We start from the raw sequence: 70,872 nt of genomic DNA, 5'->3' as shown, positions 1-70,872 counted from the left end.
ATATGGTAATCGTTTTCTTTTTTGCAATAATAATATAGACCGATTATTAGTCTTAAACTAGTTTAGTGTGACAAAACGCGTACCTCATTTGACAACAAACATTACAGAAAAAAATATGGACTTAGCTACAAACTTCGTCAGTAATCAGTTGCTAAATTGCTCGTAGGTTTTTTTTTTTTAATAATTCGTTACTAATCCATCGTTAATAGAAATATAGAATTAGCTACCAATTTTACTGTTTAACTTTTCGTCGATAATTTTATATTTATTTAGTAGTGAAATAACTGAATATATAAAAGAATATTGAGAGTTTTCATCTATTAGAATAAGTGTAACAAACAAAATAATGACAATTCACTTAGAATATATTTTATGTTATACTAATTCATCATTGTAGCTTTAAATTTGCATTTTACCAATTCGACCTTTAATATTATATTATAATCGAATTTGCTTTATTTCTAATATCGTTCACCACTAATATTTTCTTATTTAACAAATCTATATACTTAAGAGTTCTGTCAATTTGAAAAATAAATTTACTAATGTAAGGAATTTGAAAGAGAATAAAATTGAATTTAGCAACGGATTTTATTGTTTAGCTACATAATTTGTCAGTAGCTAATTTCTAATTTTTTTCCTTTTTACTATAGTTTTTGGATTCACATGTTATATATAAGCTAATCTAATCTCCATTCCTTTATTTTTCTTGTCGGAGAACTTTTTGTAATCACCCTGAATGGTCTGCCAAATTTTCATTTTCATACTGCTTTGAATTGTATGTTCTTATCTGATCTTTTCTGTCATGCTTTTTCTTGAGCCGTGGGTCTTTCGGAAACAACCTCTCTACCTCACAAGGTAGGAATAAGGCCTGCGTACACTCTACCCTCCTCAGACTTCACTTGGTATGTCGTTGTTCGTTGTCACTCAATTCTCACAAAAAAAAATCCTCAACCTAAATATATATAAAGAACAGGCACGCAAAGGCGAATTCAGGAATTCAAGAGGATGGGTTCACCATTAGCTACGGGGTTTTTTGATTTCTTTTGGCTTTGGTTCGTTGCAGCTTAGCGCCTATGGGGTTTTTAGATTTCTTTTGCCTTTTGGGACTTGGGTAATTAGAAATAATGGGAAAATAAGTAATTAGATGTAGTATAAAAAAAAGAAACACTTTTTTTACTTTTGGATAATTAGAATTATAGAAGAAAATGGATTTAGAATAATATAAAAAAGGAAAGTTAAAAGGCTGCTTTAGAAAAAAAGAGCATAAAACGTGCAGGAGCTCAAGTTCAATCCCAGGACCTTGAGGAAATAAACACAGCCCCTAACCAGTGCTCCACTAGACCTGGTTTGACCATGTGTTCCTTCAGTTAATATTAGATATATTTTCAGAATTATACACATAATATATCGAGTTTAGTCGAGTGACCATGTATTCACGTGACCCAAAATTCATACTTAAATTCACCTCTAAAGACACGTTGATAAAATCTAATTGTCAATAGAACTCTAAACCTATAATGTATCCTAATTGGTAGCAAGAATCCCGAACAAAGAAAAATTGAAAGAATCCTGGACCTAAACCATGCACACGGGAGTTTTTTTTTATTTTTGCCACACAAAAGATACTTCTTTTAATGTAATTTTTCTTTGTAATTATTTATTGTTTAATTTTATATTATATTGAATAAATCAAATAAGAAAAAATTTAATAACCTAATTTTTAGTTTATTTCAAAGTCCTAAATATTAGGAGAATTATTGAATGACTATTTAAAATATTTGCCAAAGTCAAAAAGGACTCCAAAAATAACGTGGGCTTTTTTTACTTTTTTTCAAAAAAGAAAATAAGTGAACTATTATAAAGATAATTAATAATAATTCGAGTAAAAATAGTAAATGACAATTTTGTCTATTGTAGAGTCTTTTAAAAGCACGAAGGGCCTTGAAAATGTTGATTGAACTTTTCCTTTTAAAAGACTCTATAATAGACAAAATTGTCATTTATTATTTTTACTCAAATTATTATTAATTATCTTTATAATATTTCACCTATTTTATTTTTTGGGAAAGTAAATAACTCACCGTTATTTTTGGAGTCCTTTTTTTACTTTGCCAAATATTTTAATAGTCATTCAATAATTCTCCTAATATTTAAGACTTTAAAATCAACTAAAAATTAGATTATTATATCTTTTCTTATTTGATTTATTCAATATAATATGTTTGTAAAAAAGAACTACTAACAAAGGAAATTCACATCAAAAGAAGTATCTTTTGTGTGGAAAAAAAAAACTGTCAGTTTGCATGCTTTAGGTTTAGGATTCTTAATTTTTATGCAAACAAAGCTAATTACGCATCGATAACCAAATATAAATAAACTAAAATAACATCAAATACAACAAAAATAAAATACGATCACATACCAGTCATATATATCAATCATTATTGTTCATTCAAATGCAAAGTGGATTAGGAAAAGACGGATAAACTTAGAAATCATGTTAAATGAGTACTTGTAATAGAGATTGAAGATCTGAGTATTAGTATTAAGCATCAAGGTTAAAAGTATCGACAATTGTGAAGATTTTCACACTCAAATTTATAAAATGACTTGCGAAAAAAAAAAAAGTATAGATCAAACAATGAGCATGACCTATTATTGATTTGCTCGTGCAACAAATAGCATGACCTGTTTTTGCATCAAAAAGTCATAAGCTGAGAGACACAATAAAATTACTTTATTTGTCTGTGTACTCCAATTGATTAAAATTGAAAATATCATGCTCAATGAAAATATAAAGTTCAATCCACTTAATTATTACAACTCAAAACTAAAGATGAATTACCTCTAAAAAATAGCAAATTTTTCGATATGCGTTCTAATAATGATGGTGAGAATTATGTGCTTAACGAAATCCTATAGAAGAGTTTAGCGATATGATTCGAAAATTCAAACGGATTCATATAAGGTAAAAGTGGGTGCAGTTCAAACAGAAAATTAAAGGAATGCCGTTTTTTTATTTTATAGTTTTCTGTGTATTCTCTTTCACTTTATTTTCTTTTTTTAAGATAAAAATAATTAAATTATAACAAATTGGATATTCAACCTGCTAAAATTGATAACATGAAAAAGTTATACCTTAAAGACTTGTTGAAAGAAAGTGCAAGATCAAATCCCTAAAACGCAATAAAATCACAGCAAGGAAAGAAGAAGCGAAAAGGCCAAAAAAAAAAAAAAAATACTTAACGAGCATCAACAGAAATTGAGAACTCACCTGCTGTTATAGAGAAAAATTAAACTACAAAAAAAAAAAAACAATTATTCAATGGATCAGTTGTGTACAAAGCAACACCAACAATTCAAGTTACACTGATAAATTAAAAACAAAATTAAACTACAAAATTAGAATTCTATCATTGAAATCGAAAGTGAGGTTTTTCTGTTAATTAATACCAGCACACACTCCAATCCAAAACAAAGCAAAGAGGAAAAAAAAAAAGAACATCATGAAAAATTATTATTAGTATGAGCATTAGGATATATATTGTGATCAATCTATTATTTAGTCATAACTAGCGAGAATCTTCCTCCCCCGCCTAATGCATAATATACTGAAAAAACTGCTCACAAATTTGGCATAGCACTTTCATTATTTAATCACAAAAAGCTAAATAACGTTAAATCACAATTTACCTCGGCATCATAAAAAAGTGCTTCTGCCAAATCAAGCTCGTGAAAGGCGTAAACTTCTTTTGCAAGATACTTGTTCTCTTCCACCTCTTGCACAACTAATTCCAACAATTTTTTCTCTAAATACTGTACATGTTTTAATATAGGAGATGACTCATGAGATAATTTATACAAATTAATTGAAGGTAAAAGCTTCAAACGCTCTCCTACACAAGACTTTTTAAGGAGTTAGAAATTAGAATCCATCACAAATTTGCATTTATTAGCTGTCAGAAATATTTTATGCGTGCTGGGATAGGTAATAAAATATAGTAATTGTCTAATTGATTTGAAGTCCTATATTTTAGGAATCCTTACCTAGTCCAAAGGAAAAAATTAATAATCAAAATTATAATTGAAAATATTTTTAAATGTTAGAAAAATAGTAAATGACAATTTTGTCTATTGTAGAGACTTTTAATGAAGGGCAAAAAGTTCAAACAACATTTTTGAAGCCCTTCGTGCTTTTAATATAGTATAAATAATCTCAGACTAATAATTGCCAAGTCCAAATAAAAGTAACTCTCTGAGGGCAAATCGATCGCGTTACATAAATTTATCACTAGACGAAAAACAAATCATTCAACCTTAATACACTGTTAATTGTACACTAGTGGGCAGTGATATTGTTGGAGAAGATAGCTATGTTATATGGGGTTCAAACACCTGGTGCAGTAGTTTTTCAAGTTTCAACATATGCAACTGACGTGTAAAATGAGCGGATTGAATTGAATTTAGATGGGTCAAAACGAAATTAAAAAATGGACAGATCAAAATATGTTGAATTAAAAAATGAACGGATTGTTGATTACTTGGACCGGGATGAAATGAGTCAAACATGAGTTAAAACAATGATTTGTTGGCCAACACGTCCAACACTTATCAAGTTATAATCTCTTTGATTGTTTTCTTATAATTCATTTAATTAGCAATATGTTATAAAAATAAAAAAAATAAAGAAATAAAACTTAGTAAGAGTTAGACGGGTTGAGCTATGTTATTAGTTAGCCAATTTTGATCCAGTCCATTTCAGTCCGAATAATTTTTTTGACTGGTCATCAAGTTAAGCTATGACCCATTGTTTAGTCCCTTTGGCGCAACCCGTTTCAGCCAAAATAACCTTTTGAGCGGGTCATTTGATTGGGCCTTTGACCCATTGTTTAGCCCCGTTTGATTCAATCCATTGTAGCTCAAATAACCTTTTAGGTGGGTCACGTTTATTAACTAAGCTCATTCTGATTCATTGGGGTCATTTGCACAAATGACCTTATTTCGGGTCTTTAATTTTTTTCCCCTCAAATTTGTGGTCTTTAATTTTTGCCCTTCAACTTTTTTGGCGCCGCATAATCTAGATTTCGCAAGGGATAGTTTACGTTTAATTTCGGCATATGTATCATAACATCCACACAAATTATGTTGAACAACGCAAACCTTTTAACACTCAACATAATCTGGAAAAAGGGCATAATTTTAGATTTTGTAAAGTATAGTTTACGTTTAACTTCGGCATATGTATTATAACATCCACACAAATTATGCCTGACAAGACAAAACTTTCAACACTCTACATTATCTGAAAATACTACAAAACCTATGCCGCATAACCTAATTCCTACAGAATTTATGTTGAACGATGCAAATGTTTAATTTCCGAAGATAAAAATGTTACAGAAGTTATGCTTTGCGAAGTAGGTCTGAATATTTTCATTGAATAAGTAGCAGGAGCAAAATTAAAGACCACAAATATAAGGGGCAAAAATCAAAGACCAGTGCGTTTGAAGGTAATCCACGCAAAAAAATGGATTGATCCAAATTTAGCCCAACCCGTACTAACTACTTTCGATCACCAAAGACAGAGCAAGGGTGGATAAAGAAATGGTAACATGTGGAATGAGCCACATTTATGGACCATTACTACATATCAATTGTTCAAGCTAGGGAGAAATTTCGTGAGAAGTTTCCTTCCACTTTACAACATTATCAACTTGTCAAATGACCTAGAGAAAAAATCCACTTCAAACTTTAATCAACCTTTATGATTTTCATCTGTTTGGCGACAATTATATTGAATACAGCTATGTGTCTAGAAACTTCGGTTAATTGCCTCAAGTCAAGATATCTGATTTAAGACCACTTCTAAACAAGGGCGGATCCACAGTATTGGGTGTGGGTTCACGGGAACCCACAATTTTTATCCGAACCTTGTATTTATAATGTGAAACCCTTCAAATATATAAGAAATTTGAGATGGGCTTAACCCAAGAACAATAGACAATCTCTTAGTTAAAATCCACAAGTTTCAAATCTTGGATCACCCGTAAGCTTCCAAAGATCAGATCGTCTATGGTATGATGTAAAGAATTTGTTTAAGACCTCAGATGCAACAAAACATTAGATGGGAAATTAATCAAAACAAATGATTCTGAAAAGGATTTAAGTTCTATATATTGATAGTGTATTTTTTGTATTTTAACTTATAATAGCAAGTAATTTTCTTGATTATTTTCCAGGACCTTACTAATTTTACTTTTTATGATAATATGTAGTAGCATTCAGATGATTTGGTAATGCAAAAATTCTTTGTTGTGTATAAAAGTTAAACTTCTCTAAAAATTGTTTATCCCAGTTATAGATAGGTCTTGATGGCTTATTAAATCATCCATCATGATTCATGGGTTCACGCGATTTTTTTTAAGCTAAAATGTTTGTTTATCCGTGTGGACTGTGGAGGGAAATTTTTTCGAGAAAGATTCAAGACAATAATTCGAAAAGTAAATAAATTGGAATATAATTCACCTTATAAAATACAGCGCACTTCATTGTATAACAACACTACAGAAAATCGCTAACTTTCGATGGATCTGTCGAAATTTGGCTCGTCGATAACATTTTCAATATTTTTTAATTGGAAATCCATTACCGACGATCCAAATTCCAAACCAAACATCTGTCATAAATTAGCTATCTGGTGAAAAATTATGTAACAACAAAAATCATGCCCAATATAAACCTATGATCAAGCACGAAATATTACTAGTGTCTAATTTCGCGAAGTTAATAAACAGAAAAGATACAATGGACACACTTACATTCCTACTATTTAAAGAAAAGAAAATTACATGGTAGGTCAAGCTTTTAAAGAAAGCAACCAAGTTCCATTAAGGGCCTAAAAAATAGACTGCCACTGCCACTAATGACTTTAAATAGTATGTGAAAACATAGCAAAAGACAAGCAAATGTTGTTTGAGCAACAAATTAGTCTAATTAAACGTGACCTGCCTACCCCATTTTAGCTAGGAAAATAACAGCCACTCAGACTTTACACATCCAGTTGGTTAATGAAACAAAACTTGTTTCAAAGTCAGATGGAGTTAGGACTTTAAGTTTATGAGTTCTTTATAAATTAATTAAACCCAAATACATATAAAATTTAGGTCAAAGCTACTGGTTTTGTTAAGTAAACTTGTAGTTTCGCCCCTGTTCCAAGTATTTATATTGTTGCCAATAATTTGTATTTTTTTAATCAAAGCAATTTCTGGTAGATGCTAGGAAATTCAGAGGACTTTAACAGAAAAAAACAGCAGCAGCAAGAAGAAGAAGACCATTGTTGCAAATCTGAACTTCTCAACATTAATTACTCTACAATTACAAGAGGACTTGCTATAGTAAGTCCTATTTTGACTCACTTTCGGGGAATATTATCTATACACATATTTTTTAACCACAAATATGCAATTTATAAAAACAATCATGTATTTATTTTTCAAGTATACCTATTTATGGAAGAGAATACAACTAAAAACAATTGAAAACCACCAAGAATGTGGTGGGATGTAGAGTTTATGAATTCTGAATTCTTGAAAAGACAACTTATAACTGGATTTTTGATAAATTATATATATACATATTAAGTTGATATCTTAGCACAAATACACAATTTTGGCCAAAGCTATTGAATTTATTCCACTGAACCCGTAGCTCCTGATAGCTAGTATGAATGAGAATTCTTCATCCTTAATCACCAGCAATCCCAGGTTCGAGGGAAGAATTTCCTCTATATTGAGCCTTAGGGGACACAAATCTAAATTATCGAGCTAGTAATTTTCGAGTATTAGATGCATATAAAAAACAAATTGAAATCCAACAAAAGTATAGAGAGGTATACTCTTTTTTCTTCTTCATCCACCAGTTACACATGAAAACATTCTACGGTGACTTCTGAATCTCACAAGTTGTTTATCCTTCACAGGAGTACTATCCTCCGGCAAAACTCCGCCAGTATATGCCACGTGGAGGGACTGCGTTCGTCGGTGGCGGTTGTTCTCCACCTGACCAGCACCACCACCACCACCATCAGCCACTTTGTGATCATCAATTGATGACATTTCATACTCTTTATTAGTACTATTGAAGTAACCATTATTTGGATAGAAATTTTCAACATTATAAGTGTTAGCAGCACCAAAAGAGAGACATTCATATCTCCGACGAGTTTTGCTTCTCTTAATGGTCTTGTACACTAATGGAATAAGTCCTTCCATTGCACAAATTGGACTTGTTGAAAATGAATTATTTCAAGACTTTAGCTAAGCTTCTTTGTTTATATATACGGGGTTTGGTGGGGAGCTTGTCAAGTTTACTTTCTCTTCTATAATATAAACTATAGTTTAGCTTCCACAATAAATATTGTTTAACTTCTATAGTATAAAATAATTTTTATACTACCAAATCACCTAAGCTATAAATATAAGTAATCGATCACAAAAAAAAAAAGAAGAAGAAGAAGAGAGACTAATAACGTAACCAAAAAAATTAAATAGAAGATACATTACAATAGGTTAAAATCAGTAGCGGGTGGAGAATATGAGTACTGATTCATATGAATTCAGCTGTTTGACATAAAGCATAAAAATATATGTAAAAAAATTTCAAAATTTTAATAAATAATAGATTGTAATTAAACCCATAATTTCAAAAGTATAATGAGTTCAGTATTGAGAACTTCAAGATTGAACCCATCAAATTAAAATTATGAATCCGCGCTCTCGTTAAACTACACAAAATAGTACAAAAAAAATTCTACCGTATATATAAGTTAAACCCTATATATAACTATATCTCCTTTTTTTTTTTTTTTTGGTCCACATTGAATTAACGGAAAAGGGCCAAAATTACCCCTGAACTTTGAAAAATAGTTCGCTTCATACTTCGTTATATCTTTAGGCTCAATTATAAACTACACAAAATAGTACAAAAAAAATTCTACCGTATATATAATTTTTTACCCATATATAAAATTATTTTTTTTTCTATATCATTATTTTTTTTTTTTGGGAAAAATTATCCATATTATTTTTTTTTTTTTTTTGGTCCAGTTATTTTTAGTGGGTAAAAAAATTATTTGAGGGTAAAATAATTTGAAGGGTCGGGATGATGCCACGTAATGATCCCATAAGTATGGGCAGCCCTCATTTTTCAAAGTTGTTTATTTTGAGTATGGGCAGCCCTCATGTTTATTTTGACTTACTCGTCTAGCCCCCAATCATAATATCCTATTCTTGTATTTATTCATTTATACTTATTCTAGAGAAAAAAGTTCTGTACGTGCATGAAAATGACACTTAATAAAAGCTTGACTTGTTCTTTGTATGTTTATTCATTAAAAAAAAAGCAAATTGATTTGGAGTGTTTCAATGTGCATCATTAAATTCTATCATATTTAATTAAAAAGATAAGTAACTGGTTGTGTGGCATTTTTAATGACCAAAAAAAGTCATGCAAATTCTAGAAAGATATTACAGGATAAGCTTTAGGATAATCTTTAATTAGAGAAGGAAAGCTAAAGTTTAACTACCTCGCAGAATAATATATTATTGATTTTAGCTATTACATATTAGCAGTGTAATTTTTTTTACACTATCAGATCACCTGAAAGATAAATATAGTTGTACAGGTACCTGTACATGATAAATATGATTATATACATGAAAAATAAAGGAAATAACTTACTACGACATGTCAAAATATACTTAATAGTGTAAAACAATTATTTTTTTGCAGTGCATATAAGTTAAACTTTTTATTCTATTGTGAAACCTTACTTCTTGATCCATATTTTTCTTATTTTCAAAAAGTAACACGATGTTTTCTTCTTTTGTTGACTTAGTTTGGGTGAGGTGTATCCTCATCAAATTTGCCTCGTGAAATTTGAGGTCAACAGGATACTGTGGACTACAACATTCTATTTGTGCAAGAAAGATTTACGTGTGAACCAACAACCTTGTTTAGCTCACTTTAGAAATTTCCTAGTTTTGATTTTACTTGCTATAACCTGACTATTGAGAGGCTATAGTTTCTCCACTTTTGATTTAATACGGTACATTGCATGTAGTTTTCTTAGCTTAATCGTACACTCAACACCATTTTAGTTTTAGACATTTGCTTTTGATGTCTGCCTATAAATAATTTTTTAATTTTTTGGAAGGTAGTTGAAAGTATAGAAATTTTAGTTTGTTGTCCCTTTTTGCTGTAATGGATTAATAAATGACCTTTTTTTTTTTTTGAATTATTTCGCTTACAATTTGTTGACCTTTCAAACGACGCCTAAAGATCTCTTTTGATCAAACTGAAAATTTTATGAGAAAATATCATACTACGGTCTAAAAAATTTCAAGTTATTACAAATGTTAAACAACATTAATACTACTTAAATATTTTATCTGTAAGTTTGAGTACTAATATACAAGCAAAAATTAGATCTGAGTCTAAAATTGTTTGAAAAGATAATCTTCCAACGGCTATATTTGCACAATAATTTAAAATAGGGACAAAATCTCAATGCTGGCTTAATAAAGGATCATTTGTGTAAATCAGCCAGTTGAAAGTGCAGAAAAGGAGAGATTTGGACCCTCGATAAACAAAACTCTACATAGCAATTCTGATGTTCCACTTTAAACCGGCCATCTCTTTTACATAATGATTATGACTCTGACCAATCCATTCTAATAGGAAACTTTAAAAAGTTTGTATTCTCTTGCTAAGAGTAATGAAATGGTAAAAGTTCTTGCATTTTTTTTTTTGGTGTGGGGGTGGGGGGGGGGGGGGGGGGTTGGCGGGGTGGTCTTGTGCTTTCTAGTTTACATTAATCCACCTTTGGCATAAAAAAGAGTGATAAAAACAGAACCTACAAGTTAATGTGCTAACTAGTTTATATAAAAATTAAGTCATCTAAAGGTAATCAACAAGTACTTCGAGCATCTGGTTAAGATATACACTTAATAGGATTTTAATTTGTCAGCAAAGGGGCAAGAAAAGTATGCAAGGGACCAATAGGTGGTCAATATTTGTATGTTTGACGTAGTTTTTTTCTTTTTTTTCTTGAAGACTCTTGATTACAATTCATTTTCAAGGATACACTTGGATAAGTTAGTTGGCACGTCAAATCATACATATAAATGCTATTTGACGCATTCTGGATATATGTTCTATGGAAAATGTGTAAACTTGCCTATGTAATATGTACAAGTATTTGAAATTATTTAATTTTCCACTTGTTATTTTTTTATCAATTTATATTCTTGTCGTCAGCAAATCATTAAATAATTGCCTTTGTAATTATTGGAGATCCAACATGAAATAAGTGGATTTCATGCTCGTAAATTCTTTGAGAAAAAAATCTAAATTTACCCCTCAAGTATGACTTAAATTGCTCTCAAGTTACTACTCAATTAAGAGTCGAGGGAAAAATCAAAAAAATTTCCTGACGATGAGAGTAATATTAGATCAGAAATTTAATGGAGATGATGTTACTTAATTTCGAATATCATAGAAGCAAATATTGACACTGTTTTTGTATGTTGTAATAACATACCTTTGCGCTTCAATTGCAGCGAGACTCAAAAAAGAAATTGGTTCAAGTTGCTTACCCAAAATTGAGTGACATATAATCAATATATACAAAGTATAAACGAATATCAATTATGTCGTATTTGCAAAATAATTGGATCGGAACATATAAATCCTTTCTATGTATTCCACTCTATTCGGCTCCGCTTTAATTCGAATACCAAATAAGTGGGGCCATTTAATTAAGGATGACGAAAAAGTTTCAAAATTGAGTTGGGGTAACTCTAGTTTTTTTTTTATTGAGTAGGGGTGATAAACTTTGAATTAATGATTAGGGAGTTTTGACTTGCCCCAAAGTTATATTTTTAACACTTTGACCCCAAGTTTTGTTGTTTACACTTTGCCTCCAAGTTTTATTTTTAACACTTTGACCCAACCCATATAAACCATAAAATACCCCGCCCACACACCGCGCCCCCACATGCCCGCCACCCCCATGCCCCACAAAAAAAATGTTTTTTTTTTAAAAAAAGATTTTGAAAAGTTTTTTTGTTTTTTTTTTGTACCACCCACCCCCCCTCGCCCCACCACCCCCGCCCTCCCAAAATAAATTAATTTTATTTTTTTAAAAAAATTGAAAAGTTTTTGTTTTTGTTTTTGGTTTTTTGCACCACCCCCACCCCATCCACCCTTGCCCCCCACCGCCCGCCCCCAAACCCCACCAAAAAAAAAATATTTTTTTAAAAAAGATTTTGAAAAGTTTTTTTGTTTTGTTTTTTGCACAACCCCCCCCCCCCCCCACCCACCCATACCTACCCTCCCAAAAAAAAATTAATTTTATTTTAGAAAAAAAGTTTTGAAAAGTTTTTGTTTTTGATGTTTTGCACCACCCCCTGTCCATCCACCAACCCCCCCCCCCCCCACCGCAAAATAAAAGTCTTGAAAATAATTTTTTTTTCTTTGGTTTCTTACTCCACCCACCCACCACAAAAAAATAATTTTGTTTTAAAAAAAAGTTTTAAAAAGTTTTTGTTTTTCGTTTTTTGCACCACCCACCCCCCAAAAAAAAATTCTTGAAAATAAGTTTTGAATTAGAGAGAGAGATCCATATGTTGATCCTAGCAAACCCGGAAGAAGGCAGACAAAGAGGAGGCGTGAATCAGGGAATCATTGCGAACAAGGAAAAACAAATGCTCCTTATGCAAAACAACTGGCACAAAAAACATGTCCAAGCCGAAATGCTCCATAGTTGTTAATTGCATTGTGTTGTAATAATAGTTATTTTTTGAAACTTTATGACATTTTAATGTTGTTCTTTTTTAGAATGATAATTTATGGTCTTAGTGTTTGTGAACTTGGTTTATATGATATGTTGATCGTGTTCAAATTACAAATGTATGTATTCTTGTTAATAAATTGCTAAACAGTTTCCAACAAGTGATGAATCTGTTGCAACAGCTCTGTAACTTGTTGGGTTTTATCCAAGGTAACAAGACTTGTTGCAGCAACTAGTATCTTGTTGGGTTTTATCCAACTGTTAAAAGATTTCCAACAAGTAAGCAATGCAAATAACAACAATGTGCCTTGTTGCGGCAAACTAAGTTACATGTTGGGGTTTTTCCAACAAGTGGAGTGACTTGTTGCATAAACTGGGTAACTTGTTGTGTTTATCCAACAAGAGTAACGACCTGTTCAACAACTATGTCACTTGCTGCAACAGATACTACAATTGTTGCAACAGATACTACACTTGCTGCAGCAGATATTACAGTTGTTGCAACTAGTGATCAATAAAGGGAATCAATGATATTTAGTGATAAACAAAGGAAATCAACGATATTTAGTAATCAATGTATAATACTTAATCAATTTGATGTACTTTGAGTCAGGAAAGATGATCTATTAAGTCAGTATGCACTAAATCCAATGATCATTAGAGTGAATTGATGTGAACTACTTGATTCACCTATATTTAGTGATAAATAAAGGAAATCAACGATATTTAGTGATCAATGTATAATACTTAATCAATTTGATGTACTTTGAGTCAGGAAAGATGATCTACTAAGTCAGTATGCACTAAATCCAGTGATCATTAGAGTGAATTGATGTGAACTACTTGATTCACCCATATTTAGTGATAAACAAAGAAAATCAATGATATTTATTGATCAATGTATAATCCTTACTCAATTTGATGTATTTTGAGTCAGGAAAGATGATTTACTAAGTCAGTATGCACTAAATCGAGTGATCATTAGAGTGAATTAATGTGAACTCCTTGATTTACCCATATTTAGTGATAAACAAAGGAAATCAACGATATTTAATGATCAATATATAATACTTAATCAATTTGATGTATTTTGAGTTAAGGGTGTCAAGTGGGTCGGGCGGGAAAGATGATCTTACCAAGCCCCAGTCGGTATGCACTATATCGAGTGATCATTAGACAAGGTGGACGGCCCACCAGCTCCGGCTCACGGCCGATGTGAACTACTTGATTCACCCATATTTAGTTAAAAACATTGTCTCCCATAAAATAGTTGTAGTTATAATTGTGGGATTCTTAATTTTGGAAGCGATATTTATTAATTATTCAAACCATAGTTAGATCAATGTATAATACTTAATCAATTTGATGTATTTTGTGTCGAGACAATGAGGAGATCCGTTAATATTTAATTGCTACTAAATGTCGATTTAAATTTCTTTTCAAATTTGTATTATAATTTTATTTATAATTTTATTTACAAGAATAATAATAAAAATCGAACTATAAATGATTGTGTAAAACTAATCCTACACAAGCAGCAACTCCATTTTACGCGAACTACTTGATTCAAAAGCAACAAGACATTATAATAAGTTAAATGACAAGCCTCGAAATAAATACGTGGTAAATCAAATACCCCTTTTAAGTTACTATCTTGTTGTTGGCTTAATTCATATATATATATATATATATATATATATATATATATATATATATATATATATATATAATAATAATTAAATCCTTTGAATGGATTGAAGATGTGACAGTAATTTCATGGATTAGATGGGCAATTAAATTAAAAACTTTGTGTATTCTTCATGTCAAATCGAGATGAGTAGGAAATTTAGAGAAAGAGGAGAGTGAATTGTGAGATAATGTGGAGAAGAATGAATGATATTTATAGATTGAAAATAGAGTGCCATATTTAGTGATAAAAAAATGAAACAACTTCAATGTATTAGAATTAAAATAATCAAGTATAAACAAAGGAGTTCAATGTGATCAATATCGTGAATATTTTGTCGGAAAGATGATTAAGAGGACTATATCGAGTGATCATTAGAGTGAATTGATGTGAACTACTTGATTCACCCATATTTAGTGATAAATAAGGAAATCAACGATATTTAGTGATCAATGTATAATACTTAATCAATTTGATGTATTTTGAGTCAAGAGGGATGATGTACTAAGTTAGTATGCACTAAATTGAGTGATCATTAGAGTGATTTGATGCGAACTACTTGATTCACCCATCTTTATTGTTAAACAAAGGAAATAAATAGTGTATATATATATATATATATATATATATATATATATATATATATATATCTACTAACATCCTTAATGGATTAGATAGTAATTTCATGGATTAGATGGGCATTAATTCTTCCTAAATCGAGTGATCATTAGAGTGATTTGATGTGAAGTACTTAATTCACATATTTAGTGATAAAAAAATGAATTCAATGTTATTCGTATAAACAAAGAGTTCAATGTGATCAATATCGTGAATATGTTGCAACAATTGAGGAGTTGTTGCAACATATGAGATATCTGCTGCAACATATGAGTAAGTTGTTACAATAATTCAAACAAGGTGATTAATTTATTGCAACAACTACACAATTTTCTTAAACATCTGATCTATCTGTTGAAACAGATTAGTAACTTGTTGTAACTTCTTTAACAAATATATGATCTGTTGCGACAATTAACTCATTTTATTTTTTAGTTTTTGCAATAATTTAAGCAATTGTTTATTTTTTTCCAACAAGGTGAGTAATTTATTGCAACAACTAAGCAACTTGTTGAAACAAATTAGTAACTTGTTGCAACTTCTTCAATAACTGTATGCACCTGTTGCAAAAATTAGTAAGCAAAATAAATAAGTTCATAAACAGAAATTGTTCAACAGCCACCTTGGCTCCAAATACCACAACTAATCAAAATAAATAAGTTCATAAACATCAATCACAAATAACATAAAGGCTCCAAAATACCACAACTTAAGTAATAATTTGTTCAAGAATCTGCTTCTGGGGTGTAGCATTTCCTTGATCTACTCCATCTCCTTCATTTCCATCATTAGTTTCTTGACTTCTAGTTCTTCTTCACTTTCTTCATTTGTATCTCTTTGCTTCTTGTCGTTCTTCATCTCTTTCTGAGGATTGATTGTCAGTTTGGCTGTCAATTTGACTATATCTTTCCTCAACATTTGCTGATTCATAAATAGATTGTCTACACTTGTTGCAACAACTACAAATCTACACTTGTTGATATCTTCTACAAAACATGAACCAAATAATCAAGCTATGTCAACATTTTTAGTTGTCGCAACGTATTGTCTACTTGTTGCAACAAGTTCTACACTTGTTGCAACAACTACAAATCAGAGATATCTTCTACAAACAACCAAATAATCGAAGCTATGTTCAACGGGATTTGTAGTTGTTGCAACAGATTGTCTACTTGTACAACAAATGTAGAGCTTGTTGCAACAACTACAAATCATGGATATCTTCTACAAACAAGTAAATAATCGAAGTTATGTCCAATGATAGTGAGTCGTTGCAACAGATTGCCTACTTGTTGCAAAAAGTGTAGAACTTGTTGCAACAACTACAATTGGTTACCACGACAAGAACAAAAAAACTATCTATTGGATATATTTTCCTAAACCCTGAACCATACCAGGACAACAACAGAAAAACCATCTATTTCATTACAAACACACAACAACAACAACCTGGATTTTATCCAAACTTTTCCTAAACCCAAAAAAAAAAAAAATCAAAACTTCCTTTCAAGATTTTTTTTTTTTTTTTTGAGTGTGTGGGGGGTGCAAAAAACCAAAAATAAAAACTTTTCAAAACTTTTTTTTAAAAATATTTTTTTTTAGTTGGGTGGGGGAAGTAAGAAACCAAAAATAAATAAATTCAAAACTTCTTTTCAAGAAAAATCATTTTTTTGGGTGGTGTGTGTGGGGGTTGCAAAAAAACAAAAACAAAAACTTTGCAAAACTTATTTGTTTTAAAATAATTTTTTTTTGGAAGGGTGGTGGGTGCAAAAAAACAAAAAGAAAAACTTTTCTAAACTTTTTTAAAAAAAAAAATTTTTTTGTTTTTGGGGGTGGGGGGGAGGTGAGGGGTGGCGGGAGGAGGAGTGGGGGTTGTTAAAAAAAAAAAACAAAACTTAAAAAAAAATATTTGGGTTGGGAGGAGGACGAGGGCCGGGGGGGGGGGTTGAAAAAAACAAATAAAGAAAATCAAAACTTAAAAAAAAAAACATCATTTTGGGGGGGGGGGGGGGGGGGAGGAGGAGGGTGGGTGGTTAAAAAGCAAGTAAAAAAATTTAAAACTGTAAAAAAAAAAAAAAAAAAAAAAAAAAATGGGGGGGGGGGGGGGTGGTGGTGGGAGGAGGAGGAGGAGGGGGTCAGGTGAAAAAGCAAATAAAAAATATCAAAACTTAAAAAAAATAAAAAAAAATTACGGGGGTGGGGATGTGGGGCGGGGGGAGGCGTGGAAGGAGGAGAAGGGGGGCTGGTGGGTTTTTTGGGATTAAGTTGGATTTTTTTTGTATTTTGTAAAAGATTTAGAAGTTTTAAAAATTATTATTCAGTCCCATTTAACTTAATCATATTTTTAAGGTTGGTCAAACTTGTCACCATTTCTAATTAGTAAATTTTTTTGTCACCTTTAGTTTATTTTTCCAAATAGGTGCATCGTTTTGTTGTTAATTTAAAAGTTTCAAATCTAATATATTTTCTTAAGCAAATAAGTCTCTAACAATGAATGCCAATTACTTTTAAAAAATAGCAGGAGTATTTAATTTATTAATCTTACTACCTGGCACAGGTAATTATTCAAATACAGAGCTATCCAAATTAATACACTATTCTAACCCTTTTGTTAAATGACTACTTTTCCCATTATTTTAGAACATATAATTTTATTTTAAAAAAAATTGAAATTGAAAAACTAAAATATCTATGCCCCAACTCATACAAAAAATTATACGTTTTGCCCTTGTACACGGAAAAACTTTTTTGGTAAAATCAAAATCGGCTTTTCGCAAAACGTTATAGATTAGAATTATTTTCTTAATAAAAAAAACAAGATTTATTTTCTGATCAAAGATAACAATTTTTTTTCGTTTATTTTTAGTTTATTTCTTTGAAGAAGGGGAGGGTTGGAGCACCGTAAAGTTGTCTCCGTGTGACCTATAGATCACGGGTTCGAACCGTAGAAATAACTATTAATACTTGCATTACATAGACTGTCTACAGCACTGCCCAGTGCACCATACTGCCCTTTTCTTATTTTTATTTCTTCGAAATCTTGCCAATTTTCCATCCCATTCCAAAAATTCTTTACACAAGGGAAACATAAATGACAATCATTTACAAACTGCCAGTACCTGACGGGGTCCAACTGTTTCCAACAGCCTAAAACAGCAATTATAGAGTCAAAACTTCTGGTACTTACCTGAAAATAACTGTAACTGTTAAGAAAAATGCAACAAAATTGTTACTGAACAGAAATAAAACAGTAATAGCTTATCAAAAATAATACTTTCTCGGGTCATTGCCTTGAAAGCGTTTTCGATAAATCGTGTAAACCGGTCTCTCCACAAGAAGTAAGAAAAGAAAAAAGACCCACAAAACTTCTTTATTCTTTGCATTATCAAAAAGGTTTAGTGCCAACACTGTTTGCTTTCCCATTTTGTTGTCATCAACCCTTTCTGATTCTGTTTTCATTCATTTGCATAATCCAAAAAATGGCAGCAGAAAGCAAAAAAGTCATCATTGACACTGACCCTGGAATTGGTATTTTTGCTTTTTCACTATTCAGAAAAATACTATAGAGATACATGTTAGCTTAAGGAACAATCTCACTTCATCTAAGATTGTTTTTATTTTCTTTTTCTGCATAGTAACTAGCGTTTGAGCTGCATAGCATTTCAAGATTCAACTGTTGAGTTAATTGAGCTGTTATGATCATGTTCAGATGATGCAATAGCAATATTTGTGGCACTTCAATCTCCTGAAATAGAGGTGATTGGACTCACAACAATATTTGGTAATGTCCACACAACTCTGGCCACCAGAAATGCTTTACATCTGGTAAAGTTCCTAGCTTTCTTTGAACTAATTCCTAGCACTATTTAGCATTCAATATGCTATTGGATATAACCTCTAAAGTTTGCAAGTTCTTGGAGTAAGTTTTTGTGCCAATTAGGCTTTACCAGAATTATATTCTACTCCTTCCGTTCCATTTGATAAGGCGGTGATTCACTAGACATGAGTTTAAGAAAGAACAGAAGAAAGACTTTTTACGCACCAAAAGTATCCCTAGGACTCATTGGTGGAGCCACAGTGCTAGCCATAGAGAACTCAGTAATTTTGGCTCAAACCCTCTATTGTGTTTAAAAATTCATTTAATAAGTACAAATAATCTATTCAGAGCCCATTAAGTAAAAAAACTGTGCTCCAAAACCTGTAACTAAAAATCCTGGCTCCGCCTTTACTAGAACTTGTGGTCTTAAAACATTTCTAGGGCTAATGGCTATAAAAGCATGTCATGGTAATATGAGAAGTTCAGTTTTGAAATATAGAAAGGAGACATTCTTTAAGAACAAACTAGAAAAGAAAGAGTGAAAAAATATCTTTAAGTTCTTTTTTCCATAAGCATGGACGTTGATTTCCGGTCTTGATGATTCAGTTGGAGGTAGCTGAGAAGTCAGATATTCCAGTGGCTGAAGGCTCGCACATTACAATCACCGTATGTACAGCTTAACTCCTTGTTCAGTTCTCTGTCTTACTGCTTAACTTTTTTCTCTCATAAAATTTCTACTGTGGACTTTGTTTAATTTTCATGTAAAGGAAGGCGCAAAACTTCAAAGTACCGGTCATGTTCATGGCATGGATGGACTGGGGAACCAAAACATTCATCCACCCAAAGGAAAGCCTATTGAACAGACTGCAGCTGAATTTCTCATTCAACAAGCTTGTATTTACCCCGGAAAGGTCACTGTAGTGACCTTGGGCCCCCTTACAAATATAGCACTTGTAAGTATCACATATTCCAACTGAATTTTACATATCAAACTAATAAAAATAATGTTCACCATATCTGTGTATGAGTAGGCCATTCAGTTGGATCCTGAATTTTTTAAAAACATCGGCCAAATTGTTGTTCTTGGTGGTGCTTTTGCTGTAAATGGAAATGTGAATCCAGCAGCTGAGGCTAATGTAAGTTGCTAATGGACACACCCATATATGTGCTTCAACTTCTCAGATTTACTTTTTTTTTTTTTTTTCTCATACCTTGTATTCCTCATCTGTGCAAGATCTTCAAAGATCCAACTGCTGCTGATATTGTATTTACCAGTGGTGCTGATGTTCTTGCTGTTGGATTAAATATTACACATCAAGTGGTCCTTACAGGTAATCTTTTCTTTGTTGCTTAAGTTATATAGCTAATTGCTCAGGTATTGTACAGATTCCGGTCCTCATTCATTTCATACCTTCGAGTCACTGTGTCTTAGTGGTGAGGTCATTTTTACACCACTTTGCTAATGGCGACGCTTTTTGTGCCAAAGACGAAACGAAGGATGAAATTGTCCTATTTCAAATAGTGTAGGGGCAAAATAAACCCTTTTCCCTAAAAATAAAAAGGATAGAGAGAGCTGAAAACTAACTTGCTATTGCTATAGAGAACAATATAGTGAACATGCCTATTTATAAGCTTATATTCAAACCAAAAAACCAGTAAAATCCTCAACTACCAGCACAATTTAAGCACCTATTTCTACCTTTTTCTGACTAACAAATTTTGAAAAATAGGAACTACTCTAACAAACAAAAGGATAATCCATCTTCTTATAGCGTAGAATTCTCATATATTTCATCATCATGTGAAGTTGAACCTAAACCTTACTGAGCCTTTGACTTTCCTGTTCTTCCATTCTGTAGTAAAAGGTATGAGTTGAGCGCCGAGGGGCTTTATTTTAGTTAGCTTCTTTAATTAGCATCTATCTATTCTTGGTAGATTCTGATCGCGGCGAGTTGGAAAAGTCTAATGGAAAATTTGCCAAGTACCTCTGCAAGCTTTTGGATGTCTATTTCGATTATCACCATACTGCATACAGCTCAAGAGGTCTGTCTAGTGCAAAGTTAGTTGTTTCCATATTTCTCATCAGTGCCTGTTCGTTGTCTTGATGTTACCGGAATTGGGTCTCTATGTAGGTGTTTTCCTTCATGATCCAACTGCCTTACTTGCTGCTGTTAATCCATCGCTTTTCACCTATTCAGAAGGTGTGGTTTGAGTTCAGACTGTTGGCATCACGAAGGGTCTCACAATCTTTTATAACAAGAAGAAAAGGTATTTAGTTCACAATTCCTTAGTTTTTTTTTTTTTTTCCTTTTTCTCTGTTTTTACATGTTATTTGGTAAAAGTTTCAAAGTCAGCCTCTTCTTTACCAGCCTCTTCTTTACTGCACTGGCTGATTAAACTAAGTTGACATTGTATTCTAGAAGGAAAATGGACAAAAGGATTAAGCTAAGTTGACATTGTATTCGATTTGTACTCGAAGTACTTGCTCTCCTTCTAATGGTTTAAGACTTTTACTTCATCTTATAATTATTTCATCTGCTATTGGATTTTGAAGGTTTGCTGAAGTCACTGAATGGTCTGATAAACCCTCAATCAAAGTGGCAGTAACAGTTGATGCTCCAAAAGTTCTCAAACTAGCAATGGAGCGACTCGTCAATTCTTAAAAGTATTCTTATGTTATTTGTTTTTCTGCACTCAATACTTGAAATCTCCTTCAGAAATTTATAGAGATGGGAAAGTTGTATGCTATGAAGTCGGGTTATGGATAGATCAACATGGTAATAACTTGCATGTTTGTTGTTATTGTGTCATCTCAATAAATCTATGTAAGTGATGTACATTTCTGTTTTTGAACTGTTTACATCAAGTTATCTGCAGAGGCTGCGCTCCACATTGTCATCATAGTTGATTCTCTTTTAAAATTAAAATGTTCTACATAGTTGCGGTTCCACATAGTTGTCTGCTTTAAAAATGGTGAAGGGCTAGTTACATATTTTTTGATGTTGCAAGATGATTCTAACAAGAACTTTTTACTTTGAAAAGGGAAAATGTTCACTGTTATTCTTTATTATCCAAAATTGCTCAATTTTGCCCTCTGTTACACTTTTGATGCATTCATGGCCTTGTTGTTAGCAAATGTCTCATATTTGTCCTTGACATTAACATCTCCACTGTGAAAAGGGTGGACTCTATGTGTCCAAATTCATCAAGGCAAAAGGTCTAAGTTTATCCCTCAAATTTTAACTTTGTTTTAAAATTATCCACCGGTTGGAGCTCCGTTAGGGAACAAGGACAAACATGAGACCTTTTTGCCTAACTATGGGGGTAATATTAGACCAAAATTTTAATGTTACTTGATTTCAGTATAGCACAAGGCCAACTTTAACCTTTTCCCTTTGAATATGAATGAGCCTTAAGCAACATAGCTCATGTACAGAATATGAACTTGCAAAAATAAGTTACTACTAGACAAACCAAATTTAATCTTTGGTTTATCCAAGTTATGCGCTTCCTAGCAATCCACAACAGGTCTCAGCCTTAGTCTTGGTCGGATCTCGGACTTAATCAACCCCTTCATACTCAAATCTAATCAATCGACCGATCAAGAGGCTAATGAAGTGAAAATAACTTATTGGATTGTGAAGTGATAATGCTAATGTACTTCCAACCTGCACCCAAGGGTGTGGCGCTGGTTAATGAAATGGGTTGAGAACCATGAGGTCTCAAGTTTTCTAGGGGAGGCAAAAAACTCTAGGTTATCTTTTCTCATCTGTCCAAGCCTGGTGGATAGAGTTACCCAGTACCTGTGCTAGTGGGAGGTAGCAGGAGCCATTCTGGAATTGGTCGAGGTGTGTGCAAGTTGGCCCGGACACCACGGTTATAAAAAAGAGAGTACTTATTACATAAGGTATTATCCATAGGGCCTTGTACTTGGAAATAGAGTCATGCAATCATGGAAATAAATTTCCTATGAGCACCTCAGTTCATTTACATAGGATAGAACTATAAGACAATATTCAATTTCTGTTAGTATACACAAAAACTAAGATGAAGCTAGAGGGGAGAGAGGGAAGAGGAGGATTCTTTGCTACATTTGTATAACTTTACGTTAATCCCTCAGGTTTTGCTTCATAAACACGATGGAAGCCCTAGTGAAGAAAAATAACAAATCGATACTGCAAAAAAAGAGCACGTTCCCATTTCTCCATTTGGAAATGCTCGCACGAGTAGCCACTCGACCACATAACCACATACTCATTATGCTGTTTAAATTGCAACTGGTTTACCTCGACCCATGGAGAATCCCCTAGTGCCATCTGGCATGCGAGGCACAAAAGCTTGCTTGGCTGGTGCTGATTGCTCAGAGAGCATCGAGGGCTGCCCTGCTAGACTAAAACGATTGATGCTTGACAGCGAACTCCCCACACTGTGTGCACGCCTCATACTTGACGGCAGAGTCCCTAAATGACCTCCACGGTTGTTTTGAAGAAATTGAGGACGTCCACGTCCTTGACCCAGCCCCTTAACCCAACTGCGATTGAGCCCTTTCCTCTGCCCATCGCTGCCATGCTCCTCCTGCCATGTAAAACACCAACAAAATAACTTGACAGTCATTCACTACATTACATAACAGAGGAACGTTATACTCCCTTTTGTTTTAGTTTGTTTGTCTTAGTTTGACTAGGCGCGAAATTTAAGAAAATAAAAAAGACTTTTGAATCTTGTGGTCTTAAGCTAAAAGATATGTAAATGTACTAAAATTCTCTTTAATCTTGTGGCCTTAAACATGCCATGTGGGATGTTAAAACTAAAAAGTTGCCATATTAGGAAAGAGACTTTCTTTTTGAAACTGATTAAAAAGGAAAGTAAGAAACTAATAAAGAGGGAGTATCTTGTTCATATTTGAAAGATGACAACACTTACTGCTAGGTCATTCAAGTGAGTATCAAAGTGGTGCCACAAGTCGTCATTATGTTTCTCGCTGGCCTCTGATCCTGAAGTATCGTCGTCCTTGAAGTTAAGCTCACTCTCATAACCAACTTTCTTCCCTCGAGTTTGACCAGATTTTCCCTGTGAGTTCAACCAAAATCCATAAATACTTAGTGGGAAAGAATCCAATACTTTCGAGTTGTCCTATAAGTGAAGCCAGAGACCACAAGACGACTCAAATTTATTTGGATCTTAAGAATCTTAATAATGTCAGGACGAATACTAATCAACAGTTCTGAAACCCATAGTACAACCACCTTACATCACTAATTTTGCCACAAAAGTTGAACTTGTTTAATCTAACATTTGTATTTCACTAAAAGGCGAGTAGAAAACCGTCCTGCTTTTAGGATGCAGTTTAAAATTAACTATCAGGGAAAAATATGTCAAACACATACCGTGCACCTGTTCAGTATACGGACTTTTAGACCATTTCTCCAGTTATCTTCATCATTTAGCTCCATAACCTGCAAAATAAGATTGCAAGGGTTAAAGGATGCCAGAGAGATGATCCAGGCTCTCAATAATGAAGAATAGCTTTTATTTACTTACCGCCTTCTCAGCCAATTCAACTGATTCATATTCCACAAATGCATGCAACTGCATTTAGTTATTTCAATTCAGATTCTAGAAATGAATAAGATATTCCAAAGATTAAGATAGACAATACAAACTATTCTACAAGCCAGGCTTCCGAAAAATAGTAGCAGCAATAGTTTTACTCTTTTTTGGTTTCATTATTTTGCAGCTATCAGTATGCATTGTCAGCTGTAGTCAACAGATTTTCGTTAACTCCAACTTGAGATTCGTCATTTCATCAATTTCAAGACTTAACACTAGAAAATCAAATGTCTGATGTGCACCTTGTTACTATACAGTGTACTATCTGACTTTCCAGTTCTAGATGCTGAAGAAGCTCCACCATTGGAAGACTGAGGTTGACATGTCCGAATCATTTTTACACTGCACAATTAGTTAAGAAATGAGTCTCAAAAACACTGTTGATTTTATTTTAAGACCTAATTTCCTTAAACCATCTTGTTTACAGCTGCATGAATACTAGTATACCTTCCCACTGCTGAGAAAATCTTCATGAGGTTCTGGTGGCAGTGGTCATCGGGTAAATTCTCAGCAACCACTATGCGAGACTAAAGAAAAGACAGAATCAAATTGTTAGAAGTGACAGCATTGACAAAAATATGTGATGCAACAATAGATGGAAATATAAATGCTTCACAAACTTGTAAACTGCCTTTGTTCTAACATCATGATTGCACTGCTCAAAACAGAAAGTTAAACCACTAGCCTTAGAAAAATAAACTTACTTGCAGCTCTTCCAAGTCCTTTTCACCCAGCGGATATTGGCGTCGAACCTTTCTTCCGTCTTCACTAACCACCTAGAAGCACAGAAATCAAATAAATAAAAATGTATAATGACTAAATTACAAAGAATATGAATGCAAGATATCAAGATCTTAATCGTGGAAACACGTGAATTGCAGGTAGCATAAAGATTTCACGCAGAGTGAGATCTTCTTAAGGTGGGATGGAGATCAGTGGCGGGGTTCAACATCTACTATATATACATAATACATAAAAGAAATTTTGACCTTGTATATACAGTGTAATTTTTCGATAAAGGAGGTTCAGATGAACCCTTTCCCCCCTCTAACTTCGGCCCTGATGGGGATGGTAGATGGGAGAGGGCGAAGATAAGCAGGCGAAAAAGAAAAACTCACAAGCTTTGTGGAGGTCCGTAGAATTTTCGCAATCTGGGCATGACTACTTGTAAGAGCTTTAATCTTCTTGAATGATGCAACCACAGACATTGGTACTACAACATGGAAAAAAAATCAAAAAAATCATCAGAAAATTTGAACTTTGAAATATCAATGAAGACAATGATTACTCTAGTAAGGCTAACAAAAATCATACCAAATCCTTCTGGATCCTTGAACATAATCCTTATTAGATGATCAGTTGTTGCCAAATTTATATCACTAAAATAAAATTCCACCTACAGAGAATGTAAACAAATCCCAGTTAGACAAGTAATGCAAGAAAATTCAAATAAATATTTCGTACATCATAGCCTCCTTTACTTCTCCCTATCAAACAAAGGAAAATTGAAACTTTTCTATTTGGATATTTTAACTACATATTTATAATATAGGAAGGTACTCCCTCTATTTCAATTTATATCTCTTACTTCCCTTTTTAATTTGTTTCAAAAAGAATGTCATCTTTTATATTTAGTAACTCTTAACTCTAACATTCCACCTAACATGTTTTAAGATCACAAGATTCAAGCTTATTTGGTACATTATATACGTCTTTAATTAAGATCACAAGATTAAAAAATCTTCGACTTTGTTAAACTTCGTCCAATCAAACAAAGACACATAAAATGGAACAAAGGGAGTAAAACATAGGAGTCAATCCTGTGTAAGAAATAAAAAGAATCTAATTTGAAACAAAATAAACATAAAGAACAATGTAAAGTGCACATCTGATTAACAACTACAGAGAGATATATTGCCTGATTAACAATCTTTTGACAAGCTTCATCACTTAACCTTTCTGAATCGGCACCAATAACCACCACCGCTGGCATACCACCATGATCAACAAATCCTCTTCCAATGCCACCATATGGATATTGCACAGGCAATTGAGATGCATAAATATAATTCTGTACAGGAACATGTGTAGTGATCTGATGAAAAGTGGCAGACGGTGTTGTAATAACATGCACCACCGTCTGTCCACTTTGAGTGATCACGGGCCCTGACCCTGGCCCGGGCCCGATCCTGCTTCCAGGCCGAGGTGACTCGGCCCGTGAAGGCAACATGGACGCCAATGATGGCGAGGAAGACGATTTTGCCAACATGGCGGATGACAATGATGGAGAGGACGAGCTTCGTGGTATAAATGCAGATGCACGAGCGTTAAGTTTTGTTAAAGAAGAATTCCTAGATGGAGAAGAACAAGGTGTTGATTCAAATGTATGGTCAAGATCAAGAGAAGCTGATGAAGATGTAGCTGATGGGGAATTTAATGACTCGAAGAATAACGTATCATCCATAACAATACAAGAAATGATCAAGAACTCGTTTTATATTATATAGATATAGATACATATATAGATTATTATTATTTTTTTTAAGCGAGCGGTTTCTTGATTTTTTTTTTTTTTCTTTATTTCTTCTTCTTTTTCGTTATGGTTTTTTCGTTTTCACTTTCCCCCTGAAGATGGGGGAAAGGGGAAAGGAAAAATGAGGAGATTTCAATGAAAGTAAGAACCAAAAATGAAGAAGAAAATGGGGAGAGAATGGAGAAGAGTTCTCGGTTTTAAGTTTGTTACTTGAATTAACTATTTATACTTTTTGCCTTAATACTGTAACTGCTCAATTTTATTTGTTATTTTTTTTTCCTTTTCTCGTTCACTGATTTTGTAATTTAAAAATAGTTGTGACATGTGGAAGAAAGAGGAAGAAAAACGCGTAAATTAGATCATACCTCTGAATGGAAAGTAACAATTCAATCATCGGATTACCACTCAATATTCACTCACTAAAGTTAGCGTGGGAGTTTGAATTTTTTCCTATTTTTTATTTGTTATTCGAAAAAATATTTAAGAAGGTAAATGGACAAGTTTGTACTCCTTTGTAGACACATAAATTTGATATTACAAATTGCAATTAAGAGATTAAACCTAATCCTTTATAATTAGAGCGTTTGGTTTAAAAATCTGATGCAGGAATCAGAAATGCATAATGTAGGATGATATAGGCAATATAATATATGAACGAAAATTATTACTTAGTTAAGTGTGTATATGAAGGTTTTATTATCCCATGTTTAGAATAATACAAAGAAATAACATACTACTATGGAAATGTAGTGTCTAAAATGGTTCCAAATTATCTCTAAAAGTTAAATTCAGGTCCCTAAAAGTTAGTAGTAACCGAAAAAGTCTGATCTTCGTGTTATCTGAGAGTTCCTGACGGTGAGTTTTAATTACTTGTCCTTAATAATTACAAAATTGTATAACGATAAGTTTTACTGGTATTACAAGTTTTTAAGGAGAAACAATATTGCTCTTAAGATATATATATGTACATGTTTGAATTGCATGTTCAGATTGTATTGCATAATATTGTTACTTTAAACATAATATGTGTTATGACTGAAATTTAAGTTTCTTATAAAGAAACCCCGTCTCGTCACAGATAGTTTTCACTTTTTTCTAGAAAATTATTTCAGAAAATTGTTTGGACATAGAATTGTCACAATTTTCCGAAATTCGAAAAGCTCCAAAAGCTGTTTTCACAATTTCCACTCAAAATCACTCACAAAAATTCAAAAAAAACTCTAACTTGTATTCTTATCCAAACACAACTCCAATTTCATATTCATATTTAATTACTTTATATTTTATTCATATTTAATTACTTTTCCAATTTCTACATACCATTTTCAACTTGAAAACAAATAAGTACTACTTTTTTTCAAAATTCACAATTGTTATGTCCAAATGCACACAAAGAAAAATCCCATTTTATGCAATTAACAACTACTACTAATTTGGTATGTTGGAAACTTGGAATAGATAATTAATAATAGGGTTTTACAAAGAAAACCGACAAATCGCACCAAACCGACAATCCGAGAAAAAAATCAGACTAGTGGTTTGCTTTGACTTGGTTTGATATTGAAAAAAAAAAATCCCAATCATAATTGATTTGGTTTGGTTTTAACTAAAAAAAGTCAAACCGAACCAAACTAACCCGACATTACATGTATACAATTTTTAAAAATATTTTATACATAAAAATATTTATTTGTGATGTAATTTATAAACATTTCTTAAACTTTTCATAGTTTTTGTCTTTTCACATATTGTTTCACGCTTGGACTTAGAATTTTGAATGGTCCAATAAGTTTTATAGTCCATAGAACTCAAATAAAGTCAAAATCAATATAATGCTAAGAAAAGAAATTCAATTCTAACACTAGGAATAACAATAATGTCGAATATCTACTAATCTTAAGTTTGCATTGGTTTAGTCAGTGCAAATACATTTAATTTAGTTTTTCTTTAATATTTAGTTATATGTAATTAGTACTTATTAGCCGTACTTATTTTGCACGACTTAGTACCTTTAGATTTTGATCATTTTTATTATGGCTTAGCAATTTCATTATTTTTTTTGTTGAATATTTTAGTACAACATCATCACTAAATTTCACATTTAGTGTTATTTTCTTAAGAAACAGCTTAATTAGATAGTTGTATTTTACTAGGACTAAAGAAATATTTGAAACACAAGTTATATGTTTTGTATGAAGACTTTACCCAAAAAAACTGAAAAAACCCGAGAAAACCCAAAGTTGAAAAACTCGATTTTTATTAGTTTGGTTTGATTTGTAAATTTAAAAACCCGACATAATTAATTTAGTTTGGTATTTGAAAAATCTAAACCAACCCGATCCATGTACACCCGTAGTTAACAAATACCAAAACTGCTTATAGGTAAACTTAAGGAACTAAATATGTGTAAGAGTATGCTTAGAATGATGATACTAGACATACTCCAAATTTAAAAGACTATTCTGTTAAAATCTCCATTGCTAAGGAGTATCTACTATCATTTTTTAAGGGAAAAGGGTCAAAAATACCCCTCTACTTTGAGAAAAGGCTTAAAAATATCCTTCATTATAAATTTGAATAAAAAATATTCCTCCCGTTACTAAAGTTTTCAAATATACCCGTGTCTTAAGGGAAATTTCCAACATAACCCGATTTCATTTTTAAACCCGCTACATTTAAATCGGACCCAACTAAATAAAAACCCTATATGGGTTACACGCTCCCATGCTAGTGGCTCCAGATGTAGGACTCAGAAACAAGTTGGTCGCATATGAGTTTTTTATGTAGTTGGGTCAGGTTTAAAAATGAAATCGAGTTATGTTGGGGATTTGCGTTAAGATAAGGATATATCTGAAAACTTTAATGATGGGAAGGGTATTTTTGAATCAAATTTATTTTAGCATTTTTGCCAGAGTAGAGGTATATTTTAGGGATAATTACACTCAGTATCAATTGGGGTATCAATGCTACTAAATTTAGCACATATTTGAGTTTCTTGTCCACAGTAACCCATCTTCAGTTTAAACAAAAATTACTTTTCAAAAAATGACCTTTTCCCCTCTTCCTCCCCCTCTCTCTCCACTGCCTCCTTCTTTTTCATTTTTTTTTAATTTTTTTTTTTGGAGTTCACCACCGCCTTTTTTTTAATTTTTTTTTAAATTTTTTTGTTTTTTAGTTTTTTTTTTTTTTTAAATTTCCCATCTCCCTCTGTCATGCCAGATCTTTAATTTTTTTTTTTATTTCTCCTCTCCCACTATCACACCGCATCTTTGATGTTTGAACCGTTGGTTCTAGTGATGGTGTTGGAGTTCGCCGGAGAACGGAACTCCGGCGATGATTGTATATGGGTGTATATAAGTGTATAATATTATATGTTGGTGTATATGGGTGTATACGCCGGAGAACGGAACTCCGGCGATGACTATAAATGGGTGTATATGAGTGTATATGGGTGTATAATATTGTATATGGGTGTATATGGATATATGGGTTATAATATTGCATAATATTGTATATGGGTGTATTATATTGTATAATATTGTATATGAGTGTATATGAACGTATATGGATATATGAGTTATAATATTGTATATGGGTGTATAATATTGTATATGAATGTATATGTGTGTATAATTTTGTATATGAATGTATATGGGTGTATAATATTGTATATGAATATATATGGGTGTATAATATTGTATACGGGTGTATATGGGTGTATATGGATATAAGGGTTATAATATTGTATATGGGTGTATAATATTTGTATATAGGTGTATATGAATGTATATGAGTATATGGATTATAATTTTTGTCTAATATTGTATATGAGTATATGGATTGTAATGTTGTACTCCCTCCGGATAAAAAAAAGAGTCCACTCAGCCTTTTTTTCTTGAGTCAAAAAAAGAGTCCACTTAGCCTTTTTTTCTTGAGTCAAAAAAAGAGTCCACTTATGAAATCAAGAAAGAATTAATCCTGTTTTTTCATATTTGTCCCTATTAAGTGTTATATGATCAAATCCCAATGCTTATTTAATTAGGGGTAATTTAGTTAAATTAGTTATTTTTGTCTAGGAGTTAGTGGTTTCTTAAGAGGTGTGCAAATGACTAAGTGGACTCTTTTTTTTATCCGGAGGGAGTATAATATTGTATATGAGTGTATATGGGTGTATATAGGTATATGAATTATAATATTCTATTTAAAAAAAAACTAAAAAAATAATAGTAAAATTTTTTAAAAAGATAAAAAAGAAGGCAGTGACGAACTCCAACAAAAAAAAATTAAAAAAAAAAAAAATAAAAAAGAAGGAGGCAGTGGAGAGAGAGGGGAGAAGAGCGAAGTTTTGGATTAAAGCTTTGTAATATAAGTTTTGGGCTATTTTTTTTACAATATAAGTAGGGAAACTTACATAAATAGCTACGTTTTAATAGTTTCTAACTAGTTATAGCAACAAGTTGAAGATTTACAATTCGTAGCTGCTTTTGGCTGTATTTCAGTTGTATCTCGCATTTTTGAAATACAATGAAATACAGCGAAATATAGAGAAATACAAAACCCGTTAGAGTAAATTTAGGCTCTATTTTTGGAACATAATTTTTTAAAAAATTCTGGGAGAAAAAATAGGCTATATTTTTGGAACATAATATTCTTTTCCTTTTTAAATAGTAAGTCTAATTAAATCAACCATATTTCACACAAATCACTGAAGAGTAAAATCAGGCCCTATTTATGGAACAGTTTTTTTTAAAAAAAATTATGGGATTCAATTTAAAACTTCCCTTAAATCAGGCATAACGATTGTTCTTCCATAAAAGCTTACGAATCTCCCTCAACTTTAATCACAATCAAAACTTTTTGAATTAAAAAACCACTAAAGATCTAAAAACTTCCAAATACAGAAAAATCTACACTGAAATATAATGAAATATGGTTGATTGTTCAAGAAATATAAAGTTGTAGTATGCGTATATACAATGGAATACAATGAAATATATCAAAAACGGTTTCATAAATTAGAAATACAAAATGCAGAAATACATTGAAATACAGCGAAATACAAAAGTCGTGAAAATAAAGTGTAGTAAAAATAGGCTCTATATTTGGAACATTCATTATATTTATAACAAAAAAAGATAAATACATTGAAATACAATGAAATAATTACTGAAATATACTGAAAGTTAGATATATTGTTTGTTAATACACAAAAATATACTGAATTATACTAAAACATTTTATCAAACACTTGGTGGACATGAAGCTCCACAACTCTCATCAATGGTGTTTTTTTTTTCTTGTTCTTTTGAATTCGATACAAGCATACTTTTTCTCCGATGTCTCAAAGCATCAATGTTATAAAGACGTACGTCTCTCGATTTATGAAACTGGTGTCTTTTTAATTGGATCCTATTTTGTAAATGGATTTTGGTAATATGCTTCTGAAGTTTGAAGGAATTGTAGCTAGTTTATCTATTTGGTTGAATGAATCTTTCTTTTAACAAATTGCAAATGTCTTCCTGTGACATCAGGTAGCTGCAGATGTGGACATTGAAGAAGTAGCTCGTAAAACGAGGGATATAGTGGAGATAACCTCACAAATGTTTGCGAGATGCTTCTATGAATGGTACGAGGCGAAAGATAGGCGGGAAGACACGTGAGGAGATTAAGAACATGGCCAAGTTAGAGCTATTTTTTTCATCGACCATGGTCGTTTGCTACTACTGTAGGATTCTTCTGATTTGTAAGAGAAAATGAGATCTAGGGTAGGTGATGGAACAGAGAGAGAGAAAGAGGGGTGAGGGAGAAAATAAATTTGGTAGGTGAGAGAAAATCAATTTAAAAGACTAGGAGATAGAACGGAGAGAGAAAGAGGAGTGAGGGAGAAAATAGATTTGATAGGTGAGAGAAAAATATTTGAAAAAAAAAATGTGGCTAAGTGGGAGAGAGATACCTTATTTTTAGAAAAATACACTGCAGTTAAAAAAATAAGTTATACATGGTAATTTAATAAATAATTAAGCTACCAAAAATAATTAAAAAAAAGATAGCTATTATTAATAAATAAGTCTCAGAAATAGTTATGAGCTGTAAATTTTCCATATAAATAACCCAATTGTATATTTATGAAATTCCCCTCGTATTTTTTGACCCTTTTCCCTTTTTTTAATCCTAAAGAAGACTTCTTCTTCTACCTTTACACCTCTCCTCTACTCCCAAAAAAAGGTTCAAAACTTGCGACTGTAACATTAATTTGTACACTTTTCTTCATTAGATGATTGTCTAGGATTATCCGATCCCCAGATTTCATATTTTCATTTCATTCTTTCAGCTCATATTCAGGTCAATTACCAATATCTAAGCAAGGGTTTTTTTTTTTTTTTTTTTTTTTTTTATTTTCACAAAAGGGTCTTTGCATAGAGAGATGCAAGACCTTAATTTTGTTCTAAAATAAATAAAATTAATTGTTTTGGTGGTCTTTAAATTCTTTTTTTTTATTTTTTTTGGTGGGTGTTTGAATATTTTGGGAAATGGGAAATATATTTGTGAAGAAACCAAAGATTACTGAAGTTGATAAAGCAATTCTTTCTTTAAAGACTCAAAGGCGTAAACTTGCTCAATATCAACAACAGGTATATATATTCTTTTATTCTTTTTTTTTTTTAAACCCTTTCTTGAAATTTTAATTATAGTTTTATTTTTTGTGGGGTAAAGTTAAATTGCTTAGTTTTATTAATTCTTTGGAGCTAAATGGAATATAAGAAAAGATAGATCAATGGGTAGTCTTTGGATTTGTAAGTTTTGGTTTTTGTGGAGAATTGTAAGGTGAAATTATGAAATTTGCAGATAGAAGTTATATAACTCATCAATGATGTCAATACAGGGTTTATGATCTTGAGTTTAAGTTATAATAATTACTCCCTCCGTTGTAATATAAGTGTCTTAGTTTGATTAGGCACGGAGTTTAAGAAACAAAGGGAGACTTTTGAATCTTGTGATCTTAAAATAAAGATGTGTATAGTCCTTTAAATCTTGTGGTTTTAAACTTGCCATGTAGAATGTTGGAATTGGAAAACTTACTAAATATAAAAAGAGACTCTTTTTGGGACAGATCAAAAAAAGAAAGTAGGACACTTAAATTAGGACGGAGGGAGTATATGTTACAGTATTCTAGGAATTAGTTCTTTTCTTATCTGTATTTGCATAATATTGGCATGCGATGAGTTTAAATAGAGTAACATGGTCAGCGAGTGTTCATATTACCGACCCCGACTTGTTTGGGACTGAGGCGGAGTTGTTGTTGTTGTTTCTTCCTTAACCATAATGTGATGCATAGAGGAGCTTTATTTCGAAGTTTCTATATTTCTGAATGAATATGCCAGCTCTTCCACAGGGAGAAACAATTAGTAACTCAACTTGGCATTACCTAGAATATTTGTAACAATTTTCAATACACATTATGTATTCAGAATCTCAGTGGCCATTCTATAGGGTAAGAGATGTTTGACAGCTTGTTCTTGCTTTCTACACATAAGAGACTATTATGCAGTGGTTATGATTAAAAAACATACTCCCTCCATTTCGATTAGGTGAACCTATTTGACTGGGCACGGAGTTTAAGAAAGAAGGGAAGACTTTTAAACTTGTGGTCTAAATGAGTCCATATTTTTTTTGAAACTGGTAACTGTCTAAATGAGTCCATATTTTGTGTGGCTATAAATCATTGCATAAAGGTAAATTGTTTCCAAATACAGAAAAAGGTCATTCTTTTTGGCACGGACTAATAAGGAAATAGGTTCATATAAATTGAAATGGATGGAGAAGTATATTTCATACAATGGTTTTTCACTTTTGTTGAAGTTGTTTGAGTAATTACCGCTTCATATGATTCTGATGATAATAAAAAAAGAACCTTAGATGGAGCTTTTTATCTTCTATAATTGCCATCCAAGGAAACAATCTGTCAACTCCATTTCTGGATGCACTTCAAACCATATAGTCTAGATATAAGTTCACTTACCACCTCTAGCTCAGAGCAATTACCTTCTATACAAAACCTCAAGTCCCAGTATCAACCATTGCTTGAAATGATGGAAATTTCTTTATTGATATCATCTTTCCTGATAAAAATAATTTTAAAAAAAATGGCATTCTTAGGTAACATTGAAACTGGACGTGCAGCAAATTTTTATCCACTTATCCTTAATAGGAGAGTGACCCATCCCTTGATTATTCACTACGTCAGAATGCTAACACCCCAAAAAAGTTTGAAAAGTAATAAAGGAAAGAAAACCCTGAAGTTAGATGGGTATAAGTTAGTTTTACATGAGGCAGGGGAAGTTTCTTGGGATTCTGTTAAAAGATGCAACGGAAGGTTCAAGATGATTGTCCACCTTAACAACTTAAAGGTTCTCTCCTTTTTCTTGGTGCCAAAGGCTCCCCTTGGGGAATGATTTACAAGATGTCCTCAAGGAAAATTCTACTGGATTCATGTGTTAGTTTCGGACCTGCTAATCTGTTCTGTTATTCTTTTTTTTCAGTTGGATGCTGTCATTGAAGCTGAGAAACAAGCTGCAAAAGACTTGCTACGTGAAAAGAAGAAAGAGAGGGCCCTTTTAGCATTGAAAAAGAAGAAGGTGCAAGAAGAACTGTTAAAGCAAGTTGATGTCTGGCTCATAAATGTCGAGCAGCAAGTAATTCTTCTTAATTCAGTTCCATACTTTTACTACCATGCTATATGCCCTTATTTCTTTTAAGAATTTAATTTTTTTTCTGATTCTATGTGTAAATTCTTATAGTTGGCAGATATTGAACTGACAAGCAAGCAGAAGGCTGTCTTTGAGAGTTTGAAAACTGGAAATAATGCAATCAAAGCAATTCAAAGTGAAATTAACCTAGAGGATGTTCAAAAGTTAATGGATGATACAGCAGAGGCAAAAGCTTATCAAGATGTAAGTTCTTTTGATACCTAATCCTTCTCTTTTAGATATGGTTGTATCTAATTAATTTGGTGAGATTTGGGAGTTCATTCATGCTTGTATAGTGTTAGTAGTTTTGATATAGTGCCGAAAGAGAGATGAGAGAAAGGTAAGGGGAAGAAATGAGAAGGGGGAGAAGAAAGAAAGTTAACAGGAAAGAGATTTAGCAAGGGGAATTGGGCAAAGACGGAAAGAAACAATAAGTGGAGGGAGAGAGAGATTTAAGGGAGAGATTATAATAGGGTAGAATTCATGTATATATAAAAGAAAGTATAAAAGGCATCCTACTTATAGAATAAGAGCCTCAAACAAGCTAGAACTTTTGTTACGATTAAGGTTCTATCTGTATCTAAAGGCACGAATAAAACCAAACTAAGTCTTGTGCACAACAGTTGGAGATAGAGATAGTGATCGGAGATAAAATCTGAATATAAAAGATCCAATTCAATCTGAAAATAAAAATAACTTAATCTAAAAAGCTGGAACACATGTAAAGATACTATTTATTGAGAATCTCCTTTTTTTTTTTTTTTTGGAAAAAAAAAAATTCTCGGCTCTTTTGCTTCTATCCTGTATAAGTGGTTCCCCTGAGTTTCATATTAATGAAATCATTACTTTAAACAACCACAATAACTATGTCTCAATCCCAAGTAGTTAGGATCAACTGCATGAATCCGCATTAACTTTGTTGCTGACTTGTATCAATTGAACTTAAAAAAACTTAGGTTCTCCAGCACTATAAACTCTCTACATTTTCTATTGACGAACCAATATTTAACCAGACTAAAAGACTCACAACAAACGGTATACCTAATGTAAATGTACAGACATGATTAAACTTTAATCCCAACTAGTTGGTATTGCCTAAATGAATCATTTTCTCCGTTGTGCCCTAGTTTGCACGGATTCCAAGAGATTGTAATCTGTTATTCTTTTCATATAATGGAACTGCCGAGCCTCTGATCTATTTCCTGAAATGATTTTCTTTCCATCAGGAAGTAAGTTTCTTGATATTATCCCTGTAATCGCTCTTACCTATGTATTGTAATGGAGAAAATGATTGATTTTCTCCATTCATGCATTTGAGCAAATAATTTGACATCCTTAATTGAAGGGGAGAGCTTTGCCATAAGTGGTAAAGTTGCTGCCATGTGACCAGGAGGTCACGGATTTGAGCCTGGAAACAGCCTCTTGCAGTAATGCAGGGTAAGGCTGCGTATAATAGGCCCTTCCCCAGATCCCATGCATAGCGGGAGCTTAGTGCACCGGGGCTGCCTTTTATTGTATGCCCGTATACATTTTCATTTCCACACTTCTAGCTTTCATTTACCTTCTCCAGATCTATATACATGTATTTGTTTCATTCTCTTTTTCTATAGTTAGAGTATTCAGTTTGAGAGACAGCAACATTCTATTTCATATATTCTTAGTGCTGCTTGTTCTCATAGTCAATAGCAAATGCAATATGGAAAGAGATCAGCTTGACAGTGAAGACCAGTCCCTTTCCTGGATTGTCTTTTTTTCTTTTTTTTTTCTTTTTTTGTGTGTGACTGCTCGTATTCTTTTGCAGGAAGTCAATGCTATTCTTGGAGAGAAGCTATCTGCTGAAGATGAGGAGGAAGTTCTAGCAGAATTTGAGAATCTGGAATCTCAGGTCTGTCTATTTTTAATGCAGGCAATTGGTGCTAAAACTTATCTCATTTCTTTGCAGACTATATTGTTTTTTTCTTGATGACACCATAACAGCTTTGCTGCAGCTATTTCAGCTTAAACTACAATTGTCCTTAAAAAAAATTTCACCACAAATCATCTTAATTTTGCCTACTTATTCTGGCTACACTTCCCTTTTCCAGCTGAGAAATAATCCACTGCACTAAATCATCACCTTTGCTATAGCACTACAACTTTATGGAATTCTAGTATAATACTCTCTAGTTCATATTGATGCTTTCTCCTTATTTTGAGGAAACAAGAACTTGCAATTACTATATAAGACACTGTTATAAGTCCACCTAGGGTTCTAGATGCCTTCAGAACCTTGAAAGCTATTGTTTTCCCATCCCTTGATATGATGATACTCCTTCCGATTCATTTTGTATCTTAGTTTGACTGAGCACCGAGTTTAAGAAAGTAAAGAAGACTTTTGAAGCTTGTGATCTTAATATGTGCCTGCCATTTTCTGAAGAACTAATATTTTACCTGATGCTGGAAAATTTGTACAGTTAACGCTTCAAGATCTGCCAGAAGTTCCTTCTGCAGTACCTTCTGCTGAAAACGCTGAAGAGAAACTGGATCTACCTGACGTACCAACTAAAGCACCAGTCATTACAGAAGCTGTTATGGAGGACACTGAAGATACTTCAGCTGGCGTGTCTGTGCAAAAGAAAGGTTAGTTTTTTTTTTTGTCTTCCTTATTCTTATATATACACACACCGACATACACAAACATTTTTTCTAAATTATGTGTTCTGATTTTTTCGTTCAAATTTGCACAGTTTTGGAGGAACCAATACCTGCTTGATTCCACCGCAACTTGGTTGGTTCATAAGTTCGAATTTGGTGAAATTTATCAGACAGAATGTCAAGTTTCAGAATGCTATGAAAGTCTTCTCAATGCTGAGAATTTGTAATTTATTCCAAAATTTCTATCATCTCTTGTGATTTGTGCAAATTGTGGTCGTATTTCTGGTCAGATTTGTACAGTTCTTTTGCGAGTTGTTGACACATACCAAGTCATTTACCATTATCTTTATTCTCATGTCTGAGCAGTTTCCTATATTTCTGCTACTTTTGGATTATGCAAGAAGAAAGCTAATTGTTCTTGTTTCAATATGATGCTGGAACATTCTCGTTTCTGTCATGTTCCTAAGCTTGATGAACTACTCTGACATATACTACGCAAAGCACTTAAGCATGTCGCCTAGCGGTTAATCTAGTGGATGAAATTTAAGGGATTAGGTGTTCAAATCCCAGTCGAGACAAAATACTAGTATGTGAAATTTTCTCATCTGCTGAATATTTGCGTGTAAAGTGCTTGGTACATGTGTTTGGCTGGAGATAGCAAAGATCTAGTCCTATAGAGTATAGTCTACATGATTTCCATTTTTTGTTTGATCAGTATGAGAACCCATTTATAGAGGCTTAAGTTTTAAGACTTTGATCTCCTCTATCGTTGAAGAGCTTCATTTAGAGGCTTGTAGGCTTCTTTCTACATGTTCTTGCGTAAAAATGGCGTGGGTTGGTCACTTTTGAATTGGTAATCCAAAAATATGATAAATTCTGTATTCAAGTAAACTTTGCCATATAAAATGATATAAGTGGATTGGAAAATAGTACTTCCTCCCGTCCTTTTAATTGCCGCTATAGTTCAACAAAATTTGGTCCAAAGTAAATGTAGCTTTAGAAAATCTTGAAAGCATTAATTATTTCTCTTACAAATTTACTATTGTTGCTTTAATAATTGATTTATATATGTAACTAATCTTCAGTTTGAAGAGAGATATTGAGTAATTTAATTAAATACTTATATTTATTGATTAATTAATACACTATGAAATAATTTTGTTAATGATTGTACTAAAATCTTAAAATGAGAACATTCTACTCCTCAATTTCCCCGAACTCTGCTCCACTTCCCATGCACGTCCACTCCCTATGCTTCAATCTGATTAATTCTTCAACTTATCCCAATTTTGAATCAATTTTTTTACTCAATATTTCTGATCTTTCTCTTCTACATGTTCATGTTTTGCTTCTTCCTTTTGTTGGAACATTCGATGAGTAAAAGATGTGTGTTGAAAGAATTCTTAACACGATTTTGAAATTCTTTCTTTTTGCAAGTTCTTGAGAAATACTATCAAAGACAAATGACTCAGGCTAGGAATTGAAATTTATTGCAACATTTGATTACATGGACGAAAGCAAACATAACAACGTGCATGGATCGAATCAGAATCTTAGTATTACAGAACCTGCTAGAGAAAAGGTTCATTACAGCAACAAGCTACGTACATATACGGGGACGCATCACAAGCGTCCCCACGTCCAGCTACGCAATCGCAGCCTTGATGATCGCGTAATTCATAATAATAGTTATGGTTTACAAGAGGATTTATCCGACGATGAAGGGTCCCATTTGGTTAGCCAGAAGATTGAAGGCATTGGACTTGCAGCGAACGGTTCAGATGACAGTAATGAATCGCCTTTACCGGAGTTTGAAGGAAGTGGTGGTGGAGTTGGAAGCTTTAAAGTCCCAGCTCGTGCCCCTCTGCATCCTGCCCGTCCAACTTACCTTGAGCTCAGGCCACATCCCCTCAAAGAAACTCAGGTGACAAAATGTGTATTTATTTCATCATGGGCAATTTCTTAATGGAGGAAAAACGTTTTACCATTGGGAATTATTTGGTTGTTTATTAACCAATTAATCTGAGATATAGTAAGGGGTCGTTTGGTTGCTGGTTAAGAAGTGAGTTATTCATCCTTATAAAATTTAAAACCAACATAACTAGTGCCATGTTGGGTAGCATTTTAGTTGCCATGCATGTATAGTTCAACACACCAAGCATAGTGTTTGGTTACTAGTTTACAATCCCGCGTAACTAAAACATACTATAAGTTATGAGTCGACTCATGAACTATTTTGTGCAGGGTAGAAGATGAAATAACTAATATATGAATAAATAAACCCTGCATTACTAATACCTGGATAATTCTAACCAGCAACCAAACGACCCCTAATGGTATTAGGCAGAAGACAAGGTATGATGCTGGTGTTCTGTTATATAGGACAATGGAAGCATTATTTTTTAACTTTAAGGTTAACAACAATATGTAAGTGCTGGTTAATACAAGTGGTATGGGGTAAGAGTAACAAATACTTGTCAAATAAAAATGACATCCATGAGATGTGTCAACTTTTTTCTAGTGCTGGTGGGAAGTAGTAGGTGTCCGTGGAATTAGTCGAGGTGCATGCAAGTTCGCTTGGTCACCACAGTTACAAAAAATAATTACATCCGCTCATGAGTGATGATATTATTGTCTCTTTGGTGAAAAACATTTTCTTTGGAGAAAATACTTAGGAAATACTAGAACGACACTTCTTCAAAAATATCATACCAAACACAACCAATGTTACTTTGTTTGTTTGTAGAAACAATTAAACAAATGTACACTGTCTTGAGCAGATTTTTTGAATGTGCATCATCCAAAAGAAAAAAGAAGGTGGAATCAATTGAAAAATATTTGAATTGGATGAGAAGTTTCTGATGAGTAATGCATGAGCTTCTGTAGTTTCTCTCCTTATTATCCTTCTTCCATTTTCTCTTAACAATGCAGGTTGGGAAATTTTTGAGGACTATTGCCTGTACAGAGACACAATTATGGGCAGGACAAGAATCTGGGGTAAGAGTGTGGAACTTTTCGGATCAATATGAGCCTGGGATGGGAATTGGAGGACGGGCAAGGAGAGGGGACGAGGATGCAGCACCATTTTATGAGTCAGTTGAGACATCACCCACGTTATGCTTGATGGTTGATTATGGGAATGAGTTGATCTGGAGTGGGCATAAGGATGGCAAGATTAGGTCTTGGAGAATGGATCGGGCTAATTCTGATGACTCCCCTTTTAAGGAAGGCCTCTCTTGGCAGGCTCATCGTGGTCCCGTTCTTTCATTGGAAATATCTTCTTATGGTAATATCTTGCTTTTCTTTGTTCACGTTTTCAATTCATCTACTCTCTCCATTTCAATTTGTTAGTCTTAATTACTATTCGGATAGTCAAAGGTTGTTTTCTTTGACCATAATTTTTTCAAATACTTTCTAACTATTGGGACTTGTAGTACTTTCTATGTAGTTTCTAAATATGTAAAATTTATTTCAAATAAATTAAAGATTCAAATTCACACCAAGCATTTGTCAGTTTGACCTCGTACTCCGTATCAAGCCAAACAAATTGAAACGGAGGGAGTATTAACTAAAACCTATGATCCTAATCAGTGTTTATCATTTTGATCACACTATCGAACCTCTTGTTAGCCTACATTTCAGTGAAAGAGGTAGTCTTCTAGATTTTATTATCTTAAGGTTGAGATATGTCATTAGAAGTCTCTTGTCCATAGTCTTATGACTTCCAACCCTTGGAAATAAGGCCTAGTTTCAAACATGATCTTCTTGAATTTGTTATCTTAGGGTTGGGATGTGTTGTTGGGAGCTTCAAGTTAATAGTCGTAAGACTTCCAACCCTTGGAAATAAAACCTATTCTTGAGTAAGAGGATCTTGTTTGTTCGTCAATATATGATCTTTCTTCGCTAGTAACAAGGAAAATCAATCAAGATACTAATAGGCTTGCTAGGTGTTTTAAGATACAAGTTGCACAATTCAAAGAATCACGATGAGTTTCATATTACTCTTTTATTTTTTGTGTAAAAGAAAACTATGTTATTTTATTTTTTCTGTAGAAGAAAACTATGTAGATGAAGCTGAAACAATGCGAGAGTTTCTAGAGTCTTTGTAAGATGAACAAGGGTATAATAATTTTGATTTTTCGAGTTGTAAATTGGCTCACAGCACAGCCTTTGTGCTGATGATTAATACACAGTTACCTTCCTCGAAAAAAAATAAAAAAATATAGTGTGCTTGTTATGGCTGGTTTCAGTGCAAAGGCCTCTCCAGTTATTTGCATAACCATGATGAAGAAAAGTTAAGAAGCAATGTAGGCAAAGCTAGTCTTTTGGTGTGTTTGTCTTCTGCTTTATACTTCTGTCCAGCTGTAATTTTTGTGCTTCAAGCCATACAATTAGCAAAAAACATAAATACACAGATTATACCACTGCCTCTTTTCTCATGGATTGATATTAAAGATTATCTTGTCTTACTGATCTCTCTGAAATTTCACTAGCTTATCTTAGTTTTAGTTTTGCTTCTGTTAGTGTTCCAAGGAACAATATATCATGACTACTAGCTTCTTGGTCCAGGTGATATATGGTCTGGATTTGAAGGTGGTATCATAAAGGTTTGGCCGCGGGAAGCAGTACAGAAATCTCTCTCCCTATTACCAGAAGAAACGTACCTGGCTTCTTTACTTGTGGAAAAGTCATTCGTTAACCTTAGAAGCCAAGTTACAGTTAATGGTGCATGTAACATCTCATCTTCTGATGTGAAGTGCTTGCTATCTGATCATGGAAGAGCAAAAGTGTGGGCATCTGGATCTTTATCCTTCTCATTATGGTATGTTCCTCTACATTGCTTCCAGATGAATATGATGTATGTATTTGTTCTAGGTTAATTCATAAGAGAAGAGGTAAGACTTTCTTTTTTTGGATAATTGTTTAGCCACTAATTACCCTGATAGTTGGAAAACTGCAGGGATGCACGAACTAGGGAACTCCTGAAAGTGTATAATGTAGATGGTCAGATTGAGAATGGGGTTGATATGCCATCTGTGCCAGAACAAGCAGTGGAAGATGAGAGTAATATCAAGGCTGTCTCCAAATCTAAAAAAGAAAAGTCACAAGTAGTGGAAGATGAGAGTAATATCAAGTCCGTCTCCAAATCTAAAAAAGAAAAGTCAGTGGAAGATGAGAGTAATGTCAAGTCTGTCTCCAAATCTAAAAAAGAAAAGCCAGTGGAAGATGAGAGTAATGTCAAGTATGTCTCCAAATCTAAAAAAGAGAAGTCAGTGGAAGATGAGAGTAATGTGAAGTCTGTCTCCAAATCTAAAAAAGAAAAGTCGGTGGAAGATGAGAGTAATGTCAAGATTGTCGCCAAATCTAAAAAGGAAAAGTCACAAGGAGGTAACTTTTTCCAGCGTTCATGCAATGCTATATTAGGAGCTGCTGGTGCTGTACGTCGAGTTGCAACAAAGGGGTCAGGGGCATTTGCAGAAGATAGTAGGAAGACAGAGGCCCTTGTGCTTGCATCTGATGGAATGATTTGGAGTGGATGTTCAAATGGCTTACTTGTGCAGTGGGATGGGAATGGAAACCGTTTGCAAGATTTCCATCATCATCCTTGTGCTATTCTATCCTTATGTGCTCATGGTTCTCTAATATGGGTTGGCTATGTAAGTGGTATGGTACAGGTGCTGGATCTTGAAGGGAACTTGCTAGCTGATTGGGTTGCTCACAACGGGCCTGTAATAAAAATGTCAGTGGGGGGTGACTATGTTTTTAGCTTGGCTAATCACGGAGGAATACGTGGATGGACCCTTGCCACTCCAGGACCTATTGATAACATATTACTATCAGAAAGAGCTGAGAAAAGATATTTATACACCAGACAAGAAAATTTTAGGATTTTGGTTGGCACGTGGAATGTTGGTGAAGGAAAAGCCTCACAGGAAGCACTGGAAACTTGGCTGGGTTCTGCCATTTTGGATGTTGCGATTGTAGTAATTGGGTTGCAAGAAGTAGAAATGGGAGCAGGTTTTCTTGCAATGTCTGCTGCAAAAGAAACTGTAAGCTATCAAAGTACACCCTTTACATCTCGTTAAGAAAATGAATGTTGCGCCTAACCCAATAAAAAAAAAAACTAGCTCATGATGTGAGGGTGTCCAAGTCCATATAAGGAAACAACGTCGCATTCCCTCCACTAAAGTGACGGAGCCAGAATTTTCACAAAGGGGGTTCAAAAATTGAAGTAAAAATACAAAGAAGCCAAGAGGATTATGTACTATATATACATAAAAAGATAATTTTAACCTTGTATATACATTGTAATTTTCCGCCGACGGAGGTTCAAATGAACCCCCTTGCTCTTACATGGCTCCGCCCCTGCTAGCTGATTTAATTGAAACACCACCTGAAACTGGTAATTGTGTCATTCAGTTGAAAAGGAAAATAATCAATTAAAATACTTGAGCTATCTATTATTCAGGCCAAAAAGTCAAGAATCCACAGCGAAAAGATTTGACAAGATAATGTCTTTTGTCTCTGATTGCTTATTGAATAACTGAAGCCTGATTAAGAGATTTGAGGACATGCTATTGCTAACACTAAGATGCTCTACCACTGTATGTGTCATGAGGAGAATTCTATATCCACTAAAGGAACGTCTGCATTTCAAGAAGCAATCATTGAGTGCAGAAAGTTGTGTACTGGATGACTTTTTTTTTTGTTTTAAATTTTCATGACATAGGAGGATCATGGCACTAGACCATAAGCCTTGGTGGTGTGCAGGATGACCTTACATTCTCAATTTAATTAGCAAGACTTGATCTCTTTTGATAGTTCCAAGTCTATCATTAATTCAATTTTCTGTTTGATAGAATTGATGATTGAGGACACTCATATTGGGAGCCATGTAGATAGTGATACGTTATGCTATCTTGATCTTGTCTACTGTGCATATCATTATCCTGATCGCAGTGTCAACTGTAGGTAGGACTAGAAGGAACTTCCAGTGGGCAATGGTGGCAGGACGCAATAGGGAAGACCTTGGACGAAGGATCAACTTTCGAAAGGGTTGGATCAAGGCAACTAGCTGGATTGCTTATTGCTATCTGGTAAGAACTAGTGTGGTTACTTCAATGAGCTATTCTCAGTAAAACTTGATCTTTCTGACTGGACTGGGGAAAGCATTTCTTCCATTGGCTCCTGCCTATTCATACTACTGATTTATTACTTTCATTAAGAATATTTAACTTAAGTCAACTGAGCTGGGATTGCAGCCTAGTTGATTTATTGATCGTTAATCTTTAACTTAGGGTGAGAAAAACTCTTAGAGCACATGTCGGGGACCTTGATGTTGCTGCAGTTGCATGTGGTCTAGGACGTGCCATTGGTAATAAGGTAAGTATCTCTTACTGTTAAGAGGTAGAACAAATCATTGATCTTGTCTTTAGAGTTCATCAAGCTATTTAAGTGTTCAAATTAGATAAATTTATCGGTTGTCATTCAAGGTGAGGTAACGAAGACGATTGAGACACTAAGACAATATAGAAGGGCTTCATCTTCTAATCTAAATTATTGTCGTTTGCCACAATTTCATGGTTGTACAATTATAATGCAGGGTGGAGTCGGTCTGAGGCTAAGAGTATTTGATCGGATCATGTGCTTCGTGAACTGTCACTTTGCAGCACATTTAGAAGCAGTCAAGCGCCGGAACGCTGATTTTGACCATATATATAGAACAATGGCTTTCACTCGATCTTCTAACCTTCTTAACGATGCTGCTGGTATGCTGCGATACCTGTTTTTGACTTGCTCTCTTGTCTTCTCCACATATTTACTGTGGCTGCTTTACTCTTCTGGCCTGCCATGGATCCTTTCTCTCTCTCTTGCAGCTGGTGTGTCGTCTGCTGCTCAAATGCTTCGTGGTACAGATGTATGACGTGTATTCGTATTCATCAGTTTCATACTATCTCTTCCATTGAACTAAGCCTTGACTTCCTCTATAACAGGCTGCAGCAATTAATCCCCCCGATGAGGGAAAGCCTGACCTTGCTGAAGCTGATATGGTGATTTTCTGTGGGGATCTTAATTATCGTCTTTTTGGAATATCTTATGACGAAGCCAGGGACTTTGTCTCACAAAGATGCTTTGAATGGCTTAGAGAGAAAGATCAACTAAGAGCAGAAATGAAAGCTGGTAAAGTTTTCCAAGGGATGCGTGAAGCAATCATCAGATTTCCTCCAACTTACAAGTTTGAAAAGGGAAAACCAGGATTAGGAGGTGAGATATATTTGTAATGATCAACATGGGACTCAACATCTTACTTTCTTACACTTTGCTAAATATTAGTCAAACTGTTTATAGTGTGTTTTAAGATTTCCCTTTTGGATTGTATTGCTTAATGCATGAAATGTCAAAAAACACTGAAAAACATTTTCTGTTTCCACTTTAGGTTATGATTCTGGAGAGAAGAAACGAATTCCAGCTTGGTGTGACCGAGTGCTATATCGAGATAGCCGGTCAGCGCCATCTATGGAATGCAGTTTAGAGTGCCCGGTAGCTGCTTCCATTTTACAGTAGGTTTTCTCAGGGATTTCTTCAAGTAGGCCTTTCCTGCTTTGTGTAGAAACCGATTTCTCTTATGTGACAGGTACGATGCTTGCATGGAAGTGACAGACAGTGATCACAAACCCGTGCGGTGCAAATTTAATATTGAAGTTTCTCGTGTTGATAGATCAGTAAGGAGACAAGAGTTTGGGAAGATATTCCAGTATAACGGTAAAATCAGGTCTTTACTGGAAGAACTGCGTTATATACCTGAAGTAGCTGTCAGTACCAGCCAGATATTTCTTAAGAATCAAGAAACATTCAGCTTAATAATTACCAACAGAAGTAGACAAGATAGTGTTTTTTTCCAAATCACTTGCCAAGATCAATCAGCTATCAACAAGGACGAGCAAACATCAGATTATCATCCCAGAGGTTCCTTTTGCTTTCCCCGTTGGCTTGAGGTGATTTCCAAGTCCATGGATTATTGAACAATCACCTCTTCTTGAGTCCTAACAAAACTATTTTTTGGTGAATCTACTTATCCATCTGAAAGTTCACTGGTTATGAAAATAGCCTTAAATAAATTCAAATGGATTAAGGCGACTACATTTGTAACATGTCGCCACACTGTAAACTGACCCGAAAATCATGCTTAATCCATTAGTCCGAGCTCCGAATACTTTATTTTCTTTAATAAAAGAGAAAATTAGCATTTTATACTTCTCTGGACTGAAAGTAGACCTCTTCTGCGAGCAATGTCATCTTATAACTTCGTCTGATTCAGGTCACACCTGCGTCTGGCATGATCAAATCTGGTCAAGATACCGAGATCTTGGTACGTCAAGAAGAGTTGTGTAATTCAGAAGATACTGCTGATGTTAGCAAATGGTCCGAGGACACAAGAGAAGAAGAGGTGATTTTAATGATCAATATGAAAGCCAGTCGCTCAATGGAGGTAAGAACACATCAAGTACACCTCCGCTGCAGTTTCTCAGCTAATGCAGGATTCATGTTATCAAGAAACAGTTCCAGCAGAAATGAAGGCAGCTCCCATCACAGGTCAAATAGTACCAGAAGAAATGAAGGGAGCTCCCATCACAGGTCAAACGGTTCTAGAAGAAATGAAGGGAGCTCCCTCAGGTCTGTTTTTCAACAGGAGAGTGCCTCTGACATGAAGAAATATGAATGACCATCAAGTCTTTCAGGGTAACTGATATCTGCATGAAAGCTTATAAACCTAAACAAAACAATAACACAAGAGGGTTTCAAGCCAATGCTCGGATGTAAAATTTTGGGACATGCATGATAGGTCTTGACGTATATACTCATAGATAATTATCACGGAATTTAGAGCATTAATTCGCTCTTCCATTTTTTCACTAGAATTAGGTTCCTTGATTTTTTGTAGTTACTGTTTATCTCAAAATTATACGATAAATGTCTGCACTTTGATCAGTAGAAGCTGTTTGTGCTTCCTCAATAAGACTTGCTTGTAGATATGCACAATTCGTTATTTTACATTCCTTTTTTTTTTTTTTTTTCAGTTTAAACTAAACTGTTCCCTTTCGTTTTAGATACATTCAGCAGAAAGCCGCCGTGGAAGTTTCTTGCCCTGCGTATATGCTGATATGCATGCCAAGACACATAAATTATGCTGGATATGTTGTGATTCTGGTACCTCATTGCATACCCCGTCGTGTCTAAAATCAAGATATTCTAGATGGGGAAGAAAGAACAAAGTTGTGTTCACTAGTCTGATGAGCTCAATTTTCATAGAACTAGCTCATTCTCAGGATTTTTTTTTCATGTTGGCAAAATTCTAACAAATGACGGCAGCTGGAAAAGATGGAACTTCATGATGATGGAATAAAAAAGACTTATCATAAATTATAAAATGACACCCTTTTGTTTGATGAACAAAGAAGTTGATCAGGTATATAGGCATAAATATAAATAGCAGCCATCCCCACATTCTTGTCAACAAGTTGCAATCTATGTACTAATTATTTTATCCATATAGATTCCTTTCATTCTTTCACCCTTCTGAATCTGATGCCATGGCAGAGTTCTTGGACTTGATGGTTGAGAAATGCATATATCTTCTTGTAATTTCAATTTCTGAGCTCCATGTTTGATGCCTGATTATTCTACCTATACTGCATACATCCTCTTGTAGTTTTCACTGCAAAGCTCTGGATCTGATGCCACAGACAATGGGAAAGAACGTGAATGAGTCTCAGTTCTTCGAATGCTCCTCAACCTCGATTCTTCTAGCCTATGTTGAACCACACAATAGCACATGGATCCAATCGTAGTGAGCATTATTATGCAACCTATAACAGTTGCATAGACAGCAAGCCATATTTCCTTAGATCCAACCACCACATAACTAAGAGAGATAAAGGCGATTGAGATGAAAAGGCAAGCTGCCCACATGAGCTTGTTTATCCAAAACATGAGTCGCTTCTTTGCTTTATGTTCAATCACGACAATAGATGTCTGGACCACAACAACAGCAACTGAAATAAACAAGGCCATACTGTCGAACAAGAAGAAGATTATAAAAGCTGCTTTTCTCCCTACGTGTGCTTCGCCAATCGAAAATCCGTCTGCTTTATCTTCAACATATTGGCCAGGAACAGTAAAGATGGCAGCAAAAGCAACAGTAGCAATAAGGACAGCAACGACCGTTGCATTGTTGATGGCATTATTAAGACCACTAATGTGTAGCTTCTTAACCTTCATTGCAATTTTTCGTACTTTGAACCCAGTTTGTCGACTCTGTTGGAGCTGAGAGTGAACATCATGTTTTATGTCACTTACGCTTTGTTTGAGTTGTTTTGCAGCACCAGGGGGCTTCCCATGATCTTTGGAATGACTAGCTCCGGCCTCTTTCAAAATAGAAACAAGCTCTGGAGTTCCAAACTTTTCTGCAATATCAAGAGCTGTTTCTCCAGCCTTATTAACAGCGTTAAGGTCGATTCCCTCAATTGATATAAGACATTGGACCATCTGCAATGACACATAGCAGAGTATTATTACTGGCTGATTTATGCAAATATCCCCTTTTCAAGCCATCAATTAGATTTTGTCTCTATTTTTGATGTTGTGCAAATATAAACCTTGAGAAATTATGCTTTCGGATAATGTTAGACTTGGGTCTAATGTTTGCTCAACTTTACAGACAAAACATTAGACTGTCGTCTAACGTTTGTGATAGCTTACAAATTTTAGGCTGTGGTCTACCAATTTCTCATAAAATTTTCAGTTTGCTTAAAGAAAATCTTCTAAGTAAAAAACAGATATACCATCTGCAATTACACATAGCAGAGTTTCATACAGATGTACCTCTTTAAGTTACAAGATAAATAAAAACAGGGTCATTTACTAAACAGATATCACAAAAAGGAACAACTGACAAAAATTTCAAAGTATTACTAGGATGTTGGTTTTCCTTGATAGAACATGTAAAAACACTGTACCATCTGCAATTATAAGTAGCAGAGTTTCATACAGATACTAAAACAAGACAGCTGATACAGGACTTTGGTTTTCCTAGATTGAGGTGTAATTTAAAACCCAAAAGTCTCTTTCAAAAACTGTCACTTATACTGGAGGAATATCAAATGCAGAAATTTTAAGCTAGAGAATGCACAGTAGCTTGAATCTTGATGTCCCAAAAAGTGAATCTTAAACATGCATGTGACAATGTACTTAGAACTATATTGCCAAGGTATCATATGTCTACAACACAAAAATTAGCAGCAATTAGTGACAAAGTAGTGTAGTTCTCTCTTAAATATATGAATCCATATATTTTTTCAAAATTCCGACATTTCAAAAGCTTCTCCAGCATTCAGAGAACTAGTAAATAAGATTAAGATAATGGGAAAATTGTTAAATCCTTCACCTACTTCTACATTGTCATCAATGAAGTACCCCTTTTTGGTTTCTCTTATGTCGAATACAAGTTATACAACCATGAAAAATAAGCTACTTCTGAATAAGGAACTTATCACATAAAGTTGGGCCAAAAAGAAGGTGCATTTACAAAGAATGCAGTTTATTTATGTCAAAATTTCCATATAAAATTAAAGTAACAGTCGCTGACCAAGTCTGCGCAAATCATAGAAAGAAATCAGATCTCATGCTTGAGGACTTGACATATGGTACTAAAAGATATTCCTATTTTGTAGTAATTAGTTAGTTGAAGATCTGATTCTCTAGAGATACTCTGGGTTAGGTTTATGATCACATTTCTACTGTTTTTTTGTTACTGCAAGTACTATAAATATAGAGCCAACAAAGCTAAATAAAACAGTTCCCGTGACTGCATAGCCAGAATGTTTCTCTTAGCCTTTGTTATTTCTCCGAGTCTCTTTTGTTAAAAGACGTCAAACACATACCACATTTGCTTTACTGGAAAAACTAGATTAAGCAAACAAACCTGTATCCGTCCCTTTCTTGTTGCAATATGGAGTGCTCTATTTCCTTTGTTATCTTCCAAGGCCAATATAGCAGGACTTGGTTTGATTAATTCGAGCATGATGTCAATATTCTGTCCCTTTGCAGCCATGTGTAGGGCAGTCTGGCCTTTATTATCCGTTCTAAAGCCAATCTCAGGATCTTTGCTTAGAAGGGATCTAACTATCTCCAAGTGGCCCATTCTTGCTGCTGTATGGAGCACGGTTTTTCCGTTGTTCCGAGCTATCTTAGCAAGGTTAAAATCAATCTCCAGAAGCATATTTACTACATGAATATGCCCCTGTGCAGCTGCTGTATGTAACGCTGTAGAATTGGATGAATCTGTGGTCATAACTAGGTTCGGAAAGGAACGCAGCAGCTCCGTAAGTACATCTGCAATTTTATCCAAGAAAGTGTTTACAAGTGCAAGTAAGAAAGGAACATGCTGAATTCAAGTTTAACAAGTATCTAACAACAAGATTGGCAGTTGGCACTAAGATGGGATGAAAATGAGGCAGAATTTCCTTCAGCATCTATTTACTAGAACTTGATAATGTGACAAAAACATCTCCACTTTTTCAGAATTTGCTCTTTGGTAAAATGAAAGGAAGTTAGATTTGGCTGAGGACTTCACCACACTTGGTCTTGTCCATTAATTGTGGATCAAGAAGAATGCCATTCAACGTTGGTGATAAAATAGATGACTGCACTTAAAAATTATCAATAATTTCAGCAACTAAGATTCTGGAAACTCGAGTATTGATAATATCTACATTCTTACTCGAGTCAGCAGAACGGTCAAACAAGAAGTTTAAACCGAAATAATCTGTACATCGGCATCTCAAATTAAAATTATGGAAACTAAGATCCAGGATAGAACTTGTAGACTATAGCAGTAATAAATAGCATGTGAAGTACTAAGGTCATGTTCACACCATAAAGTCCACACTTTTACTAATAATTTTTATTGCTTCAACTGCAAATCAAGAAAGATATTCTGAAAAACCGCATGTGGTGTGGACTGTTTAGAGGACTCACCAAGATGACCCTGCCTTGCTGCAACATGGAGTGTATCATAGCCATTATTTGCCACAATAGAAGCAATTTCAAGGTCTAAATGTTTCACGAACTCTGCAACAACCAAACTATGACCATTCTCAGCTGCAACATACAAAGCAGTCTCACCCTCTTGATTTTGCTGACATAACAAATCTTTTATGCCTTTTTCATCAAGCTTCTGCACAATTTCTTTCACTTTTCCTAAATTCCCTGATCTAGCTGCAAGGTGGAGAGGCAAATCCCCTCGTTTCCCCGGTGAATCCTTACCCCTTTTCCTCTCCCCACCAAAGCTCATTTGCCTCTCCATTGCTATCCGAAAACTTTTTTGTTTTTCCAATATCCTACTAAAGCTCTTCTGCTTCTCCATCGCCCCGTTTCGAAAACTTTGTTGTTTTTCCATTGTTGTGCCCTGGAAACTAACCTGTTTCTCCATGATCATAAATAATTCAAGCCCCTGAATCTCAAATGATTTAGTTTCTCGTATATCAGTTAACTTTAGAAAATACCAACTTTTTCCACTTTCAAGAACTACAAAGGTTGAAACTTTTCATCATTATCAAGTTCAAATTGGGGAATTAAGGTACTAAAGATACCTAAAAATATATTACTTTTCCCACATTTCTTGCTAAAAATCTATAATGGCATTAGTTCCTTGGTGGAATCTACAAAAAGATTGAAGCAAATTTAGAGAACCTTCTATATTATGAGTCTTGGAGCTCTCCAGTAAATCAAAGGACAATCTTTTCAGTGGATTTACAGAACTATAAAGCATATCAAGAACTCAAAATCAGACAAAAAAGAACAAATCTTTCAACAAATATAGAACTCAACTTCACTTTTGATGAAACCCCAAATACTGAAAATTAGAGAATCTTGTTTGGTGACAAATGAAATTTTGAAAACCCCCCCAAAAAAAAAAAAATCAAGAACAGCAAACATCACCTTATGGGATATACCATTATTCACATGTAAAAACAAAAACAGTATAAGGAACAAAAGGGTCACTGAATCCAATGGTTTTGCCCACTTTTTGTTTTTTGTCAGGCTCTTTTAAAGTTGAAGTCTTTACTAATATTAAAATCTTAGATGAAATAAATCAACAAAAAAAGACTCCTAAGAAAAGTTGGTTACTTAAAATTGGTGGCAAGACATATAATTCTGAGCTTGCTACGTGCTATTTCGTTAAAATTAAGGATAAATTTATGTTAAAGAATAATTGAAGAAGTATATCTAAATCGAAAGTATAACAAGAGGTATATTTAAACCTTTATTAATAGTACATAGGTATATTTGAGCCTTTTCTGATATTAAGATCTCAGATGAAATAAATCAACAAAAAGAGACTCCTCCTTTTTACTTTTTTCACCTTTTTTTTTTCTTTTCATAGGACATTAGAATATAAAAGTTGGTTACTTAAATGGGCAACTTGTTAGTCTCTGTTGATGTTATCTGTTAACACATCAAACGTGCACTAAAAGACACAGATTACATTACATACAGTAGTGGGGCCATTTGTTATATTGTCATATTCTTTGAGCTTTCATGAGATGATAAGATAATTGGTGAGGCACCCACCATGCTGGATCCCACAATGTGATACAATGTAGAGGGTACCTAACCTTTGAAGGGATAAAAATCATAAGGATTAGTCATAGGAGAATCAGAGGACAAATTAAAAAACCCCTTGAATTTTAGGATAATTTAAGTATGAAACTTGCAAAATAATTATGATTTAGCGAGGATTTTACGTATTAACTCTAATTTCAAATAACACAAGTTGTTCCACATGACACATGTTCTATTTGGATAGTTCTTACATATCATTTCATAACGTATCATATCGTGTTGCATTATATTGTATTGTGTTGTATTCTATTGATGAATACAACATTTGGATAGATGGTATCGTTTTCCGTCGTTAAATAAAGCCACATATCAGCAATCTCAAAAATATTTACAATGTTATAAAGAAAAATCCGGTATGAGGTAGAGTTATATTAAAACAAATGTAGGGTAAATAATAAAATAGGATTATTATATAATAAGCAAAGGGAAAATGAGAAAGGAAAAAAAAAAAGGGAAAGAAAAAAAAGGTAACGATACGATCGTACCAAATCGATTGTTATATAAAATGGATTTCACGTAGTCATATAATGACTAATTTAACGATACGAAAATTTAAGTAAAAATAAAAATACAAACATCGTAATAATAATAATATTAATATTAATATTAATACAATTCAATAGGTAACAACCATCCAAACAAGCAGTTAGGTGTTTAGGAGCTTCTGCACACAACCACCCTTGAAACTTATAGTTTAGCTAGGGATCACAAAAACACTCAATAATTCAAAGTGTGAAACTTATAAAAACGTGATGGTTTAGGAAACTTCTTAGCCATTTAACCTGGAGGCATTTTACTCCATTGGAGACACAAGTTAGTGGTTAGTACCCTAGCCTGTGTAAATATACCAATTATAATGACGTGGATTAGTAAATATCACAAAGTTGATGAAAGGACAGAGAGAGTGGACGTAGAAACAAGAGTTGTCCCTTCAATATCAAAAAAAAGACACCGACCCTCGTGGACTGATTTCAGTATATCAAAATTTACAGAATTTAGGAGTTCCATTCTGACACGCCTGAATGCAAGCATGTTGTTTCTTAGATTATTGAAAGATTCCACTCTTTTGGTAAATTATGTCGGACTAAATCTGGTAATAAAGGTTGTTTGGTAACTAGTTAAGTTATTCATGTATTAAATTATATATAAGTAACATTCATATTTGGTAGCATTCTTTTGCTATAACATTCAAGTTAAACACTTAATACGGTGTTTGATTTGCCATTTAACACACTTAATGCGGTGTTTGATTTGCGATTTAGCAACCCGCATAATTAATACATATATAAAATATGAGATAATTTATGTATTATTTCATGTAGGATAAAAGATGGAATAATTAGATCCCGCACAACTAACCCCTCCATAAAATAGTACATAGATTCTCTCATAACTATTCCTTACATTATTAATACCTGCATAACTCTAATCAGCTTCCAAACGACATTGCGTCATATCCCATCAACTGTATGCCATAACGCTCATTGACTTCTTCTTTTTTGTATGTTTTTTAAGTTAGGTGTAAAGATAGTTAATCAATCAGGTAAAAGCACTAAGTCGGCGCCGCACTACCATTCTGTCATTTCCATATTCGTTTAGCTGAACAATTATCTCCGACACTAATTGTTTGGATAAAACATTCCAAAAATTCTCTTATCATGATGTAACATTATTCACTTTATTGTCAAGTCCGGATAATTTTTTCTAAAATATTCACGTCATTCAAAGTATTACAGCACCTTGTGTTGTATATAATTTATTTTCGTTTCAGCTAACAATATGAATTTTGTTTGGGCACAGCACACCAATAAATAGTATGCATCCCTTATATTCTGCCTATTTTATACCATGGAACACGTGAAAAATCTCAACTACATCATAGGATTTCATGAATGTGCAGGTTTGTGTCTTTCTTCTATTTATTTCTTTTATTTTTTTCCCAATTTGAAGATTAACGTTTGTGCTTCACATGTATCCATGTGAGTGTGACTCGAATCATTTCTCTCATTTATTGCAATAAAGACAAATGTCACCCCTTAAGGTTTTGGATTTTATTTTTAGTTCAATTTTTAGAGACTTGATTTCGTATTTAATTTTAAAAGAAAATACTAAATCATTGGCGGTTTATCGTGATTTTTTACAAGATTCTTAACTTTTGCTGCTAATACCCTATATTCTCTTTTTTACTTTACAAGCTACCACCACTGTGCTACCCCCACTGTCCTAATTGATATGACACATTTTTCTTTTTAGTCAGTAAAAAAAAAATGATACATTTTTTTATTTGGCAACAATTTAACTTTAAACATTACCTTTTACGCTTAACGTGATGATCTATAACCACACAAATATCTTTGGCTTATTTTAGATCACAAGATTCAAAAATCTTCCTTTATTTCTTAGACTAAAATCAATCAAACTACATCACATAAATTGGGACGAAAGGAATAATTGATAAGTTACTAAGGGGTCGTTTGGTTGGAAACAAGTTATCCAGAATTACTTATCATGGGATTAGTTATTCCACCCGCGCATAGGGATAAAATAACACTACAATCCTAGGATAACTAATCCCGGGATTAATTATCTTAGCGATTTTATCCCAGCCAAACGTGGGATAAACTCATCTCATATTTAATTCCGAAATTATTGATCCTTATCCCTCGCACCAAACGAGCCCTAATAGTATAATTACTACATCGAATCCCAAATATTAATCGTTTTAACAAGCTGATTTTGCTTTAAAGTATTTGACTTTAAATCAATAAATCATTTTTTTTTAAATCTATCCTTACTGTTCCAATTAGTAGCTTATTATTTAAGACATTTAAGAGGGAGATACATGATAGTTTGAATAAATACCCTCACAATATTAGAGTTGAAATCAATGTTGTGAAGCACGTCATACAAATGTCAGAAATTGGATTATACTAGTCATGTGAAGCACATTATACAATTGTCACAACTAATTGTTCTATAAATTTATGAATAGAACGTATCAAATGTCCCTTCCATTACTAATCCGGCAAAACATATTTATTTCAAGTAATAATTCTAGATTCTCCAATATCGACTATAAAATGTAGACAATAATTGGTTGCCGGATACCAACCATGCCCATCTAGATTAGATTTAAATACCACTAGAGCAGCAATAACAAGATTTTGGTTTTTCATAGCCTAAAAATCTCTACCCCACAAAGGTAGTGGTAAGGTCTGTGTACACTTTACCCTCTCCGGACCCCACTTGTGGTATTACATTGGATATGTTGTTGTTATTGTTGTTGCATAGCCTAAAAACTTCCAAAGGTCAGCAGAGCACAATTCCGAACTTGATACATAATGATCCACGCCTCCACCCTTCTTCTGCCTTTCTTCACTTAAATACCATGCTTTTGAGCATGGTGCAAAACTGGAACTTGTGACATGCGCCAAATCAACACATCATGAACTTTATTCGAACGGCTGAATCAAAGCTCTGGGGCAACAATAACAGGACTTTTATGAGTTCATATATTATTGAATCAGTTCTAGACAGTATCAAGAACCTTCATGCCAAATCTCTTGCAGAAACTATACCCTCAAGTCTGTAAGAAATACATTTTCCAGGGGCATACAACTGCACCGTTTATTCCAGTTGCTTGGAGGAATTGCACAATTTAATATGGTAATCTGTGGTCCAACCTCGTGCCTCAGCTGCAAGAAATCAAGCTTTACGCGATGAACTAAACTCAAGGAACGAACTTAATTAGACCATTCTTGTGTCACATTACAGCGCCATCTAGGTTTCTGATCATGAAACTGTGGTCCCCACATTAGGCTAAATATAGACAGCAGAAACAAACCGGATCACTCTGGTAAATCTCCTGTCCTTCTAGACCAAGCTAATTGCAGACTCTTGGGCCACAAACATCAAAATATTAAGGAGACCGAAATGGATAACCTTAGTTGTCAATTAAAATGCCAGTCACATAGAGGATGTACTCTTATCGATCGTTTCCTTGACAGATATAACCAGTTCATGCTTCACAGTTTGCTATTTCCAAGATTGCCCCTAAATCTGCAAGAAAACCATAAGAAGCTAACATTTGGAAAATGAGTACAAAGTTTCCTATATAAACAAATGAAGCCTATAACTCTTAACCCAACTACAAATTAGACCACACAGTTCGTAAATGGACCGTTATAGGATTAAACCACATATATAACTTTAATGAAGCATCTAGTGAACCAAAGTTACGTGTGCCATAATTACTTTGTAGATAAAGAAACTGTTGGAAGTACATTACATATGCCGGTCCTCAAAACGTGGCAGCTGTGTAATTATCCAATATAATCAGTGTTGTACTAGAATACCATCTTTGTCATCCCACTTTTTGAGAACCTTTAGAGTAAGTAGTCTGGTTTTGAGGTTAAAGAAGTAAGTCAAAGCAAATGCCAGTTAAAAAAATTCAGCTTTTCCAATTTTACATTCTTTTGTGTATAGATTAGGTGGTTTATTTAAAGGCTAGGGAAAGATTGGAATAAGAGAGGACCTGGATCAGGGCTATTTAATGCAGTTGCACAGATCTTTTGACTTGCACTTCTTGACAAGCATCAAAGTTCTAGCAGATCTCAAATAGGGGACCTCGGCAATCTGAAAATTGAAGAACAGTCTCTTTTGATATTTTTTTTTTTTTTTTTTTTTTTTTTTTGAAATTTGAAGAAGGATGAAATTTTCAATAGATCCCTGAACAGTCCAACTAATAGATGCATTTTCTTAAACTTGGGAATTTTCTCAGAAGCAACATACCTTCAGGGGTGTCTTTAGTAATTCTAACAGCCAACCTCGAACCTCATAGCTGTCAATGCACATGCAAGTTGAGCAAAGAGTGCACTCTTATGAACCCAGTACTTTCTGCTTCATCATTGCTACTACTTCTGCAAATGTTACTAAATCTGCCAGAGACACAGATAAAACATGGGAGGAAGTGAGTATGATGTGTTTAATGTAGATAGTGAAGCTTATAAGTCTATCGAAAGAAAATTAACTAGGTAGCTTATCATACTCAACTGAAATCCATTCCCCACTACCAATAATCTCCGCAAGAACAACCACCATCCTGAAAATGATGGTACCGGATTGGATCTCTTATGACAATGCTTCGACGCTCTATGTGTGCCAAAAGTTTCGCGAATAAATGACAATCTCCACAGATCCTGAGATTTTTCCTGATTCTAATGGTCTTCTCTCTAGACAGGCTCATTACACCAAAGGCAACAGCTATTTTCTCACTGTGGTACAGAAGCGAGTCTTCCATCTGTTCACCTTCAACATCTTGTAAGACAAAGTTTGTGTCTGGAACATATCCCACCTCCTTTAATCTCCAAATAATCTGATTTAGCTCTTTGTTAATTTCCTCTATTTGTGGATGGGAGTTGTCTCCCATTATAAAAGCATGGATCTGTTTATTTACTTCAATCCAGCTGCATCCCGGTTCCTTCTTCACTCCTCTTTCCTTCATGGACTTTCTTAAGTCCACAACGTCTTCCCATTTTTGAGTGTGCGCATATATGTTAGATAGTAATATGTAAGTTCCCGCATCACTTGGATCCAGTTTTATAATTTGTTTGGCAGCGTACTCAGCTAAATCCATGTTTCGATGTACTCTGCAGGCACCGAGCAACGTTCTCCATGTTACTGCATCTGGTTCACATTCCATTTCACGGATTAGTTTCACCGCTTCATCTAGCTTCCCAGATCTTCCAAGAAGATCAACCATGCAACCGTAGTGTTCTCTTCCTGGATCAATACCAAAGAGCTTCTTCATCGAGTGGAAGTAATATTGCCCATCTTCTACCAGTCCTGCATGACTGCAAGCAAATAAAACTCCAAGAACAGTTATGTAGTTTGGTTTGATCCTCGAGACTTTCATCTCTTCGAATAATTCCAGTGCTTTTCTGCTGAAACCATTCTGCGCGTAGCCTATAATCATCGTGCTCCAGGAGATCACGTCTTTCTCTACCATCTGAGTAAATATTTGGTGCGCATCTTCCAAACTCCCACACTTGCAATACATGTCTAAAAGTGCGTTGTTAAGGATTAGGTCCCGCTGGAACTTGAGTATATGAACATGCACTTGCCTTCCCACTTCTAAAAGTGCCAAACTAGTACAAGCTCTAAGAACACTTGTTAAAGTTGACTGATCAGCTGAGAATCTAGCTCTTTTCATCCTTTTAAAGAGAGTCAAAGCTTCATCCCCATCACTGTTTTGAGCAAATCCACCAATAATGGAGTTCCAGACAACAAGATCCCCAGTCACCATCTCGTTAAACGTGCACATTGCACACTCGAGTTGACCCATTTTTGAGTAAACGTCGATAAGAGCACTTCGGACAAATACATCAGACTCCAGACCAACTTTAAGTATGCTGCAGTGGAGCTGCCTAAGATTGGATAGGTCATCACAAGCTCTCAGAACAGAAGAATACGTAAACATATTAGGTCTCACGCCATCTCTCAACATGAAGATCAAAAACTCCAAAGCCTTGTAATTCATCTTAGCGCTAGAGTAGGCAGCTATCATGGTAGTCCAGGAGACAACATTTCTCTCGGGCATTCTATCAAACAAAACTTTCGCTTCATCCAACATGTTAAACTTCACGTACATGTTCATAAGCGTGTTAACAAGGAATGTTTTAGGCTCATAACCATTCGAGAACACATGTTGGTGGACCCGTTTACCTTGTTCAACTGCCCCACGGGCCAAGCAACACTTAATGAGTTCCGAGTAGGTAACAGCATCAGCCCAAATCTTGTGAGTTTGCAAGGAACTCAATGCGTTCATGGCCCTGGGAAGATCCCTTCCATAGCAGTAAGTTGTGAACTCATTGAGCAGATCATTACATTGGATCGGTACTCTCTCATTCTTCCACTGGATTGCTGCACCGGAGTAACAGTGCAGATGTTGAAGCAGATGTCCAGGTGCAAAGAGTGGAGGAGATGTACCAGACAAAACCAGCCCGCGTACCGGTATGAGGTTTTCTTTGAATCTCAATACAGATTTCATCTCATCTTACGCGGTAGGACTGTGAAGATGAACAAAAACTAAATCATTTTCAGAAATGCAATACCGAATGAGTGACAATGGTAATTAAGTTAATTACCATAATTAAGGGCAGGGCAGACCGGTGCAATAAGCTCCTGCTATGCGCAGGGTCCAAAGAAGAGCCGGACCACAAGGGTCTATTGTACGTAGTCTTACCTTGCATTTCTACAAGAAGCTATTTTCACGGCTCGAACCCGTGACCTCCTAGTCACATGGCAGCAACTTTACCAGTTACGCTAAGGCTCCCCTTCTTAATTACCATAATTAAGGGTAAGGAAGCCCAGTGCACTAAGCTCCCGCTATGCGCGGGGTCCAGGGAAGGACCTGACTACAAGGGTCTAATGTACGCAGCCTTACCCTGCATTCCTGCAAGAGGCCGTTTTCACGGCTCAAACTCGCGACCTCCCGGTCACATGAAAACAACTTTACCAGTTACGTCAAGGCTCTTCTTCTTAATTACCATAATTGAAATGTAAAATTTGCAATTAACAGCTCCTAATTCTCTTCTTACATTCCAAATGAAGATAAAGAACAGAACTACAACATGATTCTACACATTGGGAGGAAGCATATCCTCAGCAATTGATATAAGGACAATAAATTCTCCAAGTTCAGATTCTTTTTTTTTTTGTGCCTGTGTTTTTCCCTTCTGGGGGGGGGGGGCGAAACAGCCGTCCTACCTTGGTAGGAGTCGGTCTGCGACACTTTCCTCCCACGGGCCTCACGTTGTGGGATTTCACTGGGTTGTTGTTGTTGTTGTTGTTGTTTTTCCCTTCTGGGAATCGATTTATGTTTTAACCTTAGTTAATAAAGAAAGAAAGAGTACAAATTTGCTGATGCAACTATCTTTGGAGCATATAATCAAACAGGTTGTAGGCATAGCAGAGATAAACAAACTCACTCACAGAAATGGGACACGTGGCACGAAGATTCAGTCGTAAGCAATTGCAAGAATTTGGATGTTTGTTGAAACAAAGATTAGTTGCTGATTTAAAGTAAGCACCAGTTGCCGCTATTTGTAGGAGATAATTAAGGAACAGCTTTTGAACAACGTAGGATAAGTCATGTACTAATAACTTTGCGAAAATGACAAAAATGGTCTGTTATGTTTGGAATATGTCTAAAATAGTCCGTTAAAGTGTATTCATGCACAGTTTGATCCTTTAAGCTTACCATAAGTTAGTACTTTTTATCTCTGTCCAATCTATTTATTTTTGTTTTTCACAGTTCTTATTAAACTTAACAATATAAGTTTGTTAAATATTTGATAGAGGCAACAAACTTAAAGGCCTAAAACTGCTTAAAGATGAATATATATTTAAAGGACTATTTTAATGAGTATTTGCCTGTCCTTGTGCCGAGAATCTACCGAATACAGCCTCTTTACCAAGGTAAGGGTGAGATCTGCGTACGCTCTATCCTCCAAAATTTCACTTTTGTGGGATTTTACTAGGTATGTTGTAATTTTAATGAGTCCTGTGATGGAACAATACGATTTTTTTCCGAGCGAAATGGTATATGAAAATCTACTAAAATCTAGTCTAGCATGCAATAAGAGACTAAAAAGAAGACGAAAATCTATTAAACTATATACCAACTGATGGTTCAACAAATAAATGATGCGGTAATTTGCACCAAGCAGCCAAAAGAAAAATAAAATAAGAAAGGAATAGACAATTGAACACAGTACACTCATACACGCCAGCAACCTAGTGTTCTTGGCTAGGTGTGACATAGGAACTCTTCTCTACAAGATCACATGCCTTTTTTAAATAACATTGATGGTTGGACTAACTTGCACGCACAACTAATCTACCGAATATTTGTTACCTCGCACTAGCACAAATATTAAAATAATTCTAACTACCAGCACAGATAACAGGTAAATTATGCACAAGGTCACATGGGTTGCTACTTCAGTTTGGCTTAATTGGCTGTGAGTACCACCAGTTTGTTCCAAAGAGTAACTGCATAGCAATCAGCAACCACATGCAGTTTATCAGGTTGAGGGCAAACGGAACAGAAAAGAAAATTTCATGGGACCTGAACTCGTTAAGAGATCTCATACTCGCAGGAGATAACATCTGGTTATCATCATACAAACAGACTAAATCTCTTTCACTGGGAAAAAACGTGTCCGTTTGACAAAATGATCATCGTATAAAAGTCACTAGAACGTAGAAACTTTATAATACAATCCATATCTAGTGACAAAAGCTACCTTACGAACAAAATGTTGGGTCACAAGTACCCCCGGGAACTTAATCAGAGAAAAAGTACAGAAAGCCTTAAAAAGGCAATATATATTATGCTCCATTCTCTGCTGAGATATTTTTCTGAGCCAACATCTTCTCTATAAGCATCTTGAGTGCAGGGGCACTTGCACGACATTTATCATCTACAAAGCATGATCTTCCTTCTTCAGCTGCTTTACATAGCTGAGGATCAAGTGGTACTTTCCCCAAAAAAGGAACACCCATATCACTGCACATCTTCGCAGCACCTCCACCACTGCTATCAAAAACGTCAGTTAAGGCAATCAAGTTTAGCATTTCTGGGGCTTTTTCTTTCATATAAGACATGGCCCACTCGGTCATGTCTTTCTGCTCACCAGTCTCTGACGTTCTCATGAATTTGAATTCCGAAAGCGGCTGGGAAAGACCACTCATGTTCTCAACAACACCAAGAACCTCCACCCCGACTTTCTTGCAAAAACTAACTTCTTTCCTAACGTCTATTAAAGATACCTGTTGTGGGGTTGTGACTATGACTGCGCCATCTATTCCAGTTGCTTGGAGGAATTGAACGATCGAAATATGCTCATCGGAGGTCCCAGGTGGAGCATCAACCACAAGAAAATCAAGCTCTCCCCAATAAACTTCTTTGAGAAATTGCTTAATTAGACCGTTCTTGCGGGGTCCTCTCCATATGACAGCTTCATCAGGGTTGGGCAGCATGAAACCAATTGACATGACCCCAAGGTTAGACTCGACATAAACAGGGGACCATCCAATGTTACTCTGGTGAATCTCTTGTCCTTCGAGACCAAGCATCTTTGGGATGCTGGGCCCACAGATATCAATGTCGAGGAGACCTACTTGAAAATCCATAGCTGCCAATGCAAAAGCAAGTTGAGCTGAAAACGTACTCTTACCAACTCCACCTTTGCCAGATAAAACTAGTATTTTGTGCTTCACAGTTGCCATTCTCTCGACTATTGCAACCAAGTCTGCACGAAATCATAAATACAAAAACGTGGAATATGAGCGTCATGTGTATAACATTGATAAATAAGCCAATCATGCTACCACAGGTAAAACAAATTAAGCAATTGGGAAAACCTGCATGTATTGGAACACAAAAATGTCCCAACTTGGTAAACTACACAATCTAGTTAGTCTTACACTATCGACCACTTTATCATTTTAGAAAACTCAGTCAATAATACCCAAAATTTCCTTTACCGCTCGATACAATATATATTTTGTCACTCTCTGCAATATTATATACACAATAAAGAGCTACTTGAGTTTCCCATATCTATATGAAATCATCAAATCAAAGTTCACATACCAAAACAATAGTTTTAAAATTAAAAACGGTAATCGAAACGGAAGATAGATGCCCTGCCGGAGAAGTGCTTGATTTCATTTAGGCATTCTACAGTGTGAATGTTAGCACATTTGTTTGTGGTGAAGATGATCCTCTGTCTCTCTTTTTTGGATTAACAAAAATGAGTCATGGCAGAACAGTATAATTTTATTGATGCTCATTCCCCATCAAAGATTCTTGAGAAAAGAAGAACAAAATAGACTTTCGTTCAACTTCTTCTTAAGCTGACTTCCTGCTGCACAGACTAAAAACTCCCATCCTACCAATCAATCGCAAAACATGCACTTTCAAGCTCTGTATATCTCTTTCTTCCTCTTAACATATGGCATTCTAAGTTTATGTCTTTCAATGAACTTTCTGTTAAAGTTAAAACTTCTCTTTTCTTCCTTGTAATCATTCCCTAGTAATGGTTTAAATTTTTAAACTCGCTCCTGAGTTAATGATTTCATTAAGATCAACTGAAACGAATTTAAGCATCCATCCTTTGTGACTTTAGGTACTTTATGAGCATGGTTATAGCCAAAGACACCAAGAAGATGTAATGACATAAATAACAAATATGAATGGTAATTACTGGGAAAAGACTAGCTTTCCGAACATTAAGCGCCCAACAGTGACGTATCTAGGTACGTTCTTGTACTTTTTTCTTCTCTCTTTTTATTGATAGGTCATTCTTATCTTGTACTTTGGTGACAAGAGCACTCCTACTGCTACTAGTGCTTCATATATAATGAAATTGCAAATAGTTACACAATAGTCCCCCCATTTTGTTTCACTAACTTAGTTTGAGTGTCATGTTATTAAAAGAAAGCAGTAGTATTAAGCAATACCAAATGCATATATTCCCTATTCTAGAAGACAGAAGCTCTTGGAATTTTCATAATGTAAAACTAATTGGAACATAGGGATGTTTCTTTATTATCATTTGAAACAAACATATTGGTAATAACAGGTGAATTTTTTCTACTTTTTCGGAAATTGTGTCACGAGTAGGTCATCATTGTGACATGTGCAGACTTGAGGGCATTAATATATATCATAGAAAACTATACGGCGAGTCACAAAGAGAAAATAGCTGGGAACATTTTAATCCTACTGAAGAGTCTGTCAAGCGTCCCATAGAGAGTGACAATCTGAACTCAAAAATCCAATTCACATTATCAAGTAATGACTTCATCACCAATCAGTTACTTGAACAGAGAATACATCAAAAGGACAACAATGATAGTATCCAAGGGTATGAAGCTATAATGAAGATCAGTTGAATCTAGCGTTCAAATTTTTAATTGACTGAAAAATCCTTCTAGCGTCAACCCTTAGGACTAACTGCAACCTTCAAAACTCGGAGATAATGGGTTCACCCTCTGCCCTTCTCCACTTAAATACCTGGTTTAGTTCGCATGCACAGGGCTCGAACTGTGACCTAAGTCACAAGTCCCACAACCTTCACCACTTGAACTAAGCCTTGGGACAAGACTCGGGTTCAAATTCATCAAAAGGAAAAAAATAGATGTTTCCTTCTTATTATCTGCCTAAACTTTGTGCGATAGAATTATTAGATCAACTCCTTTTGAGCCGAGGGCCTATCGAAAACAGCCTCTCTACCCCATAAAGCCAGGGGTAAGGTTTGCGTACATCCTACACTCCCCAGACCCCACTTGTGGGACTACACTGGGTATGTTGTTCTTGTTGTATGTAATGTTGGGAGTATACTATACACAAGCTCAGGAACAGCAAAAAAGAGAAGGAAAAAAAGAACTTTACAACATCTTAAAGTCACAAAATTTACACCCAATATTTCAAAGGTAAGAAAAACAAGCTCAAAATAGCATCCCACAAAATCATATCATGCACGAAATAAACAGAAAAACAGTGATGGAAAAACTTAGGAACAAGAAATTACCCGGGTCAGGTCCTTTAGGAGCAGTAGCACAAATTTCTTGATTGGGGCATCCTTGACAAGCATCACCTTTCCCTGCTGTTTCAGATTGTGGACCTGGGCAATCTGAATAAACAAACAAACAAAATAAACCAATTAGGGAAAACAGAACTATAAACTTAAACAATCAAATCCAACAACATACCCAACGTAATCCCACAATGTGGGGTCTGGGGTGGGTAGTGTATAAGCAGACCTTACCCCTACCTTGGGAAGTATAGAGGCCGTCTCCAATAGACCCACGGCTCATAGAAAAGCATATCAAAGCAGTACGGAAAACAAATAACAAAAGTAAAGAAGCCACGGCAAAATACTAGAGATAGAATAACACAGCATTATTTAGAAAACAGTAACTACAACTAAATAATACTCCCTCTGTCCCAATTTATGAAGCACACTTTCTTTTTTGATTTGTCCCAAAACAAATATTACCTTTCTATATTTAGAAATAATTTAAATTCAAGACTTATTTTGGATCACAAATTTCAAAAGTTCTTTCTTTTTACTTAAACTCTGTATCAAGTCAAATGATGTCACGTAAATTGAATTTTTTTTTTTTTTACTATAATCGAAGTATAAGGAAACAACAGATAATATAGATGCTGAAACAATCAAATCCAAGCTAAAAAAAATGATTAAAGCTTGAAATAAAGAATATACATACGTTCAGGAGCATTCTCTGGGATTTCACCGTTTTCCATCTTCAAGAAAACTCAAATACAAAGCACTAAATAAAAATCTAAACTTTAATAGCTGCTAAATCAATAGTTGCAAATTTTCAATACCCTTTTTCCCTTGAGGTTTTTAGAACTATGCAAATTTCTAGGTCTTTTTTTGAGGTTCAGAGAAATGGCTGTAAATTTGGTTTATTGCGGCTATGGAGTTATCTAATAAAAAAGTTGGATGGACAAAAAAAGGTTTTTGATGCCGCCTTTGACTTTTACTTTGTATCATCTCCATTTTAATTTACGTGCGATTGAGCATCAAATTTAAAAAATAATAAGAGGGTTTTTGTAATCTCGTGGTTCTAAATTAACCTAAATTAAATTAAAAGTATTTATAATATATTAAAATATCATTTAAATCTTGTGATTTTAAACTTATCGTGTATGGAATGTTTGAAGGGAAAAGGGTCCAAAATACCGCCTCTACTTTGGAAAAAGGACTAAAATATCCTTCACTATAAATTTGGGTTAAAAATACCGCTCCCGTCATTAAAGTTTTCAAATATACCTTTGTCTTAATGGAAATTCCCAAAATAACTCGATTTCATTTTTAAACCCGCTCCATTTAAATCCGACCCAACTAAATAAAAAATTCATATGGGTTACCCGCTCCTATGCCTAGTGGCTCTAGATGTAGGACTCGGGAGCAAGTTGGTCGCATATGAATTTTCAATGTAGTTGGGTCGGATTTAAATAGAGCAGGTTTAAAAATGAAATCGGGTTATTTTGAGGGATTTCCATTAAGATAGAGGTATATTTGAAAATTTTAATGACAGGAGGGGTATTTTTGACCCAAAATTTTTAACGGAGGATATTTTTAGCTCTTTTCTCAAAGTAGAGGGGCATTTTTTTTTATCATTTTCTCATGTTTGAATTATTAACTTCCTAAATATAGAAAGAGACACTCTTCTTAGGATAGATAAAAAAGGAAAGTAATTAAGACAACACTTTAACATGGGACGAAGGGAGTATCCTATATTTCAAGGCGGGTGACAGTAGCATCCATATGTCTAATGCGGGTCATAATAGTACCTTTGTTATGTCTCTCGTAAGTGTGCCCAAATGCCATGAGTAATATAGTTCGTAAATGAGATCATCAACAACAGAACTCACAATAATTTCACGTGTAGTGAAATATTTTCTTTTTCATGCATTATAAGCTTCAAGATCTCTTCTGTTTTGACCAGTGTTACCCTCCTCTGGACGAATCAAAACATAGCTAGTACGTTCAAGAGCATTTTGCTCTTCGAGTATATACCACATCTTACGAAATTTGACTCCAAGTGTCATAATTCTCATCGTTTAGTTTTTCATCCTTATTTAAGTAGGCAATGATGTTTTTCGATGCCATATCTGTTTATTGATACATTTAAGCATGTTTTACTCATCAATATTTTTACTTTAAACAATTTATGCATGTGATAGTCACACTCAAATAAATTAATTTTCATAATAACTTCACATTTGGTGTAGAATCAAAAGGTTAGTTTCCAATAATCATCTACAATTTAAAACAAAATTAAAAGGAGAGACAACAACGTAATTCCATATATTAAAAAAAAAATTCAACAATAAATTATAAGTCTACAAGGACATAATTCTCCCACTTGGCTTCAAGTATTCGAACCTACACCAAAAAGGTTGACTTGGCCAAACATAGTGATAAATGTCAATTAGTTTACTACCCCAAGATTTTCTTTGCAAAAATTGCTAAAGCTTCTTAATCCGTGATTACAATATAATTAGTCGTTCATTTCAATTTAACCAAGAAAGGTCAATATGACTGAAGCATTAGGAGACATCTTAAAAGTCTTACACTCTCTGAGTTTCTTCTCTTCTTCCCTTCATACACTTCTATGTTGTCCTCGATGATGTACACTTCTATGTTGTCCTCTAGCTCGACTTTGAGAACTCCCGCTTGGAGTATTTCGAGCTTGTCCCTATCCGGTTATTTAAAAACTTAACTAAGACCCCTCATATCGGGGATGCTTTAAATGGGATTAGGTTCTTTTCTTAATTTATTTATATTCATTTTTAAGTACACATAATATATTCATATAACGTTTTGAAATTTAGTAAACTTAGAAAGCTCTCAAAGAAAAGTACCTTGAAAATTCTAATATTGAATTTGGATCTTGGTGATGCATTTTCATATTTAATAAAATTAGCTCATGCGTGCTTTTCGCGTGCATCTAGTGCATCACATGTGCATTTTTCAAGCAACAATTATATATACATATGTATGCAGAATTCTTGTATGAGTACACAACAAATGCTGAAGAGTGAAATCACTTTATAACTAACTCATCACTCATAATTCTCATTTCTTTGTGAAAAAAATTTCCCCCTAAGTGTCAGTCTACTACTTTACAAGTTCCAGAAGAGTAAGCATTTCGAGGTGAAAATGAGTCAACATCGAACTAATGAAATTTTCACCTTTTGTGTTTATTGTCAAAGTTTCAATTCTCGTCAGTACAACACAAAACTTATTGCTTATTGCCATTTGGTTATTAGCTATATTATACTGAAGGTAGCCAACAAATTACGCAACCTCCTAATGGAGTAGTAGCAGCAAAAGAGGAGTCTGGAAACTATAAAACAATAATGCATGTACTATCGACGGCTCCGAATAACAGCTCCGCAAAATACTACATCCAAATAAAACAAGGAACCTACAATGAATATGTCCAAATCGAAGAATGACAAATGAACATCGTTTTCATTAGATAAGGCATGGACAAAACTATAATATCGGGAAATAAGAGCTTTGGAGGTGCATTTCGTGCGCCACTCGTGCATCTCGTGCGTCAACAGAAACTGAATCTTTAACCTCTCCCTTTGATCCTTGAAACAAATTATGCCCAAATCTAACACTTTGCAAAAACTCTTGATTCACCAAAGAAGTTAGCACAAAGACCGTATACGAATTATAAGAGAAGCAATTTCTCTAAAGACTTTAATCCTGAAAAATCCGGTAAAGCAGGGCTGGCCCAAGGGCAAGACGACCCAAGCGGCTGCTTTAGGCCCTATCAATGTGGAGGTCCAAATTTTCTTGTAAGTAGTACTTGTTATTTAAAAAAAAAAATTTGAAAGTACAATTTTCATAAAAATTCGGAAGTGAAATTGGCTTCTTTTTTTTTCATTTATGCACAATCATCATTATCACAGGGCCCACATTATTTTTATCCTTTATTAATATAAATATATTCTCTCTCTACTTGTACTTCACTTTTACTTTTATATTTCACTTTGGCCTTTCTCCATTCTCCGATCCTCCAGATTTCAAGTCTTGTTTTTCATTGAAAAAAAGTCAATTGCCAATTCAT

At 34.3% G+C, this 70,872-nt stretch overlaps 7 protein-coding genes and 1 pseudogene across 11 annotated transcripts; 3 read left to right on the top strand and 5 right to left on the bottom strand.

The window, feature by feature from the left end:
- Positions 1-7,318: 7,318 nt before the first annotated feature.
- LOC132040562 (uncharacterized) lies at positions 7,319-8,368 on the bottom strand. The gene has a single exon (XM_059431210.1). It carries the CDS (start codon positions 8,271-8,273, stop codon positions 7,911-7,913), a length of 363 nt encoding a protein of 120 aa, XP_059287193.1. The 5' UTR covers positions 8,274-8,368; the 3' UTR covers positions 7,319-7,910.
- Positions 8,369-18,444: 10,076 nt separating this feature from the next.
- Positions 18,445-21,723, top strand: LOC132040626 (probable uridine nucleosidase 2). Its single transcript, XM_059431279.1, has 9 exons — positions 18,445-18,686; positions 18,868-18,983; positions 19,582-19,641; positions 19,743-19,928; positions 20,007-20,111; positions 20,210-20,306; positions 20,911-21,018; positions 21,108-21,243; positions 21,530-21,723. Exons 1-8 carry the CDS (start codon positions 18,638-18,640, stop codon positions 21,185-21,187), a joined length of 801 nt encoding a protein of 266 aa, XP_059287262.1. The 5' UTR covers positions 18,445-18,637; the 3' UTR covers positions 21,188-21,243; positions 21,530-21,723.
- A 1,509-nt stretch (positions 21,724-23,232) lies between these two features.
- Positions 23,233-27,332, bottom strand: LOC132040103 (la-related protein 6B-like; annotated as a pseudogene).
- Positions 27,333-33,248: 5,916 nt separating this feature from the next.
- LOC132039903 (vacuolar protein sorting-associated protein 20 homolog 2-like) lies at positions 33,249-38,854 on the top strand. The gene is made up of 6 exons (XM_059430454.1): positions 33,249-33,750; positions 35,659-35,811; positions 35,917-36,069; positions 37,667-37,750; positions 38,319-38,484; positions 38,592-38,854. The coding sequence occupies exons 1-6, from the start codon at positions 33,649-33,651 to the stop codon at positions 38,615-38,617; spliced, it is 684 nt and encodes a 227-aa protein (XP_059286437.1). The 5' UTR covers positions 33,249-33,648; the 3' UTR covers positions 38,618-38,854.
- Positions 38,855-39,829: 975 nt separating this feature from the next.
- On the top strand, positions 39,830-48,374 carry LOC132041016 (type I inositol polyphosphate 5-phosphatase 12-like). Of its 2 annotated transcripts, XM_059431753.1 has the most exons (12): positions 39,830-40,423; positions 41,431-41,785; positions 43,069-43,321; positions 43,460-44,549; positions 45,472-45,596; positions 45,798-45,882; positions 46,103-46,268; positions 46,377-46,417; positions 46,494-46,764; positions 46,937-47,060; positions 47,135-47,495; positions 47,819-48,374. In XM_059431753.1, exons 1-12 carry the CDS (start codon positions 40,007-40,009, stop codon positions 48,221-48,223), a joined length of 3,693 nt encoding a protein of 1,230 aa, XP_059287736.1. In that variant the 5' UTR covers positions 39,830-40,006; the 3' UTR covers positions 48,224-48,374. The 2 variants fall into 2 exon arrangements, with proteins under 2 accessions (XP_059287736.1, XP_059287735.1); XM_059431752.1 differs by having other exon boundaries at positions 46,103-46,417.
- Positions 48,375-48,893: 519 nt separating this feature from the next.
- Positions 48,894-53,700, bottom strand: LOC132041017 (ankyrin repeat-containing protein At5g02620-like). The gene is made up of 3 exons (XM_059431754.1): positions 52,537-53,700; positions 51,482-51,891; positions 48,894-50,046 (listed from the first exon to the last, which is right to left on the bottom strand). Exons 1-3 carry the CDS (start codon positions 52,994-52,996, stop codon positions 49,186-49,188), a joined length of 1,731 nt encoding a protein of 576 aa, XP_059287737.1. The 5' UTR covers positions 52,997-53,700; the 3' UTR covers positions 48,894-49,185.
- Positions 53,701-57,085: 3,385 nt separating this feature from the next.
- On the bottom strand, positions 57,086-62,406 carry LOC132039748 (pentatricopeptide repeat-containing protein At2g03880, mitochondrial). 4 transcript variants are annotated; one of them, XM_059430268.1, is made up of 5 exons: positions 62,172-62,406; positions 59,236-61,250; positions 58,975-59,120; positions 58,718-58,818; positions 57,086-58,242 (listed from the first exon to the last, which is right to left on the bottom strand). In XM_059430268.1, the coding sequence occupies exon 2, from the start codon at positions 61,229-61,231 to the stop codon at positions 59,252-59,254; it is 1,980 nt and encodes a 659-aa protein (XP_059286251.1). In that variant the 5' UTR covers positions 61,232-61,250; positions 62,172-62,406; the 3' UTR covers positions 57,086-58,242; positions 58,718-58,818; positions 58,975-59,120; positions 59,236-59,251. The 4 variants fall into 4 exon arrangements, with proteins under 4 accessions (XP_059286251.1, XP_059286250.1, XP_059286252.1 ...); XM_059430267.1 differs by having other exon boundaries at positions 62,176-62,405; XM_059430269.1 differs by lacking the exon at positions 62,172-62,406 and adding an exon at positions 61,329-61,915.
- Positions 62,407-63,302: 896 nt separating this feature from the next.
- Positions 63,303-67,720, bottom strand: LOC132041173 (cytosolic Fe-S cluster assembly factor NBP35). The gene is made up of 3 exons (XM_059431993.1): positions 67,486-67,720; positions 66,786-66,887; positions 63,303-64,499 (listed from the first exon to the last, which is right to left on the bottom strand). Exons 1-3 carry the CDS (start codon positions 67,520-67,522, stop codon positions 63,577-63,579), a joined length of 1,062 nt encoding a protein of 353 aa, XP_059287976.1. The 5' UTR covers positions 67,523-67,720; the 3' UTR covers positions 63,303-63,576.
- Positions 67,721-70,872: the final 3,152 nt, after the last annotated feature.

This window comes from Lycium ferocissimum, chromosome 12, assembly GCF_029784015.1.
Source record: "Lycium ferocissimum isolate CSIRO_LF1 chromosome 12, AGI_CSIRO_Lferr_CH_V1, whole genome shotgun sequence".
In the NCBI taxonomy this organism is placed as follows: domain Eukaryota; kingdom Viridiplantae; phylum Streptophyta; class Magnoliopsida; order Solanales; family Solanaceae; genus Lycium; species Lycium ferocissimum.
The sequence above is the reverse complement of the archived record's forward strand: the minus strand, read 5'-3'. Positions and strand labels throughout refer to the sequence as shown.

Coding starts and splice junctions, on each gene's coding strand:
- LOC132039748 (XM_059430268.1), bottom strand. CDS start 61,231: ATGAAATCTGTATTGAGATTCAAAGAAAACCTCATACCGGTACGCGGG.
- LOC132041016 (XM_059431752.1), top strand. CDS start 40,007: ATGGACGAAAGCAAACATAACAACGTGCATGGATCGAATCAGAATCTT. Junction 45,597..45,797: donor GGATTGCTTATTGCTATCTG/GTAAGAACTAGT, acceptor TCTTTAACTTAG/GGTGAGAAAAACTCTTAGAG. Junction 47,061..47,134: donor GTAGCTGCTTCCATTTTACA/GTAGGTTTTCTC, acceptor CTTATGTGACAG/GTACGATGCTTGCATGGAAG.
- LOC132041173 (XM_059431993.1), bottom strand. CDS start 67,522: ATGGAAAACGGTGAAATCCCAGAGAATGCTCCTGAAC. Junction 66,888..67,485: donor CCCAGAGAATGCTCCTGAAC/GTATGTATATTC, acceptor TTGTTTATTCAG/ATTGCCCAGGTCCACAATCT. Junction 64,500..66,785: donor TCCTAAAGGACCTGACCCGG/GTAATTTCTTGT, acceptor GATTTCGTGCAG/ACTTGGTTGCAATAGTCGAG.
- LOC132041017 (XM_059431754.1), bottom strand. CDS start 52,996: ATGATCATGGAGAAACAGGTTAGTTTCCAGGGCACAACAATGGAAAAA. Junction 51,892..52,536: donor AGCAAGGCAGGGTCATCTTG/GTGAGTCCTCTA, acceptor ATAAAATTGCAG/ATGTACTTACGGAGCTGCTG. Junction 50,047..51,481: donor CAAGAAAGGGACGGATACAG/GTTTGTTTGCTT, acceptor GTGTCATTGCAG/ATGGTCCAATGTCTTATATC.
- LOC132040626 (XM_059431279.1), top strand. CDS start 18,638: ATGGCAGCAGAAAGCAAAAAAGTCATCATTGACACTGACCCTGGAATT. Junction 20,112..20,209: donor ATCCAGCAGCTGAGGCTAAT/GTAAGTTGCTAA, acceptor CATCTGTGCAAG/ATCTTCAAAGATCCAACTGC. Junction 20,307..20,910: donor ACATCAAGTGGTCCTTACAG/GTAATCTTTTCT, acceptor TATTCTTGGTAG/ATTCTGATCGCGGCGAGTTG.
- LOC132040562 (XM_059431210.1), bottom strand. CDS start 8,273: ATGGAAGGACTTATTCCATTAGTGTACAAGACCATTAAGAGAAGCAAA.
- LOC132039903 (XM_059430454.1), top strand. CDS start 33,649: ATGGGAAATATATTTGTGAAGAAACCAAAGATTACTGAAGTTGATAAA. Junction 33,751..35,658: donor TTGCTCAATATCAACAACAG/GTATATATATTC, acceptor CTTTTTTTTCAG/TTGGATGCTGTCATTGAAGC. Junction 38,485..38,591: donor CGTGTCTGTGCAAAAGAAAG/GTTAGTTTTTTT, acceptor AAATTTGCACAG/TTTTGGAGGAACCAATACCT.